This window comes from Sciurus carolinensis, chromosome 1 (genome assembly GCF_902686445.1).
Source record: "Sciurus carolinensis chromosome 1, mSciCar1.2, whole genome shotgun sequence".
Lineage (NCBI taxonomy): Eukaryota > Metazoa > Chordata > Mammalia > Rodentia > Sciuridae > Sciurus > Sciurus carolinensis.
In genome coordinates, this window is record NC_062213.1 from 189,908,487 (window position 1) to 189,978,844 (window position 70,358).

The window sequence follows — 70,358 nt, forward strand, 5'->3', positions numbered from 1 at the left end:
GTGGATCTTTTCCCAGTGCCATGCTTTATTGGGCATGCGTCTGTTGATATCATAACTACAGCAATTCTATAACATTCTCAGTCCTTTTAGTGAAAATGTTACCAAGGAAAAAACTAAAAAAAACCCTGTAGCTTTACTTGCTTCTAATTAACTTTAAAAATCACTAATTTTGGAGGGTGTGTGACTAGGCAATACATTATCAGTCTCCCACTAACTATGCTGTAGACACCCCTCTGTTGCATGGGTTATGATGACGGTTGTCCAGGTTACTCTTCAGAGACCTGCAGGTTGCTTTTGTTGAAAACAATGACTCTTCACTTGGGTCTGCAGACATCCAATTACTGACCAGTATGGGAGGGGAAGACTTGGCCTCTATTGCTATTGTGTCTGTCTCCTTTGTTGCCTTAACCTTTGGATCAGTTTCTACTCAGCACTGCATGTAAACATGTTGTTTATTTGAGATATTAACTTAACCTAGACTTGACAACTCACCCCCACCCTCCACCCCCACTTTAAAGGTAAAGACACCTATCAGCCATCATGACCAGAAACACCAGATCATGCAAAGAGTGACAAGTGGTGGCATCCAAATTCCTTAAAGGGTTCCCCTTGTTCCCCTTCGTGGCCTTCCCTCTCCCTCATCATTACTCTCCTAGTCTGGAACCTTTCTTTCCCTTGGAGTTGAGAAGCTGATTTGTGAGCAAAGCTCCTTCTTCTCCATTCCTTGGCTACTTATCTCTTGGATGCTGGTTGTTCCCTGGGATGAGCCTCTGAACCTGGTCTAGTAACAAAATAATTCAATGAGAGGTTGGGGAGCAGACACGACCTCAGCAGGGGTTGATGGTGCCAAGGGCTAGGAATCTTGAGGCTGTCCTAGATCGGCAGGAGGAAGAGTCTGCAGAGACATGGCCTCTATGAGTCAAGAACAGTGTGGGCATGGAACGGTTTAAAAGTGAGAATTTGGGGCTGGGGTTGTGGCTGGGGTTGTGGCTCAGTGGTAGAGCGCTTGCCTAGCATGTGTGAGGCACTGGGTTCGATTCTCAGCACCACATATAAATAAATAAATAATAAAGGTCCCTCAACAACTTAAAAAAAAAAAAAAAAAAAAAAGTGAGAATTTGCTTGGTGCATGCCTGTAATTCTAGCCAGTCTCAGCAACTTAGTGAGACCCTGTCTAAAGATAAAAAATAAAATGGACTGGGGATGTAGCTCAGTGGTTAAATAACTCTGGGTTCAATCTCTGATACATAAATAAATAAATAAATATGAGGATATGCTGGAAAAGGTTACAAATATTGCAGTGATTTCATTTCTTATTTTATTTTGTTGCCAGGAATCAAACCCAGGGCTCCAGGCATGAGAGGCAAGTATTCCACCCCTGAGTTACATTCCCAGTCTCTAGTGTATTTTAACTGACTACTTTTAACAACATAACTCATTTAACACAAACAATACACAACAATATAATTACTTCAAAGTGTTAAATTCGGTTGGGTGCAGTGGTGCATGCCTATAATTCCAGAAATTTGGGAGGCTGAGGCAGGAGGATTGCAAATTGGAAACCAGCTTCAGCAATTCAGTGAGATTCCCATCTCAAAATAAAAAGGACTGGGGATGTAGCTCAGTGGTAAATTGCCCTGGGTTAAAACCCCAGGACCCAGATGCCCCCCAAAAAGTAAACATCCCAGGCCCTCTGTACTTGCAAGCAAAGATAATGATGGCAAATACCCATGGAGCTTACTGGATGCTGCTCCAGAGATTGTGTTCATTGGTTAATATCTTCACCACAGCAGCACCAGTTGGCACTACTGCTGTTCCCCATTATGAAGAAAGAAGCTGTGGAACAGAGACTGATTAATTCCACATCTGGTGAGTTGTGGTGCTGGGTCTGGACCCAGACAACGTGCCTAATGTGTCTTCATTAGGCAGCCCCTTTCACCACCCTGGGGCTGGGCCTTAACCACAGGTTATCTCAGGTGGTTTCTCCCAAGAACTATTTCCTGGTATTATCATATTTTTATAACCTTCTGCAGGCCATGGATCTCAAGGGTGGCATTTCCTTGTCCTCTGGGGATCAGCTACCTCCCAGGCTGGCCCCCATCAGACAGAATAATAAGAGTGCACCAATGAAGATCACCCCTAGACTGGAAAGGACTGCAAGTCTCAGGGTTCTGGCCCCAGGACACCTCTGGAAAATTCTTCCATTAGCCCTACCCTCTCCCTCTTCTCTTTATTCTACCCTGAACCTGTGGTATTTTGATAGAGCAGTGGACTCAGATGTCAGAGGCCTGACTTAAACCCTAGATCAGTTTCCTAATTGCTGTGTGACCTTGAGAAAATGACTTTGTGTCTCTGAGCCTTGGTTTATCATCTGTAAAATGGGGATGAGAATCATCACCAGTATACACTGGCCCTGACTATGCAACAGGACTTGGATTGTTAATAAACCTGGGCGAATGGCTGTGAACTATCAAGGGCTGAATAATTTTTAGGTGATATTGTCATTATTGTTTTTAATTTTTTTATGTTTTGATACGGAGGATTGAAACCAGGTGCATTTAACCATTGAGTCACATCCTCAACCCTTTATTTGTTTGTTTGTTTGTTTATTTACTTATAGACAGGATCTCAATAAGTTGCTGAGGCTGGATTTGAACTTGTGATCCTCTTGCCTCAGCGTCCAGAGCCACTGGAATTACAGGCCTGTGCCACCATGCTCAGCAATATGGTCATTATTCTGATCCTTGAACTAAACATTGTTCCTCTCTTTGGTTACTTCCACTATAGCTAATATTCTTTTTTTTTTTTTATTGTAAACAAATGGGATACATGTTGTTTCTGTTTGTACATGAAGTAACAGCATACCATTTGCATAATCATACATTTACATAGGGTAATAATGTTTGATTCATTCTGTTATTTTTTCCTTCCCCCTACCCCTCCCACCCCTCTTTTCCCTCTATACAGTCCCTCCTTCCTCCATTCTTGCCCCCCTCCCACCCCCCATTATGTGTCATCATCCGCTTATTAGTGAGATCATTCGCCTTTTGGATTTTTGAGATTGGCTCATCTCACTTAGCATGATATTCTCCAATTTCATCCATTTGCCTGCAAATGCCATAATTTTATTATTCTTTATAGCTGAGTAATATTCCATTGTGTATATATACCACAGTTTCTTTATCCATTCAATAGCTGATGTTCTTTCATCTGCTTCTGTATAACACATCTACCCCTCCCCCTGGCCTTCTTTGAATGTGTTTCCCTCTCTTTGTCATCTTCTAGATGACTGAAACTATATCTGAAAAATGTGAGGTGCAGAGAACCCAGTCTAATGTTTTTTCCCATCATATCACTCTACTGTTATTTTAATATACCTTTTCGTGGAAGGATAGCATAGCTAGAGAAAACATGCACTCTGCGTGTTCCATGAGTTATCACAGAACAACTACCTCTGTGTAATCTATCACTCATTAAAGAAACCAACTCAGAAGCCCTTGCTGTGTCCAATTTATTATCTTATGTCTTACATTTTGTGTTGCTAGAATCCAGCACAAATCCTGGTTAAGAAGCCCAGAAAACAAATGGATGAAACTGGAGAATATCATGCTAAGTGAGATAAGCCAATCTCAAAAAACCAAAGGACGAATGATATCGCTAATAAGTGGATGATGACACATAATGGGGGGTGGGAGGGGTTAGTGTTAGGGTTAGAGTTAGGGTTAGGGAGGGGGGCAAGAATGGAGGAAGGAAGGACTGTATAGAGGGAAAAGAGGGGTGGGAGGGGTAGGGGGAAGGAAAAAATAACAGAATGAATCAAACATTATTACCCTATGTAAATTTATGATTACACAAATGGTATGCCTTTACGCCACGTACAAACAGAGAAACAACATATATCCCATTTGTTTACAATAAAAAAAAAAAGAAGCCCAGAAAATATTTATTAAACTACACTTACTCCCTCTGAGATTTCTGTGATCTTGAGTTCGTCACTTTGACTTTCTTTACCTTAATTTACTCTCCTATAAAATAGGACAGCAATTCAGTTATTCCAAAACTTCTCAGCCTAGTTGCACATTAGAGACTTTGAAAAAACTTCACATGCTGGGGCACTACTGTGGAGCAACTGAACTTAAATCTGGGAAGGTGAATCCCAGGTAATGGTATTTGGTAATTTTCTTGTGTGTGTGAACCCAGGGCGCTCTACCGCTGATCACATCCCCAGCCCTTTTTATTTTTTATTTTTATTTTCAGACAGGGTCTCACTAGGTTGCTAAGGCTGGCGTCCAATTTGCGATCTTCCTGCCTTGGTAACCTGAGTAGCTGGGGTTACAGATGTCTGCCACCACTACTGGATAGTAATGGTATTTTTAAAAAGGCTTTCCAATGATTCCACCATTCCAGTACTATATCCTTAACAGGTTAGAAAGTTGTGAGAGTCCAAATAACTTGCTCAAGGTCACATGGTAACCAGATACATAAGATAATGTATCCTTCACAGGTTTATTGGGAAGCCTTCATGCGACTTCGGAAGTAGATGTGAAAGATCCTTATAAACAGAACGGAATTTTGCCCGTGTTAGAATCTGTAGGTTCTGAGCTTTTTTTTTTTTTTCCCCCCATCCGATTCGGGTTCCTCTTCCTACGCGATACTTCCTTCCCTCGACGACAGGGGCCGCTGCACCCACCCGGCGCTGACAGGTCCCTCTAGCCCGCGGAACGGCTGCTCTCTGGTGCCTATAAATTGCAGCGCCTGGCTTAGCCGGGCATCAGTTCGCTGCCGCCGGGGCTGAGGTCGGGGCTAGAGCTGGAGCCAGCCGTGGAAGGACTGCAACTGGGCCGGGGCGGAGCGCAGCGACGCGCCGGGGTCGCAAGGAGGGGCGTGTTGCTACTGGCCCACAGCGAGCCGACCCCAGCCGGCGCCGAGGCACCTTCCCGCCAGGCCGCCTGCCTCCTCCTTCCGCCTCCCTCCATTTCCCCGGAATCTCAGCCGGGTGCTCCTGGACCCCGGCCCTCCCCTGGGTGGGGAAGCTCCCGGCCGCTTTACCGCTGCTTCACTTTTTCTCGCAGGCTGGGCTTCCAGCCCTCTCTCTCCTTTCCTTGCACTGCGTCTCACCTTCTTCCTCCTCTTCCTCCTCTTCCTTTAGCTCAGGTCCCCTACCCCTACCCCTAGCGGAGTCCCAGCGCCCCAGTCACTTTCCTCAGCCAGAGGTCCCCAGTTCCTTTCCTTTCCCTTGCCCGGGGTCCAGCCTATCCTGCCCCTTCCTCCTTCTCCAGGGTGCAGTCCCTCCCATTCCCTTCTCCCTGGCCTGGAGTTCCAGACCTTTTGGTCTTCTGTGGTCCCTTCTGGGTCCTTGTCCCTCTTCCCACAGTTCGGAGTCTAGTTGCAAACCCCGCCCCCCTCCACCCTCAGAAGACGGCCTCTACGAAAATACTCTAAAACATGAACTTTTCCTAGAGACTGCTCCAGTCGCTTCCCTCCCTGCAACCCATGCTCCAGGTCTTCCTCTGACTTACTAAGGATTGAGGCCTGCTGGGCTGAGGGAGGAGCACGATGATTTGGTGGTCTGGCTTCTGGGGACCCTCTTCGCTTCGGATCTTCCCCTCCTTGCTGGTAGCGGTGGCTTTGGTGGGGCTACTACCTGTTCTCAGGAGCCATGCCAGCACCATCGGAGGGTCCGAGCCACCACAGGAACGCTCAATTGGGGATGTCACCACTGCCCCACCGGAGGCACCCCATCCAGAGAGCCGCCCTGTTAACCATTCTGTCACCGAACATGGCATGAAGCCTCGAAAGGTCTTTCCAGTCTTGGGCATTGACTACTCACATGTTCGCACGCCCTTTGAGATCTCTCTGTGGATCCTGCTGGCCTGCCTCATGAAGATAGGTAAGTCCAATTTGCTTGATGCTGCTGTTGCTGCCACTGCCACCGCCACCAGACAAGTGAGCTTCTTGCCCCATCTCTTACCATTTGAGGCTGCCCAGGATTTACAGGTCCGAACTACTTCTGTAATGTAGGGAGCCTGCACCCTGCCATCTTGGTTTCTCAAACTCCAGCTCTGTGGCCTCTGTTCTGAGGCCTGTCAAGATTGGGACATACATCGTGCATGGGAGAGAGAGCAGGATTCAAGGATGGGACACTTTTGATACTAGGTACTTTCAGCAAAGCTTCCAGACCTGGCAGGTCTCCTCTGAATGAGCCAGACCAGAGAGGAGCCAGGCTTCCAGCTATGTGTGAGACATAGAGAAGTATCTTCCAGCAAGTGACACTTTTTGCTCTGTCAACAGCATCCAGTACAATTTATTACCTGCTTCCTTGGAGGGTGTTCCAGGACGGAGTATGTTTCTACTTGACCTGTCTGAGGAGTGTGGGTATAGCAGAGACCTGGGTGCAAGGATACATGGAAGTGTGGTGGAACATCAGGGGTTCCCATAGTCTCACCTTCCTTGATCCCCAGAATGTTATCTGTCAGTTTTGCCAGCCCAGGCTGGTTAGAAGCCCCTGAGTCAGTTTCTGGTACAGTAGTGCCGTCCTTTATACAGTTAGTGGGAATTTCTGAAGGCTGTTTTGGGGGTGGTAAGAGTCGGGGAGGTTGAGGCTTGGTCTGATCCCAGCTTACCCCAGGTTGGTGTCTGGTCCTGTCTCAAGGTGCTGCTGCCTGGGCTGACATTGTCCACTTATTCATAGGAGAGGCAGAGGGAGAAGGGTTAGGGGTGTCCTGATCTGAAGAGACTTTGAAATATTCCCTCCCAGAGAATTGGGCTCACTGCCCAGTTTGAGCACCCTATTCTGCTAGGTGATTGGTGGAGCTCCCCAGAGCCTGTGTAGCCCAGAAATTCCTGGAAGAGGTGTCTAGGGGGGCTTTGCAAGCTGCCTTTGCTTCTTCAGCCCACCCCCAGCTAGCTATGGAAGGCATGAAGTCTGGGACTCTGCTCCCCTCTTTGCCTGATTTTGGGGCTTGGAGAGTTGTGGGACTTGGCAGGAAGCCTCACCGCTATCCCAAGGACATGCAGGAGCTGAGAGCTGAGGCCAGGCTGGTGTGAGGCAGGCTCTGGGACGTGCTGCAGGAATGAACTGGTGCCTCTGTTTTGATAGATCCAGGAGCTGGCTTCCTGGTGCAGGGCTTTGGTGCTGAGCCAGTCACAGTGGTTGGGCCTGGCCATGGAGCTGGGCCACCAGCACCTATACTCTGATGGTAGCCAGCTTCCTGGAAAAAATCAAGGACTGGACAAGGGGAACCATGTGTACTGATTCTGACATAAATTCATGACCTTGAATAGCTTGGGCCTTTTTCTGCAGGTTTCACTTGTGAAATGGGCGAGAATCTTAACTGCTCTCTGAACGTATCAATTGAGTCATTAAACCTTGTGTCTGAATTTGTTGTAAGACACTAACGTGACCATGGTGTGTCATTTGCTTGTGTGAGACCAGGAAGAGACCTCACAAATGCTGTCTATAAATTGCCTCCTCCCTCTAATTCCCTCACCTTCCAACCACACTGGGCATTATATTGGGGCATTGGGGACTGGAACTTAGACTGAGGGTCCCAGTGCCTGCTGGTGGGACCACAGAGATTCCACTCTAGGCAGTCTGAAGTTTCAGCCTGCAGGCCTCATGTGGCTTGACCTAATGGGGTCAGACTGGGTCTGGCCTGCTTTGTCACCACCAGAGTGCTGGGCCCAGGACTCTGGGCAGCTGGAGAGCAGAGATGGTGCTGTGGCAAGGATATCAGACTAGAAGTCCGGAAACCCAGCTTCTCATTCATCTTCCTTTTGTGACCTTGGGCCAGTCATGCTTCCCACCAGGCAGATGATCTTTGTGACCCTTTCCAGGTCTGACATTTCTGCTGTTCCCCTGACTCTGAAACCCTGGCAAAGTCACTTAACCTTGGGCCTCAGTTTTCCCATTGTAAAATGAGGAGGGTGGGCATGATCTCCTTTACAGTTCCAAAAGGCTGTGTCTTTGGCTTGGAAGGCATTTTTTTTCTGCCTCTGAAAACAGGAGCACTAACATCTGGCCATCTCAGTAAAGAGAATGGAAGGAAAGATGGCCAGAAGTTCTGAAGGGTTCCTGTTCAGATGTCTCCTCTCTTCCCCCTTTACCTTTGTGTTGCAGAACTGAGGTTTGAGTTGAGGTTGCAGGGTAGAATTCAGCTACCACTCTGCCACTTATGCTTTCTGAGCCTCAGTTTCCCCATGTTTAAAATGGGAAATAAAGGCAGGGGGTGCATGTGCAAGGTCCTGGGTTCCAACTGCAGCACTGTGGGGGGAGAAAAGGAATAATGATATCTAGCTGTAGTGCTACTGACGTGATGATGACATCAATTAATGCATGTAAAACTGACTTTGTACACACAGGGAGTGCTCAGTGAGCAGCAGCTGCCTCTTATAATATTTTACCCACTCAGGGCAGATGTGTCCCTGCCTCCTACAGTCTCCCTCCCAGGCAAGAGGATGACAAATCTCTCAACCCTAGGTTGCCACTGGATGTTCTTCCTAAAGGTTTCAAGGTTTTGGGTGTGTCCAACTGACTATTCTTTCCTTTAAGCTGTCTTCCGGAGCTGGTCATGGGAGGAGGGGAGATGGTACCAACTGCCTTGGGGAATAGGGCTGGGGGCTGACACCATGCTGTCTGCACTGCCAGATACCCAGGAGCCTGTGAGCCTATTTCAGGGTCTTACCTATTCTCTGTTCTCTCAACACCCCCGCGTGGGCAGGAGTTATGTGAAGCCCTCATTCTGTCAGCTTTGGCAGCTGCCTCCCTTGCAAGGTACCCCTCCTTTAAGAATGGAAAGTGCTGTGTGCAGTTTTCCTTCCTATCCTAATCATGGAGCAGAGTCTCAAGGAGACTCCTGCAGAAGCTGGTGTGGGAGGGGCAGGGTTAAAGCTGCCATTCTAGAATAATAGATGCCTCTGGATTCTCTTCTAACTTGGACTCAAGGGGTGACATTAGGCAAATCACTTCCTTCTCTGGACCTTAAAAAAAAACCAAAAAAAAAAAAAAAAAAACCTCTAGGAGCCAGGGATACTTGCCTTTCCTCAGTGGGGAGGGGCTGGTGGCATGAGGGGGATTTAGACATTGGGAGAACTGTGAGAATTTCCCTAAGCCTTAAGGGGAGGGCCATTCCCCACCTGCTTCCCATACTGTGGTTTGGCTCCTGCTTGGATTCTGCTTTGTCCCAGTTCATCTGACTCCTGGGGCAGTGCTTGTTCTGAGGGAGAGCCTCACCCAGCTCACCACTGGCTGCACCCCTATGTTGTTTGCCCATATTCCTGACCTGGAACTCCTGGCTGGCAGAGACCCAGAAGCCCATAAAGCAGGTATTCATCTTGTCTTCTGAACAGGGACAAAAAAGGCTTCTTTTGTCCCTTTACATCTTATAGCACTTTTGGTTTTGGTCTTTGTAAAATATATCCTGCCGTTTCCTCCTTAGAAGAAGTCTGTGAGCAGGGGAAATAAGGTCATTGTTGCCCACTTCACATGCATGGATATCAGATCCAGCAACTGGTTTCCAGTAAAAATGAGGCTAGAGCTTGCCTCTCCTACTTTGCAAAAGGAGAGAGGAAGTAACAGCTTAAAGGTCACCTTGAAGTTGTCTCAAGAAGCCCAGATGGGCTGGGCGCAATGGCATGCCTGTAATCCCAGCATGTTGGCAGGCTGAGGCAGGAAGATCCTGAGGTCGAGGCCAGCCTCAGCAATTTAGCAAGACCCTGCCCCAAGATTTTAAAAAAAGGTAGGGCTGGAGATGAAGGGGAGGTAGCTCAGTGGTAAAGCACCACTGTGTTTAAACCCCAGTACAAACAAAACAAAACAAAACAAAACCCAGATGGGACTCAGTAAAAAGAAAGAGGCATCCTTTTTCTCTTTGGAAAAACAGTCGCTTTACTGCAAGATGTTGGGAGGGATGGGCTGGGGCTGTAGCTCAGTGTTGGAGTGCTTGCCTAGCATGTATGAGGCACTGAGTTCGATTCTCAGCACCACATATAAATAAATAAAATAAAAGTCCATTGACAACTAAAACAATATTAAAAAAAAAAAAAAGATGTTGGGAGGTAGGTCAGCTGAGGCTTGGGAGGAAGGGATCATGTAGTTTGTATGTCTTTGAGAGAGCCAGGGCCCTTGGAGAGCCTTGCTTGGTCAGATGGCCTGGACTTCATTCAGCTGAGCACCCACAAGGTTTGCCTTTCCTCTTTCTCAGCCAACCCAGTCCATCCGGTTCTAGTATAAAGGAAAGATGTGGTCAGAAACCTGGGCTATCTACCCCCGCCACTGCCTTTTGGTACCTGTGTGACTGGGACTGTGGGGTTCACACACCTCATTTCTTAAATTAGTAAGGTGAAGATGCTGTTTCCACTTTCTAAGACTGAGGTGGAGATAGATTTGAGTTTGCCCAGTTCACTGTAATGACTTTCAGGTCCCTTCACATTCCTTCCTGTGTTAATCAGCTTCCTGTCACCATACCAAAATACCTGAAATAATGAACTTATGAAGAGAAAAGTTTTGATTTTAGCTTATGGTTTTGGAGGTTCCAGTACATGATCGGTTGGCCTTGTTGCTTTGGGCTAATGGTCATACAGCACATCATGGCGTACAATACTGCCTACCTCATAGTCAAGAAGAAAAAGAGGACTGGGCATGGTGGTGCACTCCTTTAATCCTAGCAACTTAGGAGACTGAGGCAGGAGGATCCCAAATTTGAGGCCAGCCTCAGCAATTTAGTAAGGCCCTAAGCAACTTAATGGGACCATCTCAAAATAAAAAATAAAAAAGGGCTGGAGATATGGCTCAGTGGTAAAGCACTCCTGGGTTAAATCCTCAGTGCCAAAAAAAAGAAAAAGAAGGAGGAGGAGGAAAAGAGGGCAAGGTGAGGGTAGAGGACCCACAGTCCCTTTCAGGGGCACACCCCTAATGACCTAAAGACCTCCCACTAGGCCCTACCTCTTGAAGTTTCCACAGCTTGCCAATATCACCACTCTGGGGACCTTTAACACGTGGCCCCTTGGGGGACATTGAAGATTCAAACTATAGCCCTCCCCTTTTGGGAGGTCTTGCCTGCCCACTCTAGCCTGCAGCAATTGCTTTCCCTTTCTCCTCAGAACCCTTCTCCCTTATTGTTTATCCACAGCTTTGGCATTAGGCCTAGCTTGTCCTGTGACATCTCCTCTGTTGGGGGTGGAGGGTTGTTTTTAATAATAATTACCATTTATTGAGTATCTACAGAGTAGTGTCAGGCACTTTGTAAGAGTAATCTCATTTAATCCCTACTAAAATCATAGGAGATAAAGGCTCTCTGTTTGGCAGACGAGGAAACAGCTCAGGGGTTAACTTTAGTGATGCTGAACTGCTGTTTATTTTCTGTTCGAGTATTGGCACAGCCTCCTGGAGGGGTGCAGCTGCATCTCCTGCCTCTCACATTGCCCTCAGCAGATGGACATGGCCCTGTGCCAAGTGGTACCCAGCCTAATGCACCTGCACTTGGGGACTGTAGGGCTCCCTCTGTGATGTGGGCAGATGTCCACAGTGGGAACCCTGTCCCTTCCTGAGAAAAGGTATAGGTGTTCTGCACCGGGCTTTGGGCCTGTCCTCTGTCACTGCATCTGTGTGGGTATGCACAAATCATGTGGTCAGGTTCTCTGCCTGCCACCTTTCTGCTGGTGGTGGCCTCTTAGCTGCCTAAGCAGTGCTTGCTTCTTCCCTTCTTGGGCAGGGGAGTGACAAAGCTGTGTGCATGTGTTGGGGGGTGGGGGGCAAACCTTGTGACTGTGACCTTTTATCCCTAAGCAGGAACAGTACTGGGCTGCTCTTGGTTACCCTCAGGGCCCAGCAGAATTCCCTGAGAGCGCCTTTGTGTTGGGAGCAGGTGGCGCAACTTTCTTTAGCCTGACAAGCAGGGGAGTTTAGTAGCCATTCTCATTAGTGCTGTAATTTGTTTCCAAAACCCTTGCATGTGCAGGATTTAATTTTTTTTTTTTTTTTTTTTTTGACATCTTAGGAGACAGTCTTGGACTGTTGCCTACCTGAGGTCACTTAGCAAGTAACTTGCAAAAGACACAATCCCTGGTTTTTAACCTAAGGTCTTATTCTTTTTCCTCCCTAGATAACATGGTGGGTTATTGTAAGGATCTAGGGGGCTGGGCATAGTGGCACATGCCTGTAATCTCAGCTGCTCAGGAGGCTGAGGCAGGAGGGTGGAAAGTTTGAGGACAGTCTGGGCAATTTAGTGAGACCCTGTCTCAAATAAGAAATTAAGAGGAGTGGGGATATGACTTAGTGGTAGAGTGCTCCTGGTTTCAGTCCCCAGCACTATAAAAAGAAAGAAAAAAAGCCTGCATGTGGAGGGTTGGGGGCAGGAATCAAGGGGAACCAGAGATCCACAGGGGTTTGGTTGGTTTTTTATATTTTTGCTTTGTTTTTGTACCAGGGATTGAACCCAAGGGTGCTTAACCACTGAGCCACATCTCCAGCCCCTTTTATTTTTTATTTTGAGACAGGGTCTCACTAAGTTGCTGAGACTGGCATTGAACTTGCCATCCTCTTGCCTCAGCTTCCCGAGCTGCTGAGATTACAAACATGCGCCTCTGTGCTCTGGCTTTCTTTCTTTCTTTCTTTAAGTGGCTTGAACACAGGAACACTTTGCACTGAGCTATATACCTAGCTCTCTTATTTTTTAAAAAAAAATTTTGACCTTTTATTATTTATTTATATGTGGTGCTGAGAATCGAACCCAGTGCCTCACACATGCTAGGCAAGTGCTCTACCACTGAGCCACAACCCCAGACAGGGTCTCAACCAAGTTGCTTATGACCTAAGTTGCTGAGGCTGGCCTCAAATTTGCGATCCTTCTGCCTTGGCCTCCCAAGTTGCTAGTATTACAGACATGTGCCCAGCCCAGGGGGGTTTGAGGAGAGTAGATGACCAGACATACCCACATTGGTAGCCTAGATGGTTGTCAGGAGGGACACCTCCCGTGGGAGGGAAGAACTGAAGGAGTTGGGTAGTCTGGAGCCCTGGCTGGATCAGCAGCAAGTTCTTAAACACGCTTCGTGTACACCTGCATTTTTGTGAAGAGTGAGGGCTGAAGTCACATGGAAAGGTCATTCTCATAGCCCTTGTTTTAAGTGGAGGACTTTTTCTTTCCCTCCAAGTGTTGTAGGCTTTCAAGAAGAGACAGAAGAGGCAGGGGAAAATGAGTTACAATGGAAAACTTTCTGAATGGGAGGGGGAGTTTGGGGGTGAGGGAAGCAAGAGATCTGAGATTTTATTTATTTATTTATTTATTTATTTATTTTTTGGTACCAGGGGTTTGAACCCAGGGGCCTTAACCACTAATCCACATCCCCAGCCATCCCCCCCCCCTTTTTAAAAATATTTTTTATTTAGAGACATAGTATCCCTGAGTTGCTTGGGGCCTCACTAAGTTGCTGAGGCTGGCTTTGAACTCGAGATCCTCCTGCCTCAGCCTCCCAAATTGCTGAGATTACAGGCATGTGCCGCCACTCCCGGTTTTTTTTTTTTTTTTTTTTTAACCCTGGGCTTCATATATGCTAATAAGCATGTGTTCTACCACTGAGCTACACCTCTATCCCTGATCTTAGCTCTTTTCTGCCCAGCTGTGTGATCTTAGGCAAGATACAACTTCTCTGAACTCCTTTTTCCTAATTTATAATATTTTTGTTTAGTATTTGTTTAAGAAAAAAAAGTTTTTTAGACAGTCTTGCTAAGTTTCCCAGGCTAATGTCAAACTCCTGGGTTCAGGTGATCCTCCCACCTCAGCCTCCCGAACAGCTGGGACTACAGGTACGTTCAGCCTCACCCAGCTTGTTAAATATTTGTTAATAACATTAGCTACCATTTATTAAGCTGTTTCAGAGATTGGGTCAGGTACTTGCACAGCTAGAAAATACTGGGGTTTAAGCCCAGATATGTCTGACTTTGGATCCTCTGTTCTTTTCATCATCATGCCATCATTTCAGTTTAGAAATTTAATTTTTCCTGTAATCATTCTAGAGGTTTACAGGTTTGGCTGTTTTCTGTTGATCACTTCTTGGGTTTGGGGAAAAAAATTGACCTACTTCAAGTCCTACAGTGACAAAATTTCCCATCTCAGAAGTAGTGGTATTCCTGAACATACAGGAGTGTCAGAAATGTCACAGCTGTACACAGCTGGATGGCCTGCCACCTCCCCTCCTCTCCTCCTCCCGTTACCTGCCCCCCACCCCCGCTTCGCCCCTTTCCTTCCTGGGCAAGCGAGAAGCCGTGCTCAGCAAGGCTGGGACCTGGGTTATTCCTGAGTCATCCATCGCCTGTGTGGGCCGCCTCTACAGTGCTCACCCCCCCTGCAAATGTCTGAGTCAGACGTGTCTCCCCAAGGTTGTCTGCACACACCACACTGGGCCAAACCGTCTCTTTAGATGCCAATAAACATCAACTGATACTTTAAGGCAGCTTATGATTATATGTGGGTATTTTTAATCTTATGGGCTAATCTAATTTTAACTGAACTAAGTTTTAGGTTGGGTCTGGATCAGTGGGCTACCCCCCTTCCCCGGAATCATGCTGATTTCCTTTCCTTCCTTCTAAAACTCATCCAACATGCAGGGCCAGTTTTGGGGTTTATTAGACCAGACCTGAGCCATGAATTCTAATATTACTTGCCACAAATCTGGAGTTCCCCAGATTACCCCAGCAAGCTCTTTCCTGCAAAGGTGTGTCCTTAGGTAACACTGACTGTGATTCAGGGTGAGAGGGTTTTTCTTTCCCAGGCTCTTGGAGAATTCTTACCTGTAAGCTGGACTGGGCCTTCCACCCAGTGCTGAGCCTGTTTGAAATCAGGCCACTGGAGACGGAGGGGTGACATCACAGCTGTTAGGCAGATCCCACAAGTTCACTAGAACAGTAATAGCTAACACTTACATAGCATTTGCTGGGCGCCAGGTAAAGCCCAAGAAGACCCTGTCTTTGTGCTGGCCAACTGGGACTAAGCGGCCAAAAACCAGGTTTGAGGAGGCGTGGCAACTGTAATCAGCAAGCTGGCAATAGCTTGTGGCCTTTGGGAACTAAGAGCAAAAACCCAGGCGCTGCTCAGTAGGAGCTTCCAGTCTGCTTAGGACCAGACAAGATGAGACGAGTTGAGACAAGCTGTGATCTGTGCTGAGGGCTAGGTGGACTCCTGGCAGAGGCATGGTTCAGAGGGAGCCGGCAGTCCCTGAGGGCTGGGGTGGTTAGAGAAAGGCCTCTTGGAGGAGGTGGCACCTGAGGGGAGTCTTGAAGGAGGGAAGGGATGGGCTAAGAGGGCTATACTTAGTATCTAATTCCCATAAGAATGTAAACTCCTGGAAGACAGGGCCTTTGTGTTCACTTTCCGGGGTGGTTTGTTTTATTTGGTTTTCTTTTCTTTTTTTAAGGGTCTGGGGATGGAACCCAGGGTTGCCCGTGCTAGGCCCTGACCTACATCCCAGCCCTGTGCGTTCACTTTCTTATCTGTGTATGGCACAGGGCAAGGGCTCTGCAAATATTTAGGAAGTGAATGAACGAAGGAGCGCCTGACTGACGTCCTGTGGAAGTGGGGTCCATGCAGAGATTGAGACAGAGAGGAAACCAGGTTGGCTGCTCTGAGAGGCGGAGAAATGGGTCCAGAGGCTCTCTGGCGCTAGGCTGAATTCCAGGCCAGGGAGTTTAACCCAAAGTGACATTCATAGAATGGTGCTTTAGGCGTTAGCTGGTGTCTAAGTAAGTGGTGCTGCGGTGGCCACCTCCCTCCTGGGCCTGGCTCTAATGGAGGGTCTGCAAGAGCATCCTCTTTGGGCTGGGTGGGGTCTCTCTGGGAAGATCTGAGTCTGTTTGGTCTGCCCTCAATCTGTGTAAGTAAAAGTGAGATACCAGAACTTCCTTAGGGAATTGCTGAGAGGTCTAATTGAATTAAGCTCTTCCTGAGATTTCTCAAGCCATAAACTGCACTGTGACCATGAATTCATGAGACCAGTGGCCATAAACTGTATAAGAAGGTAGTATTGTTAATTTATAGTTGCACCTGGACAGATTTACTTATGGCTTGTCTTTGGGTTTTTTTTTTTTTTTTTTTTTTTTGGAGGGGGATGGGGTGTATGCCAGGGATTGAAGCCAGGGGCACTTAATCACTGAGCCACATCCCCAACTCTTTTTATTTTTGTTTTGAGACAGGGTCTTGCTAAGTTGCCTAGGGCCTTACTAAATCACTGAGGCTGGCTTTGAACTTGTGATCCTCCTGTCTCAGCCTCTTGAGTTGCTGGGATTATAGGTGTTGCGACACTGTGCACGGTTTGTCTTTGTTTTTTTTTGTGTGTTATCAGTGTACTGGAGCCAGAATCTGTTTTATATGGTAGGGTTTTTTATTTTTGAGGAACCCAGTGGCCCTCTACCACTGACCACTGAGCTACATCCCCAACCCTTTTTAATTTTTGAGACAGGGTCTCACCAAATTGCCCGTGCTGGCCTTGAGCTCGTGATCCTCCTACCTCAGCCTCTTGACTTGAGTTGCTGAGATTACAGGTGTGCACCACCATGCCTAGCTGGTAGATTTATTTTTATACGAATAAATACAACTTGTAAAACAAAACAGCAGAGTAAAACCCAGCAACAGTACAGAGGGGAATTAAAGTGAAAAGAAGTCTCCCTCTTTACCTCCTTCACTGTCCCCTCTGTTATATTCTCCAGATGTTACCACTATTAACTTTCTCATACATCTTTCTTCCTTCCTTCCTTCCTTTCTTTCTTTCTTTCTTTATTTTGTAGTGCTGGGAATTGAACCCGGGGCTTTGTGCTTGCAAAGCAAGCACTCTACCAACTGAACTATAGCCCCAGCCTTTCTTGTACATCTTTTTAGAAATTCTCCATGCGTATTTGAGCTTGTGAGTGTGTGTTCTTGAGGGCAAATTTGGTTTTTATAAAGCCACTTGGGTAAAGGCAAAGAGCTCTAGGATGGGAATTCAGGACCTGGGACCTAGTCTCGGCTCTTCCTCTTTCCTGCATGTGGGCTATGGTCAGTTATCTTTCCTCCCTGGGTCTTAGTTCCCCTGCCTATGGATTTCACTGTGGAAAGCTCTGGGGGCTTTCCAGCAGGAAGCCTATCAGTCCAGGGGAGCCTCTGCTCTGTTGGGGCCTGGGCAGACTGGAGGCACTCGAGGGGAACTCCACAGCCTCGTCTTCTTTGAGGTTAGGCCAGGGCTGTCCTGGAGCCCTGGCTTCAAAGCACGGAATTCTTGAGTATAGGTTCATGGTCATCTCTAACTCCAACTCATGGTTACAGGCTTGGAGAAATGAGCCCACAGGGGAAGTAAGACAACACACAAGGGAGAAAGCACAAGTAGGTAATTGTTTGGTTCAGGCTGGGGTGGGGGAGGTCAGAGAAGAGGAGAGATGAGGGAAGCTTCTGGAAGGAGACAGTCTAGAGAAGTGGGCCAGGAGAGAAAAGGAGCATCATTCAGGAGTGGTTGCTAAGGGATTCTGGCCTAGATGGGAGCAGGGACTGGATGATCTGTTCTTTGGCATCTACGTTTCTAAGGTTGTTTGAGAGTCATGGTTCCTCCAGAATAGTCGATTGTATATGTGGACTTTTGCCAGGGAGACAAGGCCCATAGTAGCCACAGGTTCTAAAGGTTAGGTTCTGCCTTTTGTGCTGTGGGAAATTGAAGAAAGATAAAGGGATGGCCCCTTGGACAAAGTGTTTCTTGATCCTGGAATGAGTGAGATTTGCCTGAGAGACTGTGGAACACCTTCAGGGAAAGGGGAATGAGCCCCTCAGAATAAGCAGGCTGTGTCCTGAGGGAAGAGAAGTACAAATGACTCCCTAGAGAAAACCTTTTCTGGGTTGGGGATCAAAGCTATGAGCAGGTTTCTCCTACCCTGTGCAGGAAGGTACCTGGTTTCTCTTCTGCCCCCTGGGGCAGCTGGGTTGTCACAGTGAATCAACTCACACCCCAGGTGTGGCTCAGGTCTCCCTCCCTTTTTCTTAAAGTGCCTGGGGCCCAAACACACCTCCGAGTCCCTGTGAGGGGAACAGCCACCTTGGAGACAGCAGACTCAAGGGACAGCCTCAGAAGGAGGGTAGGCTTGGGGTGGCAGGGTGTGCCCGAGGAAGCCCTGACTGGCCTCTGCAGTTTCCTGAACCAAGGATCCTACACTCTGCTCTCACCTTGCTTTTGGGAGTGAAAGTATAAAGTATTCTAATACTTCACTGGTAGGAAGAATCTTCTCCCAGCCTGTGGGCCCCAGGCCCAAAGGGAAAGTGGAGATGTTTTGATCCAGTCCTCTCATTTTCCAGTTGAGGCCCAGAGAAGACTGGCCCTGGACCACACATGAACTAATGACAGAGGCAGGGCTCTTCTCTAACTCAGGGGTCTCTAGACGTAGGACCTAGGCAGTGGACCAAGAGAAGGTGCTGTGGTCTTTGGCTTTATGAAGTGACCACTGAGACAGGTCATGAAGGATAGCTAGGATGTCGAGGAGATGCTTGAAGGATTGCTCCCTGGACTGGTCAGAAGCTTCTACCTAGGGTAGAAGGGTCCCACAGCAGTTCCAGGATGCTCACAAGCATGGTGGTTAGGAGCCCAGGCTTTGCAGCCCAACAGACTTGGGTTCAAGCACTACAGCTTTGAGGCAGTGACCTTAGACAAGTCACTTACCCTCATTGAGTCTCAGTTTGATCCATAACGTGGGATAACACAATAGGAAGGAATGTTGGAAGAATTCAGAGCACCTATGTAAGATGGGTAGTACGGAGTTTGGCACATCCAGAATATAAAATAAATGGTGGCTTTTAGGATTAGGAAGAAGAGAAACACTGACTTGTTTTCCCACCTACTAACTTCTTAGTGTCCTGTATATGCAGTGATGCTAAGCACGGGGTGAGGTGGCTATGGGTAAAGAATATTGATTCTTTTAATGAATACACCACTAAGATAGGTAGAGCACTTCCTTATACATATCAGGAAACTCTTTTTTTTTGGGGGGGGGGGGGCGCGGTGCTGTTGATTGAGCCCAGTATCTTGCACATGCTAAGCATGTGCTCTTCCACTGAGCTATGTACCCAGGCCCTTGGGAAACCCTTTGAGGGAGATGCTGTTATTGCCCTTTTTTTTTTTTTTTTTTTTTTTGGTACTGGGAGTTGAACTCAGGGGCACTCAACCACTGAACCACATCCCATCCCTATTTTATATTTTGTTTAGAGATAGGGTCTCACTGAGTTGCTTAGCATCTAGCTTTTGCTTAGGCTGGCTTTGAACTCATGATTTTCCTGCCTCAGCCTCCCGAGCTGCTGGGATTACAGGTGTGCACCACTGCATCCAGCTGTTATTCTTTTTTTAATAAATGAGGAAGCCGAGACTCAGGGGTTAGGTGGGTTAGGTGGGTTAGGTGGGTTAGGTGGGTTAGGGTAGGGTTAGGTGATGACAGCATAGCTGAAGCAAGAGCCAGGACTTCTCACTCCAAGTCCGGTACTGTTTCTGCCACATAGCAGTTGTGTTGCAGTACACCACCTAGCTGTAGTAGCAAGACTTATTGCCTAGAACATTTCATGAGTAAATACAGTAGCACATGACAACTCGATGTCTAGCTGTAAAAGCATTCAATTATGCAAAACAGATAATGGTTTTAAAAAATAGGCCCAGCTGCGGTAAATGCCAGGCAAGCTGTGCCAGTTAAGGCAGGAGGTCCTGCCGCTTCCTAGCCGCGTCACCCTGCCTGAGCCTGTTTCCCTAGTCAAATGCGGTAAGGTCTGTAAAGTCCTGAGCACTGTGAGGACTTAGCAGGAGCTGCCATGCCACACCGGCCTTCTTAAACTAAAGGAAGAGATGAGGGGAGAGTTGAAGTATGTGAACCGGAGGGCATTAGGGTAGGGGGAATATCACCAGTAGGCAGGGTGGGGGTACTAGTGGGGCCCGAGCTGAACTGTTTGATTTGGGTCTTTAGTTGCGGGAGGGGTGGAGACCTACACTCAGCAAACATTGATTTGAGCTGATAAATGTGCTGAAGATGGAAAGTGAACAAATATAATCCCAACCTCAAGGGAGAAGCTGACATGTAAACAGCATTCATGGTGTGCCGTGAAGCGCCACAGCAGGGGCCCACAGAGGGCTGGCGCTCTGGAGGGACTTGTGAGGCATGGTTCAGGGAGGTCTTCCCAGAGCTCTGAGAGGGGTCCTGAAGGTTAAGCAGGAGTTTGCTCAGCTCACATGGAGAGAGAATTGGAAAGAGGCACAGAGTCAAGAATGCGCAGAGCAGAGGTTGTGCTGAACTTTGCCCTTTGCTTTTGGAAACCCATTGGGATATTTGTAGCCCGTCCACCAGACTCATCTCACCCACCTGCTTGGCTATCAAAGAAAACAGAGGTGCTCAGCCACACTTATAGTGCTGAGCAGTTGTGATGGCTGTCACCCTACGTGGTCAGTGAGGAGGGAACTGCCACCAACTGAGCCCCTGCCAGTGACTGACCTTGTGCTGAGGGCTCCACAAGGGGCATCAATGTCTCATCATCACGACAACCCCGAGGATGCAAGGCATGGCATCTGCCTTCATCCAGCTTACAGTTACCTTGGGAAAGTTAAGTTAGGGAATAATTAAGTGCTTGGTATTTGCTGTGCTACTCTGCTTAAAGCACAGGAGGCCTCCAGGGACCAGCTGAATGTAGTTGAGATGAGCAGTAAGCAGATGCCGTGGTGCAGGAATCTTCACCAGATCCCATAAGAGGAGAGGAGGTGGCAGAGTGGGCGAGAGTCACAACAGCAGCTGAGTCTCAGAGCATCCAGTGTGGGTGACCACTGGAAGGACACCCAGCCAGCTGGGGCCAGGAGGGTGAGTTGGGGATCAGTGAGAAGTAAGATTGGGCAGGTGGGTTCAGCTGGATTGCTGAGCATCCATACTCCAGCCAGAGGGGTACAACTGTGGCCAGGGCTCCTCAGGCTGGTGAGAGCATGGCCACACGAGTCGAAGGCTTGCCCCGTGCTGCATTTCCACACCTGCTGTCCCTGTCCATGCCATGATTATCTCATGGTGACTCCCATGGCCACCTGAGTGGTCTCCCAGCTCCACTGCTGCCTGCAATAATCAACTCCACAGAGCAGCCAGAGGGAGTTTGTAGAAGTGTAAACCAGAACTTGGTGTTCCCTCTGAAGACCTTTCTGACGCTTCCTCATGAACATAGGATGAAAGCCAAGACAGATGTGGCCTGCACCTTTCTCGCTCCTCTCTGCCCTGAACCACGCCGACCTTCCCGTGTTCCTCTGACACAGCGTCCCTTGCCAGGCCCTTTCTTCCATGCAGTTGTGACCCGCACTTGTCCCCAGCCTGGAATACTGCCCATAGACTGCCTCAGGCTGGTGCTCTCATTCAGGCCTCGGGTCACATGTCCTGTCTTCAGAGTGGCCTTCGTGGTCACCCAGGCTAATATGAGCACACACCAGCCAGCTTCCTCTCTCCCAGTGCCAGACTCTATTCTGGATGCTGAGAACACGGCCAGGATCAAGACAGAAGAGGCCCCTGAGGCCAGGGGGCTCGCATGCCAGCGTGGGCAGTGGATGGACCTGACAACATCAGGCCGTGATAAGTATTCCAAAGGAAATTAGTGTGAGAGAGAAATGGGGACTACTTTGGATGGTCAGCAGAGGCTCTGGAGGAGATGGCTGAATGGTGGAAGGATCCCACGTTCAGAGTCCAGGCCCCTGAGGAGGGTGTGTTTGAGGAAACTGGAGTGGGTAAGAGGGGAACTGTGGTGTAAGAGTGGAGGGGAAGGCAGGGGCCAAATGGTAAGGGGCCTGTGGCCGTAGGGTGGGTGTTAGAGCCAATGCCACATGCTGTGTAGTGCTCTTGGAGGATTTTGAGCAGTCTTGCATGGTCTGACCCAGCGTGGAGATAGCTGGGAGTCAGATGAGGAAGGAATTGACTTGGGCTGTGGGCTGACCACAGGGTGATGAGCAAAGCAGGTCCCTGCCCACCAGCACCCCAGCTGGGCTTGTGAGAGAACAGAGCAAAGGTTCCAGGCATCTCTGACCAGGCCAACAGTGGGGCAGGAGCACCAGGCTAGGAGAGCTGCTCCTGAGGAGGCAAGAGAGGAAGCTGGAGCAGAGAGGGTGGCCACAAGGGCACATGGCTCGGTGGGGTGCCAGGCTCTACAAGACTCCTGCTGGCCACCCCTTTTCCTGCCCAGTCTCAGGGTTGGTCAGCAGGTGGATGGTCATCAGACTTATGTGGGAAATGGGGCACCACAGAGCTCTAGGATCTGGACATGGCTCTCCCCAGCTGAACCCAATGGCATGACCTGGGCTTGTCGAGGTCAGGGAGGGCAGACTTAGAATCAGAGATCAGACGAGTGAGCCAAGAGGGATGCTAGTGTTAGCACAAAAAGACTGTTCCAGATGCAAACCTCAAAATTATCTCAGCGGTTTACTCAGGAGCAAAGTTTCACACCCAAACAGGGGATGCAGGGATGAAATGGTGTCAGTGGACCCACTTTCCTAGTGGAAAATGAGCCACTGAACAAAGAAAGGGATGGTCTAGTGAATATATCTGTTTCCTTGGGTACTCAGGAATTTGAACTTTTTTGGGTGGGGGGGTCTGTGGGAAGTGTCTGGAGAGGATTTACTTTGAAGGAGATTAACACTTCCTAGAGACTACTACTTTAGGGGCGATAAAACACCTCCTCCCTGTCTGCAGCCAGCATCTGGAAAACATTTGTCTTGGGAGAAGGCTGTCACTGTATGGCCTTCTTTCTCACTCCCTTTTCCCAGGCCACATTATCTTGGGGTTTTTTTCATTTTCCATATCTATTACCTAGAGAAAGTGTGCAGAGCTCAGAAAGTGTAATGGAGGAGATGAGGGTTTGGGAACAGAAAGTCCTGGCTCTTGCATTTGTGGCCATGTGGACCCCAGCAGGTTACATGAGCTCGCTGAGGAGCATACCAAGCAGGAAGGCCCATGAATGTTTGGTGAATGGTGACAGAGCCTGGCCCGCCCCCTCATCTTACAGAGGAGGAAGCTGAAGGCCTGAGCGGAAGTGACTTGCCCAAGGGCTGCAGCAGCTGGTGGCAGAGCCGGGGTTGTCAAACTCCAGCCTGGGCCTTTCTGCCATGATGAAAGTGGCCCTCCTCCCCCCACCCCATTCTCTCAGAAACGGTTCTGTTCCTTCTGGAGAGGATGGTGGCTTTCCCTGGTGTCCTACCTTTCCAGCTTGCCTCTGAGCATCTACGATGCATCGGGCGCAGCTGTGGGAGTTGGTTCCCACCCTTGAGACACTCACACTTGTGTGGGAGACAGACATGTAAACAGCTAAAGTACAAGGCAGTCGAAATGGCACAGGGATGCAGCACAGTATAGCGTGGGCCTGGTGGCAGACGGGTCTTGGTGATGCTGCTGCTTGGAATGTGTTGGTGACAAATCTGAACCTAGGTTAGAACCAATCAAGGAGGCCTCAGATTCAGTGCAGAGGAGTGTGGACTCCCCTGAAGATGCGGGGACTGCAGATGTTTTAGGGGGAGGCATGACTGTGACTGGCTGTGATTAGGACAGTGGCCGTCCTGGCAGGTGAATGGACTAGACGAAGTTTTCTTCCAGTTTTCTTGGCTCTAAGAGTTTTCCGCCTCCTCCCTCCATGGATAATTATCCTTCCTAAGAAACTGATCAGATGGGAAGCTGCAGGAAATGGCTTGGGACAAGGATTGTGTAGGAGTTGGGGGGAGAGTGGAGAGGATGTAGCGGGAGAGGGGGATCTGTGCCAAGCAGCAGGAGGTGGCTCCCTTCAGAGAGGGGAAAGGAAAAAGGAGGAACCCTGGGCAGGGCTGAGAATGCAAAGCAGGATGCAGGTGGCTTCGAGTCTGAGTCCCTCCAACTCCTCTGGTCTCTGGTTAGGAGAAGGGTGAGGCCGACTGGCAGGATCTGGCTTTTCTGGATCAATAGGAGCTGAGGTCCTAATGGGAAAGTGTGAGGCTGTGTCGCCCAGAGGCCAGACTGTTGGGCCAGCTGTTGGAGCCAAGCCCAGGCCCACTGTACTTGAAGACTGAAGACCCTGGTCCTTCACATCTGAAATCTCGTTCATGTGACCAGGGCCTGTTTGTGAGTGATGGGCATGACTGGAAACCCTCTCTTGGCACAGAGCAGCCCTCCTCCTGCCCCATGTCCCGCACACCCAAAGCTTTTTAGTGGGGGACTGACTTTGGCTCCCATTTGGCCTCCCTGACTGAAGGGCAGCTCTCAGTGTGCCGAAGCTTCTGGGGAGCCTGGTTCCACTTAGGGGCTGAAGCACAGTGACCAGTGATTAGCTTACTGCAGGAGGAAGTGGCTCCACACGTCTGAACCCAGGAGCACGGAGGCCTCCAGAGGGGCCTGCATGGCGCTGCAGGTGGAGAGTCAAGGCACCCTCTGGGCAGTCAGGGCTCAATGTAGCCTGATAACTTAAGGTCATCAGAGTCCAACAGACCTGGCTTGAATCCCAGCTCCACTACCTGCCAACTCTGTGACCGCCGAGTGTCATTTTTCTGCAGGTAATTCTCTTTCCCATTTAAAAAAAAAATTGTCCTTCCACCTATCTGTCTATCTATTTATCAATCATACTGGGGATCGAATAAATAGAGCACTCTGCTGCACTCTTTATTTTTCATTTTGAGTCAGGGTCTCACTAGTTAGTTGCCAAGGCTGGCCTCTAAATTGTGATCCTCCTGCCTCAACCTCCCAAGTTGCTGAGATTATAAGCATACACCACCATACCCAGCTCCCCTCCATTTATTTGATTAATTACATACATACACATCATGTGTGCTAATCTTAGTGTGCAGCTCAGTGAATCTTTAAAATGTCTACATCCATGTTTGCCACCCAATCAAAATAAAGGCCATCTATGTACCACCTGGGTTCCCACATGACCTTCCTAGTCTGCACCCCACACTCCCCTGGGTTAAACACTCTTCTGTCGTCTATCACCATTAATTGGTTTTACCTGTTCTTGAACTTCATATAAATGGAATCATACAATAGGTACTCTTTTGTGTGTGCTGCTTTTGCTCAGCATATTTGTGAGATTTCTCTTTGTTGTTGCATATACCAGAGGTTTTTTCTTTCTATTGCTGTTCCGTATTGCTTCAGATGAATGCAGCACAGTTGGCTGGTTCTCCTGTGGATAAGCATTTGAATTGGTTCCCTTTTTTGACAATTATGAAGAAAGCTGCTCTGAGTATTCTTATGCTCTATAGGGTTTTTGTGAGAATTAAATGAGATAATCCATTATAGTAAAGTATTTAATACTGAATCATGACTCAGAGCAGGTGCTCAAAAAAATTTCTCCCAAGTTTTTTTTTTTTTTTTTCCCAGAGAAAGGAAGAAAACAATCCAAACATGACATAAGTGTTAAAGAAAAAAAGCAAGTCCTATTCCTTTCACTCCCCTGCCCCTTGGACTGAGGTCTCTTACTGTTTGTGTCTGACTGGAATTTTCTCTATAGTGGTGTGAACTTCTTTATAATTAAAAAAAAAAAAAAAGTTGGCATAAAAACCAGCATGTTGTCCATACTCTTTTTTAAGAATATACTTTATTTTTAATTGGCACATGTGACTCTACACATTTAGGGGAACAGTGTGACATTTCAGTACATGTATTCAACATATCCTCAGATCAGAGTAACGGGCATGTCTGTCACCTCATTTATCATTTCTTTGTGTTGGGAACATTAAGAATCCTCTCTACAGCTACTTGGAAATATGAAATGGGTTGTTGTCGACCATAGTCACCCCACCATGCCGTGGAGCACTAGACTGCTTCCCACTCCCAGCTGTACCCTGCCAGCCTTTCTGCATCTCCCCCTCTTCCCGCCCTTCCCCGCCTCTGGTACCCACTCCTATTCTTGACTTCTGTGAAATCAACTTTTTAATTTCTATGTCCATATTCTTTTCGAAACTGACTTTAAATTAAATCTGATATTTTAAAGAGTTCCCTTATTTGCCTCAAGGGAGCAGTTTCAGGAGGGAGAGGCTGGGATGAGCCTGGGAACCAGTCACTGGGGGCCTTCTACCCTGTGCTGGCTGCTCTCTCAGGCTTCCCTCCACGTGGAACCCAGGGATGGGTTTCCAGAGACCTGGCAGCACGTCCTGGCTGTGTATTCTTGGGTCTCGAGGCCCTGAGCTTTGTTCTCATTGTTAATGTATAGAACCCATACCCGCCTCGGATAGATGTCAGGAGGTTTAATGAGATAAAGGCATATGAAAGTACAAAGCACAGTGGAAGCCATGCATGTGCACTACTTATCATGTAAAAGCATGGGCTGTCAGAGCTGGAGGAGACCTCAGAAGCGACGTCTTACACGGGAGGAAACGGAGGCCCAGGGAAGGCCACAGAACTGACAAGTAATCGAATCAGAACTAAACCACGGAGTCTGCTCTCCATCTCCTGGGAGATGGACCTCCCTGGAGACTTCCAGTGTTTGGGCCCCAGTTTAGCTCTGGCCCACTTCTTTCTCATCCTGCTAGGGAGAAAGGGAGCTTTAGGAAGTGCCCGGGGCTGGGCCTGGGGCTGGGGCTGGGGATGTAGCTCAGTTTCAGAATGCCTGCCTAACATGCATGAGGCCCATTACCACACACATACACACAAAGAAAATGTCCAGGATGGGCTGGGGTTGTGGCTCAGAGGCAGAGCACTTGCCGAGCATGTGTGAGGCACTGGGTTCGATCCTTAGCACCACATAAAAATAAATAAACAAATAAAGGATTGTGCCCATCTACAACTACAAAAAGTCAAAAAAAAAAAAAAAAAAAAAAGGAAAATAAAAAAAATGTCCAAGGCTCCAGTCTCCCACCACACTCCACCTCCCCTGTCCCTCCCTGTCTTCTCAGGCGCCACCACAGGCCTGGATTTGAGTTGTTTCTTGAACTTCTGACTCCGTATTTGGAGCTTCTGATCTTTTATTCTCACAGCTTCTCCAAGAGAATAGAGAGGGGTCCCCAGATCTTTGAGGTTGCAACCTAGGCTGGGAAACAAATTAGAACACGTTATATTCTATGTTTTGATGATTATGTTAAAATGAATCCTATTGTTATGAATAACTAAAAAGAATGACAACAACAACAAAAATTGGAAACACCTGACTGGTGTGGCTGAGGCCTTGGCCTCACTCACCTGCTCTGTCCCAGGAGGCATCTGGCATGGTGAGGGTTGCATAGTGCAGCCCAGGTGGGCCCTCCTCTCCCAGGTGTTTAGCCTCTGTGCTTGGTACCAGGTGCAGTGGCTCCTGGTGCCCCAGGTCTTGCCCCCTCTTGGTGCGGCAGCCCATTGTGAAAATGTCAAGGCAGTGATAATCAGGGAGCCAGGCAGGGCCAGCTGGGAGTGCCCTGTTGGCCCAGGGCGGGTCCAGGGAGAGCCCTGGTATCTGCTCTCAGGGCGTGGGCTGGAAGTGACGCATGTCGTGGTGGCAGTGAGTGGCGATGAGAAAGTCCTGCACCAGAAGAGGGAGGCACCATCCCCTCATGCTCCAGTGCTGACCTTACCTGCTCCCCTGGGCCCCTTGCCTTCATGGTCGCAGGTGGTCCTACCTGCTCCCGTGAGGACAGCAGAGCATTACCAATTTTAAAGGAGGCCCCTGAGGCCCAGAGAGGTCAACTAACTTACTAGGAAAGCCGTGAACCTGGATGACCTTGAATGCTGGGACGTCAGAGTGCAAGAGCTGTTTGAGGTTGTTAGTCCCCTCCCTTCATTATACAGTTGAGCAGACGGGAGGCCCCGCGCCTCACTTACTGAAAGCATCAGGGCAGCATGGGGACTGGTGTTCAGGAAGTGTTCTTTCCGTTCCACCAACAGCAGCCATCTTGGTTACCATGCTGAGCCTCGCCTGCTCCTGTGGGCCTTCTGAGACCGCCTTTGGAGCATTGAGAAAGTCGTCACCCAGACCATTTTCTCAGAGGTACAGATGAGGAACTGTTGAGAAACGCCCTGGAGGGTCAGCACTAACTGGCTCTTGAAGCAACTTTCTGAGCCTGAACTAGCTAGGTCATCTCAAGCACCTTGCCTCTGTGAGCCTCAGTTTCCTCATCTGTGGTATGTGTGCAACAGTGCCTAGCTCACTGGATGGTTGTGAGTACTAAGAAACCCTCAACAAGTACAAGCTATCATTATCACCCACATCCCCATCTCACAAGTAAGCTGGGTGACTGAGCTGATGAGAAAAAGCCACCCAAGTTCCAGATCCTCTGTGTTCCTGCCCAGTGGTGGCTGCTTCCCCATTTCCAGCTGCCACGGGCATCTGCCCTGCCCTGCCGCAGGGAGGCACGCACAGCCTGCCTCTGTGCCCTGTGCAGGACCACACAATGGGCCTGTGCAGACCCAGCAGCCAGCACCCGGCCAGGCGGAAGCAGGCACCAACAAAGGCTCCCTTATCTCCTTCCTGGGCCCTGTGCACTTGCTTCTGTGGGGTGGGCTAGCTGGCAGGCAAGTAGGCAGGCAGGCAGCCCCTCACCCTGCCTGGGACTCCTGGCCTTCTGCACCACTCTTCACTCAGGGGCTCCCAGCCTCCAGCCCTGGTCTCCTTCAGAACCTGTTCCTTGTTCCCTGCATCAACAGGAGGCAGTTACCAGGTCTGGCGTGAGGGCAGAGCAAGGCCTCTGGAGTCAAGCATTCCTGAACCCCAATACCAGTTTGGTTGCTTACTGCCTGTGTGTCATTTGAGCAAGTTTTTTTAAGCTAAGCCAGTTTCTCCACTGGAAAGTGGAAACAGTAATGTCTGCCTTGCATTGTGTCCCCAAGGCAATGCACACGGTGCGAAGCAGAGGCCGGCAGGCCAGACCCAGGCCGGAGAGGTGCTGCCAATAGAACCCCATTCCCCTTCGCTAGGGTCCCAGATAGCTCCTGCTTCTTACAGGGCACACACAAAACCAGGGCCTGTTGATATTGCTCTGGGTCTTAGAGGGGCCAGAGGTAAAGAGATGGCAGTGAACCCTGCCTGGGCTTCTGCTACCCACACTTCCCATTTGGTCCAGAGAAAAGATCGAGAGCTGCAGGCAGCGTGGTAGGGGCCATGGCTCTGCAGTCAGAAAGACAGATTGTGGGGCCTGGGGTAAGTCATTTTACCACTCTCTGCCTCAGTTTCTTCACCAGTAGAATGAGGAAGTTGACACTTAAACAGAGGGCTGTGAGGAGAATCATGAGGTTAAGGTATACAGAACTGAGGTGCTCAGAAAAAGGTAGTTAAAACAAAGTGCATGTGGTTTTGGGGTCAGCTTCGAGTTCTTCCTGAGAACCAGTTTTGAGGTAGATCATTGTGAGTGGAAGTCCCTGCTTTGCTACCACTTAGCTGTGTGACCTTGGCCAAGTCCCTGACCCTCGCTGGACTTCATTTTTTTGCATCTGTGAAACAGGGGTTAGACTGGATGGTCTTGGAAGACCCTGCCTCTTCTAATCTCCTATGCCTTCTTCCCACCCCTCTTCTGCCCCAGGAGAGGCTTTGAGTCTTGGACCCACCTGGTTTGGGACCAAGGCCTGCTGCTGGCCATGGCCTCATCACTTCTCTGCAGTGTCCTCTAAAGGGCAGCCTTCTCTGAGCATGCTCAGCTCTCCCATCCACTCAGTACATCTCCTGGCTCCTAGAAGCATGAGTGACAAACCATCCCCAGTGTTGGGGAGAGGAGGCAGGGAGAGGCCCTCCCAGCATGCACTGTGTCCCCCACCTTCCTGGGGCTCAGCCAGCTGGACTGTCTTCAGATGAAGCATGTGGGAAACTTTCAGGACGTCACCTGGAGATGGGTGCCTCAGCCCTGCCAACTTGCCTCAGGGACCCACCTGCTTAGGGCTTCAGGGAACCTGCATGTGCACGGGAGCGTTCAGCTTTTACAGAGCCTGGGCACACCTCACAGTCTGTGAGGAAGTTTTCCAGATTTTACAGTTGACAAGGAGCATGTTTTATGGGGTTCCAAAGGGCTTCTGCTTCCCTCAGTTCCCTGGAGACTCCTTTGGTTAGACTCAGTCTGAAACTAAGATGACAGGGACAGGGTACCAAGCTCTGCTTTTGCAGGGGCCTCTGGCCACTTCTCTGGCAGCTGTGTCCAGAAGCCAGTAGGCTGTCTGTAGGACTCGGGTGGGGGGATGCAGAGATGGGACAGTACCCTTGGCTGAGTGCTTTCTTTGGCTCCAACTTGAGGTCCATAATTTTTCTCCCCTGGTACTGGGGATTGAATCCAGGAGTGCTCTATCACTGAGCTACACCCCCGACCTTTTTAATTTTTTATTTTGAGATAGAATCTGACTGAGTTTCAGAAGCCGGCCTTGAACTTGTGATACTCCTACCTCAGCCTCCCGAGTAGCTAGGATTATAGGCATGTGCCACTATGTCTGGCTGAGGCATATAATCTTATCACTTGCTCAAAACAGCTCTTGCTTTTTTTGTTTTTGTAGACTTATCTTTTTGTTATTGTTTAATTATTGGTGCATAGTACTTATACATTACGGTGGGATTCATTGTGACGTATTCTTACACGGACTTAGTATAATCTGGTCAGTTTCATTCCCTGGTCCCTCCTTACCCTCCTCTCATCTCTCCCCTGGAATCCGTTTCTCTCTTCCACTGTTCTCCTTTCTATTTTCCTAAGACCCTTGACTTTCTGTGTCTAGCTTGCTTCACTTAACATGATGTTCTCTAATTCCATCCATTTTCCTGTAGATGACATGATTTCATTCTTATAGTTGAATAATACTCCATTGTATATATATATACACCACACTTTCTTACCCATACACTGCATTTATACTGGTTTTCTAACTTGGCTGTTGTGAATTGTGCTGCTATAAACCTGGGTATGCATGTATCATTATAGTATGCTAACTTCTTAGTTCTTTGGATACGTACTGAGAAATGGTATAACTAGATCATATGGTGGTTCCAATCCTGGTCTTCTGAGAAACCTCCACATTGATTTCCATAATGGCTGTACCAGTTTATGGTCTCACCAACAGTGTATAAGAATTCCTTTCCCCATTTCCTCTCCAGCATTTATCATTATTTGTATTCTTGAGAATTGCCATTCTAACAGGAGTGAGATGAAATCTCATTGTAGTTTTGGTTGGTATTCCCTAATTGCTAGAGATGTTGAACGTTTTTTTTCATATATTTGTTGGCTATTTTGTGCTTTTTGGGAAATGCCTATTTAGTTCACTTACCCACTTGTTGATGGAATTTGTGTGTGTGTGTGTGTGTGTGTGTGTGTGTGGTAAGTGTTTTGTTTGTTTTGTTTTGGGTACTGGGGATTAAATCCAGGGGCACTTTACCATTGAGCTACATCCCCAGTCCTTTTTATTTTTTAAATTTGAGACCGGGTCTCACGAGGTTGCCAAAGCTGGTCTGAACTTGGGATCCTCCTACCTCAGTCTCCTGTATTGCTGGGTTTACAGGTTTGTGCCACCGTACCCAGCTTGGTATTGTTTTCTGAGTTCTTTATATATTCTGAGTATCAGTCCTCTGCCAAAGGAGCAGCTGGCGAAGGTTTTCTCTCATTCTGCAGAATCTCTCTTCATGTTATTAATTACAGAACAGCCCCTTGAGATGGAAATTGTTGGGCCACCCTTTTCAGATGAAGACAGTGAGGGCCAGAGGTTGAATACCTGCCAAGGAGCCGTGGCTGGTTGGTGGCAGGAGACCAGGCTGCCTGGTTCCATGGAACCCTCCTGCTTCCCTGACTGGTAGCTGAATCTGGGTTGAAACTCTGGACAGATCCCTACGCTGACTTTCTACTTGTTCTTCTGATGCCTCCCTTCCCAGGCCTCTTTCTCAGCATCTCCCAGATTGAATGTGGGGTCCCTGTCCCTGTGCCATAGGCTCCAGAGTGCTGGATACCCAGTCCTAAGTAGAAGCTGCCTCTAGCATAGCCTGCTGCCCTGGCCACTGGGTCCTTACCTCACTAGGGCCTGGCTATGGGGCGGGCTGCACCCCCAGTGTGTGCCAGGCAGTGAATAACCTCTACTCCAGCAGAGGGCCCAACCCTCCTGCTTTTGCACCCTAGCTGTGCTGATGTTGAGCCCACATCAGGGCAGGCGGCAGCCACACGAGGGTACAGAATATGCCAGCCCCCGAACAGACCTGCCATGCCCCCTTGAGGAAGGAGAAGCTCCTTCACCTCCCACCGCCATCCAAGGTGCTGTTGTCTACCCCTGCGTCTTTCTTGATTTTCTAGGCGGGGAGCAGAGTTGGGGATCAACCTTGGGGTCTTGCACACTCTAGGCGAGCCCTCCACTCCTGGGATCTTATGCCCACAGCCTTGTGTCTTCCTTGAGAGCAGAGCTGTCAGCTGGACGTGGTGGTACACACCTCAATCCTAGCTACTCAGGTGGGCAACTTGGCAAGACCTGTTTCTAAATTAAAAACAAAAACAAGCAAAAAAACAAAAAGAACTGTCAATGATGGCTGTACTTCTCCAGGTGGCTGGTGGCTTTTGCTTTCTTTGGTGTGTTTTCACCTCCATTCCCTCTTCTTGGTCCCTGTAACCATGTGCCGTGGGCATTTCTTATCCCAGTGAAGGAGGAATAAACTGAGCTCAGCACAGTAGGTGATTTGCCTTAGGCCACAGAGAAGTTAAGCTTCCAACTAGAGCAGAAGCCCCTCCGGTTGGCAGGCCAGGGGTCCTTAGGCTGCCCTGCCCCATGATCTTGCTGTGGCACCATCACTGGGCCCAGATGCTGCACTTGTTGGCAGAGACAGAGATGGTGAGCGTTGCAGAGCCTGGCTTTGTCCAGAGCTCCTCCATCAGATGCCAGAGCTCTCAAAAGCCTCTGGGGACGGAGAGACTGAGGCCGGAGATCTCCTGAATCCCTAGCCTGGGCTCGACTCGCTCTTTTTTCCCTTTTTTCTCATGGTACTGGGGATGGAAGTCAGGGCCTCATACATGTTAGGCAAGTGTGCTACCCCTGAACTGTACCCCAGCCTTTAAAAACTTTTATTTTGAAACAGGGTCTCACTCAGTTGCCCGGGCTGGCCTCAAACTTGCAATCCTCCTGCCTCAGAGTAGCTGGGAATACAGATGTGGGCACTGTTCCCAGCCCCTTCCTCCCTCTGACTGTAGCCCTCTGGTCTCTGGAAGTTTTGGGAGGTTAGAGGGGGAGGTGTCGTGCAGGAGGCAGTGCCAGCCATCCCTGGAACCGAGACTTAATGGCTGGGCCGTTGGACAGCTCTGCCCCACCCCAGGAGGATGAGCCTGGGTGGTCAGTGCCTCCCTTGATTTTCTCCCTGGGGTGTCTGGTCAGCTCCACCTGGTTCTTCAGGGTGATTAGGAATCTACCCCCAGCACCCCCGCAGCGTATTTCAGACCTTTCACCATCTGGCCTTAGGCGAGCACTGGACTGGAAGTCAGCAGTTCTGGGACTGTGACCTGCCTCCACTGCCACCGTGTGATCTTGGGTCTCTGGACCTCTCTGAACTTCTCTTTCCTTGTCTACTAGCCACTGTCCAGGGTCGTGTGAGGGCCAGAGGAAAGACCGCTTTATGGCCGTCTAGGTAATGACTGCCTCTGCAGCTTTCGCTGCCGGTTGCTCCCAGTGGAACTCCTCTTCCTACACCTGCCTTCCCTCGTCCTGCCTTGCCAGGTGCTGCTGCGTACCTGCAAGGCCTTCACAGTGCCTCCCGACTCTTACCTCCTTCGAGGCAACGGCCAGTTCAGAGGTAGCTTAGCACCAACAGGCTGGCATCAAATGCTGGAGAGGAAGAGAACAGGAACGTAGCCCTCAGTAGCCCCACAGGCTCAACTCGCAGGTCTCAATCCCTGCCCTACACTCTGCTCTGTGCCGGAGAGTCAGAGATGAACAGGACGGGGTCCTCCCTTGCTCCAGGTAGGACCTTGCCTGTGGTCTGGAAAGGGAGTCAGAGTAGCCCAGTGCCCAGTGCAGTAGAGAACCACGTGTCCACTCTGCAGGACTCTGGGCCACAGGATATTACTAACCCAGCCCGACAGGGTCTCGTGCTCTGTGCTCTGTGCTCTGCTCTCATGTGACCCCTCACTATAACCTGGGATGGTGATGAGACAAGAGATAACCATCTCTTCACCAGATATCAAGTGTGGGCTTACTGCATGCCAGGCACGAGTCTGGGTGCCAGGGACACATCAGTGGTGGGGACAGAACCCAGCCTCACGCAGCTTGGTTCTTGGTGGGAATCGTCAGTAAGCACTCACAGACAGTCTGGAAGTGATGAGTGCCATAGGAAAGATAAAGCAGGGTGAGAGGATAGAGAGGGCGGGGAGGACCTCCCTGAGGAGTGGCCTGGAGCAGGGACTTGAAGGGAGGAAGGGAGCCTGGCAAAGAGGTTTCAGACAGAGGGAACAGCAAATGCAAAGTCCTGAGGTGGAATCACATGTATGCTCAAAGAAAAGCAAGGCCAGGAGGGCTGGAGGGGAGTGAGTGGAGATTTAAGTGTGGTGAAAAGTCTCTGGCAGGTTCACTCTTGGCTGCTGTGGCAAGAGCCTGGGGGCTAGAGTGGACGCAGGAGGCGGATCAGTGCTGCGGCAGTGGGCTAGGTGAGTGGTCATGTGACGGGTCCAGTGTTAGCAGAGGAGGTGGAAGGGGGCCCAGTGGGCCACATCCAGAAGGAAGAGCCAGCACACTTGTCCATGGTTGGATGAGGAATGAGAAAGGCAGAAAGGGGTCAGGGTGAGTCCAGGGTTGGGGCCTAAGCAACTGAAGGAGGAGCAGGTTTGGGGACAGGTAGATGAGAATCACCTTGCGTCTTCACCACTCCTGTACCCGCTGTTTGCACCCCTCCAGGAAGTTCCTCATCCTCTTGGTCTATGCCGAGCTTTGTCCTCTGAGAGTCACCAAGATGTCCATGATGAGGGGTGGCTGACACCCCTGCTTTATCCCTGTGCAGACACTGCAAGCATGCAACAGACCTCCAAAACTAGCTGAGCTGTGAAGAACAGAAAGGTCCAGTCACCTCCCTGAGGTTGCTGTTGCCTGTCCCCTACCCAGCCAGTGCCACCTGACACTTGTTCTTCTATGCAACCCCCAGGCCCTGCCAAATAGCCCTTGAGAGTTGGATGTTGTGCCAGGCACCGTGACACACACCTGTAGACCCCATAACTTGGGAGACTGAGACAGGAGGATCACAAGTTTGAGGCTAACCTTAGCAACTTAGCAAGACCCTGTCTCAAAAAATAAAAAGGGCTGGGGATGTGGCTTAGTGGTACAGCACCCTGTGTTCAATCCCTGGTACCAACCAAAAAGAAAAAAAAAGAAGGGAGGGAGGGAGGAAGGAAGGAAGGAAAAAAAGAGGAGAAAAGAAAAAATGGGATGCTGTGATTGGGCTTTTTTCTAAGCAGTTGTCCAGAAATTGTAGGAATTCTTTTTTTTTTTTTTTTTTTTTTTTTTTTTTTTTTGCAGTGCTGGGGATTGAACCCAGGGCCTTGTGCTTGCGAGGCAGGCACTCTACCAACTGAGCTATATCCCCAGCCCCAAATTGTAGGAATTCTTTGTGTTGCTTTCTTCAGCCTCTCTATTTCCCATCACTATATCCAAGTATGACATTTCAAGCAAGTTCAAGTTATGTATAATAGATTTTATACAATTTAGTGCTTCTAAGCTAAATGATTTCAACTGGAAGGGACATTGGAAACAACAGGTATTTTGTATGCCCAATTTAGGTTTTCTCCCAAATTTACATTTTGCACACGATACCCAATCCCCCACCCAAAAGAAGAGAAAAACCAGCTTTACTGTGGCTGTAAAGTTTCTAGAAATGGAACCTCTCATTTCTCCTCCACCTCTGTCACAATTCAGGTGTGGGACAAACTGGCACTTGGAGCTCCTGGCTGTAAGTCCTGAGAGCAGCTGGAGAGGCAGACAGACCAGCGACAGGTGGTCATGGGAGGGCCAGCCCGAGCTGGGGAGCCACACACCAAGGCCACCCAGCATTCTGTTTTTACTTCCCCCACCCTCCAAGGTTGAAATTTGGGAGCCTAAAACAGCCCCCTTTGCTGGGAATGTCATTTAGATTTTTCTAATGCCAGCAGTGCCACTGGGTTAGGTGACAGTAGAGAGAAACCAGAAGCCAAGACTTCGCTGCCAGCAACACAGGCGAGGAAGGCCTGCGCGGAGCTCCTGGAGAAACCTGCCTCTGCCCCCATGCACTGTGGGGCCACTCAGCTTCCACGGCCCAGGCAAGGCAACACCATGGGAGGTGGCTTCACAGGCAGGGGTGGAGAGGAGGGTAGGGTCAGCTTCGCCTCAGGTGGCTCCGAACATTGCTGTGTAGCCCTGGCTGTGTGTTCTTGGGGCGAGTAGTAGTCATCCTCTGACCTTCTCTTTGTGTGTCTTAAAACGGGGATAACAACAGTACCCACTGCATTAAAGCTGTTGAGAGAATTAAATGAGATACTGCTATAAAGTATTTAGAGCAATCTCTGCCCCACAGAAGCAGTTTGACTGTTTACATGTAATTTTTTAAATTATTTTTTTAGTTGTCGATGAATCTTAATTTTATTTATTTATATGTGGTACTGAGAATCAATCCCAGTGCCTCACACATGCTAGGCAAGCACTCTGCCACTGAGCCACAAACCCGGCCCTCATGTAATTCTTTAAATTAAATTTATTTTTAACTGATACACAAAAATATCAAAATTGTGCATATCAGTGGCCGAGGGTCTAGCTCCATGGTCAAGCACTTGCCTAGCATGTGTGAGGTCCTGGATCTGACTCCCCAGCGCCACAAAAAGAGAAAAAAATATTATACATTATTATTGGGGTACCATGTGACATTTCAAAATGTGCACATTGTGTAATGTTTAAAATAGATTAAACATATACCTCCTCAAATATTTATCATTTCTCTATGGTGAAATCTTCCATTTACACATGATTTTAAAACTAGAGATGCAGAAAAGTTTGAAACTTAATAGTGTGGATTGGCGTAGGGGCTGGGATAGCAGGCTTAGGTAAAGGGGGAGAAGCACCAGATGTTTCTCCTACCTAAAAGCACTTATATATTGTTGGGAAAGATTTTTTTCAAATGACCACGGGTTCTATTTAAAATCCTCAAAGCAAGCCAGGCATGGTGGCTCACACCTTTAATCCTAGCAACTTGGGATGGCTGAGGCAGTTAGAAAGTTCAAGGTCAGCCCCAGAACCACAAAATGAATAGATAGCAACTCGCCAAAGAAACGTATTTTCATTTTGAGAAAGTCAGACCAGTGCGTATCACATGGTCACCTACCAGGGGTCCAATCCAGCCCTGAGAGTCAGGAGCTAGAGGTTCTACCTGACCTGTCCCAAGTAAAACCCACCCCCTGAGCTGCTCCTACCCAGGTGACCTCCCTGCTGGCTGCTGGAGCCTCTCCCCTTGCCAGGCACTGTTGCTGCCTGTTGTTTTGTCTCCTGTCAACACACGCTGTTTATTGCTGTCCTGGTCCCTGTCCCTCCCCTCCCCCTGTGTGAGTCATCCTCCGCCTCACTGCGGGGGCACAGAATCTGCCGAGTGGAATTCATTCAACATGGTTTCGTGGAGAGCTCGGGACACCAAAGCATGCTGCTCGGGTGTGGGGTGAGATGAAGTGGGGGGGCTACAAAATAGGTCTTTGAGCCCCAGGGCAGTAGAACCTGGCTGCAGGCTGGGACAGGGGCCTTCAGGGCCAGGCTTGTGGCCCAGCCCCAAGGTTGGGGGACCTTCAAGTCCTGTAGTGTCTGCCTGCTTCAGGACCACGTGTCAGCAGCTCCCTGTATTCAGCCTCATTTCCAGGCTGGCAGTAGGCCTCAGCAGCCTCCGGTGGCTTTGGAGGTTAACTCTGATCATTTGCGCCTAATCTTGTCCCATCCTCAAGACCAAGCTTTCGTCCCACATGCTTCGGGAAGCGGCCATCGTTCTCTTAAGCCACATTTCCTGGGCGTCACCTTTGCAGGGCCCAGAGCTGTGTGTTGGGGTGCCTCACAGACCTGAGCGCTAACTACAGAGCATCCAGCTCCTCTGTTTGGAGGCGCACGAGACTCAGCCCAAGGTGTGCAGGGAAGGCTTCTCAGAGGAGGCAACAGCTGACTGCCTTTTGAGAAGTGGGTAGAAGTTCAAGATGAAGTTTCCCACTGTATGCTGAGATGGGGTTGGGAAACTTCTGGTAATTGGAGTAGAAGAATCCATGGAGTCAGAAGGGTGAGAAGAGAGGGACTATAAATTGGGAGGGAGCTTGTCCCCAGGGCCAAGCTTCCTAGCCCCGGAATCTTTGATCACAGTGTCTGGCTCTGGAACAGCCTTTCTTGCTAGGCCAGAGGTGACTCCTGGCGGCATCACTCTGCTTATTACTCAGCCCCCTCTGACCTGCCATGGCGCTTCTGTCCTTCCCTGTCTTTGATCAGCCACCTCTGTCACTTCACAGTGTACAAGGTGCTTGATTCTCACTTGCTGGCGCATGAGGAAATTGAGGCCCTTCCACGGTGTAATGATTTGCCCAAAGCTCATGGCTACTGCAGGGAAGAGCCCAGCCTGGAACCTGGGTCTGGTCCCCTGGCTCAGCCTTCTTTTCTCCAGGCCTCAGGTGCCCAGCATTGCCACTTGTGTGTTTAGCGAGACTTTCAGCTCTTTCCCAACAAACGCTGATGTTCCTGGAGGGTGGGACCCTGTCTCCCCAGCCTAGCAGGACACCCTAAAATGTTGATTGACCTAAGAGGCGCTCTCTGGAACAATGTTGGAAAAGGCACAGAGATTGACTGGGGATGGGAACCATTCCTGTACCTGCAATGTACAGACTTATTTATGGCTGTGTTTGTGGGGGAGGCACATTGCAGACTTGAATTCTCTTCCTGTGGATCCTGACAGGCTTGGTTTTCTCAGTAGCAGCATGGCACAAGGAACTGGCAATTAGGAGCCCTGGTTTCTAATTATGACTGCCCTTCCCAGCTAGGGAGCCTTGGGCAAGTCACCTCACCTCTCTGACCCTCAGTCTCATCACCTGTCACCTGGGGTCATGTATAAAGTGAAATAAGAGGAGGTGTGGAACAGCCCAGCACAGCACCGAGCCCAATACTGTGTGTGTCAGCGTCTTTTCCTTCTTCCCGGTGCTGGGGGGGCATGTCTTACAGTAGGACACAACACATGCAGCCCTACTGAGTGGGCATTATTGGTTTACAATTTTTTTTTTAGGTGTTATTCATTGAGTGACTGCTGTGGGCTAGGAGTTCTAATTATATGATCTCGGTGACACTTCCAGCCACTCTAGAGGTGGCACCACCATCCCAGTTACAGAGAGCAAATGACACATGTACCAGGTATTGTGCTAAGTGCTTTAAAATACAGCCTCTCAATTCGTCTTCACAGGGCCCTCATGTTTGGATGTTGGCAGCACCTTGGGGGCAGTCAACCTGCCTTCCTGTTGGCCTTCTTTCCTTGTTTTTCATTAATTCATTATGCATGTATCCATATGAAGGCTACTGTGTACTAGGCTTTTTGGAGGACTCTTGCCCCCCCCCCTTGTGTGTGCGCCTGCGCGTGTGTGCGTGCGTGTATGTGTGTGTGCGCATGCGCGTGTGTGGCATTAGGGACTGAACCCAGAGCCTGGTGCATGGTGGACAAGCATTCTCCCACTTAGTGACATTCCCTACATCCCCAGCCCTTTTAAAATTTTTGAGACAGAGGCTGCTAAGTTGCCTAAGCTGGCCTTGAACTTGAAAGCCTCCTTCCTCAGCCTCCCAAGTAACTGGGATTAGAGGTGTGTGCCACCATGCCCAGCCTGATCCTTCTCTTCAGGCATGCTTCTGTTGATTCCAATTCCAATGGCCCCTGCTCTTTTTTTTTTTTTTTTTTTTGCGGTGCTGGGGATTGAACCCAGGGCCTTGTGCTTACAAGGCAAGCACTCTACCAACTGAGCTATATCCCTAGCCCACAACATCTGCTCTTGAAGGCACATAGCCATCCCTTTATATCTAACAAATAAGTGTAATCTCAGTTTACAAAGTCAATGCCTACTCCATGCTAGAAGCTAGATACCCAGATGACTCTAGAAAGTTCCCACCCTCGGGGGCTTATAGCCCAGTGATGGATGCACATACACCAATAGGTCATATTATATGCATGTTATGCTCAGATTTTGAAGAAGATGACCGTCACCACTTTTGCTCGCATTGAACAGCAGCGTTGGCTGGTATTTTTTTACCATTATTATCTCTTCTTGTGCTCCAAACACCCTCTGAAATAGGCTTTTGCACAGGTGGGAAAATTGACCACCCCACTAGTTGGTGGCTACACCCTGACTGGAGTTCAATTTGCTGGAGGTGGGAATACAGGGCAGGGTGGCTAATGCCACGTGTCTGTCTCCTCTGCCAGTCTGACTGGGAACCTGCTGGGGAAGTGACTGAGTCACTTCCAATCTAGTTTATCTTTCTCCCTGCCCCACAGCCAGACTTGGTGGGGGAAGAATCAACAGTCTGATAATTCCCACTTACTGCCCTGGGTTGATAGAAAAGACTGACCCCTCCCCGCTCAGTTAACTCCAGAAGGCTTCCGGGAGGGGCACGCTTCACAGGTGGAAGGACTGTACTCGGCTCCAAGAGAGGAAGGGGGGCAGTGGGGAGACGTCCCTGGAGAAGGGCTCATGGAAAGAAATGGCTACCTCTGAGCCTCTGGGAACTGCTCTGCATCTCTAGTCCTGTGTGGATACTCCCCTTGGAAACAAAATAAGACTAAATCTAGGGATAATGTAGCAAGTGGCTAAGAATAACAGACTCCAGAGCCAGTGCACCTGGGTTTTGGATCCCAGCTGGCAGCTGTGTGATGCTGAGCAGGTTGTTTAACTTTTCTGTGCCTTCATTTCCTCACTTTAAAATTGAGACCTCCTGGAGCTGTGGTAAGGAGTAGACAAATGTAAAAAGTATCAGCGTGCCCTGCTCCAAACTGTAGAGTGCTGGGCTTTCATGGTGAGGTATTACCTTTCATTGCTGTAGTTGAGACTGGTTGCTGGGGCAGTTGAAGAGGGAGTTCAAGAAATGGAATCATTGTACAACTAGGAATCCCTGGGGACCTGGCCGAGTTGCAGCCCCAGAGCCGTCCTCAGGCCTGGAAGTAGGGCGGCAGAGCCCCCAGCCTGCCCCTGGGTCCCTGGTGACCTGGCACTCCAGTGGGCCTCAGAGACCCCTCTTCCCAGCACTCCCCTCTGACTTCCGAGGGATCAGAATATTTGGTCACCCTGGCAACTGAGGGTGACCTGGGGCAGCCTTGCCTGCTCCACTGTGCCGGTCTGAGCAGATGGGGATGATCTGAGAGATGTAGATAAAACATTTTCATGGCAAAGGACAGAGCAGCTGCAGAGTGACTGGGAACCCATGCCAACCCCAGGTTTGGTGATGTGTCTGCTGGCATGCCGTGTGTGTGTGTGTTCAGACTACCACCTACACTGGATGGAATAAGAAACATTTCTCGCCCATTCTTCTCTTCAAGGGGAGGCCAGCCTTGAACATGACTGAGGGTTTGTCCCAGGGCTGGATGATGCTAAATTCCACACCTTCTGGCCTTCTTGCTCTGGGAGGACAGAATGTCTGGAAGGAGGCTGTGTGGCTTTGATGGATCACTGGACTTGAAACGTCACAACTCTCGTGGTGGAACTGGTCATGTGACCATGGACAGGTCACTGACTCTCTTTGAGTCTCCATTTCTCTATCCACGTAATGGAGAATTAAATGCTCTCCAAGGTCTGTTCCAGCTCTCATGTCTCTGGATCTGATTCTAACTGCCTCTGCCCCACCCCGATTCCATCCTGGTGATGTCACCAGAGTCGTTAAGTTTGAGTGTTGGAAGTTTTGCCTCACTTCTTGGCCTCCTGGGATCTTTCCTCAATACTGGGCCCTTGTCAGGCTCTCAGGGACGCCGTCCATTCTCTGTTGCCCCTTCCACCCCACCTGGAGTCAGCAAGCTTCCAGTGCTTTGAGGAGACTCCTCAGGGATACAGAATGGGAACATTGGGGGAATCAGGGCCTTGGGAGAGAGCAAGCTAGAACAGGCCCCCATGCGCTCCTTCCCAGAGCCTGAAGGATTGACAGGATCCATCCTCCCCCAGTCCTGGAAGCCGTTCCAGTAATGTGCTGCCTGTGGTGGACAAGGAGCCAAGAGTGGATCCAGACCTTTCCCCGCTGACTGGACCCGGCCCTGCCCTAGGCCTAGAGCACTGGGCAGGGCCCAGAGCTCCTGCTGGTCACTGGGAGGCAGGACCAAACAGAAGACTAGGGAGGCCTGCTCCAGGAACATGGCTCCCACGCCAGTTCCCTGGGGGCTGTTACACAGAAGAAGTGCTCTGTCTCCTGGTCAGGGGCCTGGGACCAGTCTTGGGTGGCCTAGCAGGGAATATCCTGCCTCTTCTCGGAGCTTCAGTTCCTCCTCTGCCCCATAGGAATGCCAGCTGTGTTTACCTGGGATGGCAGTCCCATAGTCCGGAAAAGCATGGCTATCCCCATGAGCTTCCTGTGAGGTACAGAGCCTGAGGAGCCACTGCACTGTCCCAAGTGCCCAGCCCAGCCCAGCCTGGCTCAGAAGAATGGCTGATGCTTGAGCAGAGGACTAATTAGTGTTCAGCTCCAGCACTGAGACACCTCGGCTAAGGTGATGTTCCTCCTGCAGCTCCAGGGAAGCTATACCACCTCACAGAGCCCACTTTGTCCTCTGCAAAATGGGGATAGTATCCACTCCACAAGGCTGCAGTGAGGGCCAGGTGGGATGGCACATGCCAAGCTCTGGCACAGTGCTGGCTTGTGGGACCTCCAGGAATGTGAGCATCCCTCCTGTTACTGCTCTTGGCTTCCTTTACATGCCTTCTCTGGCCCAGGCAGGAGCTGTGGGCCTCCAGCTCACTGGTATTTCCTAGGCCAGGAAAGTTCAGTGGTTTGGACCTACAGATGGCAGAAGGTAGGAGGCATTTTCCGAGCCTTCCTTGCTAGGTGGAGTTAGAAGCTGTCATCTGCCTGTCCCGGGCTGTCTCTTTAGACTCTGTCTCCTCCTAAGGCAGCTGTAGGTACTTTTTCCTGGGCTGGACCTGGGAGACTTGAGGTGGGTCCACTGGCTGGAGCTGGATTTCTGGCCTGGAAAAGCTGGTCTCTGACCTGTGCCTCAAGACCTATTCCCCTAAGCCCCATGTCAGTCAGCTTTCTGTGACTATAATGAAATACCTGAGATAATCAACTTACAAAGAGAAAATGTTTGTTTTGGCTCACAGTTTTCCAGGTTTTAGTCCATGATTTATTGACCCTTGGTTTGGGCCTGCGGTGAGGCAACACCATGGCAGGAGCACATGGCAGAGAAAAACCGCTTAAATCACCAGCCAGGGAGCAGAGAGCAAGGAGAGGCCTGGGTGTCCCCCAGTCCCCTTCAGGGCACGCCCCCATGACCGAAAGACTTCCTCTGGGCTCTACCTCTTAAAGATTCCTCCACCTCCCAATATTGCCACCCTTAGGACTAAACCTTTAAAACATGGACCTTTGGGGGACATTTAAGATCCACACTGTAGCAACCCCCATGCCTTCCTGTCTCCCCTCGAGGGCAGCACAGGTCTGGGGTAGGGCCATGGTCCTGCTGCACTACTTCTGCCTGGGCTGTCTGACCTCAGTGGGTGCTGGGGTGAGAGGAACCTGGGTGAATCGGATTGAAGGTTGTGAGAGAGGAGGGTGTCAGAGAAGGACTCTTGGCCTGACCTGGGCATGGGTGGTCAGAAAACACTTTTGGGAGGAGGAGTCGCAGGCACGTGGTGCCAGCCACACGGTAGGGGTGGAAGTGCAGGAATAGTGTCTAGAGAGAGGAAGCGAACTAGGCAGAGGTTTGCAGGCAAAGAAGATGTGGCTAGTTGGGGCAACTGCAAGGACTTTGGCAAGACCGAAACGTAAGGGTTGGCTGGGGCAAGACCAGCGGACAGAGGCAGTGCTGAACATTTGGGCTTTGTGCTCTGCAGCAAGACAGACTGGGACCGGCGTGACCTAGCCCTCCTCTGAGCTGAACGCTGGGTGTGAGCAGTGGACTCTAAAGGCTGGGGAACTTTTCAACACAAAAGGTGACTTTTGGTCAACTCTGTTTTGAAATTAAGAAAATGTACAAGGTAGTTTTGAGGTCCCCTCCCAACCTAGGATGGAGATGTGTCTTTTCCCAGCACATTCTGAGTGTCTCCTGGGAACTTGGCACCGTGTCAGGGTTCTGGGCCAGGATAGTGGTTTCAGTTGAGCCTTGACTTATAGCTGTGTTACTGTTGCCCATCAATGACTGAGAGGAGCTGGGCCTTCAATTCCCCCTCCTGCCCAAGGAACTCAGGGCAATGAGAGCCAAGGTCTGGCCAGACAGGTTCTCCAGAATCATGTGGGTATGTCTCAGCCCTCTGCATTTTCCAATCAGCAGGTATTTGTTCAACATCTACTGTGTCCTCAGCCCTGGGCAAATAATAATGAACAGATATGAAATCTCCCTACTCAGAGCTTATAGCTATGAAGGGGAGGGAGCGAGCTTTCTCCTTGGGCACAGGGTCACGCTCTCTTTGAGGGTTAGAGTACCCAACATGCAGCAGGATGCCCAAGTCTTCTCCACCCACCACCCTACCCAAAAACAAAGCAATCAAATAAGCAAAACCAAATAACTCAGGGAACTTGGGGCTCTGGCCAAACCTGGCATTGAGAGAGGCCCTCTCTGGTTTGAACCCCCAGGTGGGCCACAAAAGAGTAGCATGTTGATGTTGGCCAGGACTGGCTTGGGGGAGTGGTTGGTGGGTCCCAAGCAGAGGGACATATGGAATCTCCATGGGACAGAAGGCTAGGAGAGCTTGAGTTTAGAACTATGGAGTTTGATGGGCGCCTGGGAGTCAGACCTACGTTCCCTCTTGGTTCTGCTACGTATTTGCTCTGTGACTTTGGCCAAATTCCTTCCTCTTTCTGGCCTCAATTTCCCCATCTTTAGAGTGGAATCTTTAGGTTAAGATTGGGCTTTAGCATAGTGACTAATAGATTAATCTCACACACTGAAGCTAACTGATCCCTGTTGGCTTCTTGGAGCCTGTCTCTAGCTGCCACCTGGCCTCCAAAGGAGAGCATGCCAGCCGCCTGTAAGGCTGGGATTAGAGCTCACTGCATGTGTTCTGCAGGTTTGCAGACCCCAGGCTGCAATGTCCCTGAGTTCCTTCCTGCACTGAAGTTCTTCTGTGCTTTCTTCTGTCTCCTAGATGCCACTTCATCATCTATTGTCTGCCTTTGGCTTAAATACCTCCATGACAGAGAACTCGCCACCTGCCCTCAGACAGAATCGTTAGATTGCTATTCTTCGTGTGAAGCTCATGTCTGTCTGCCTCTCTGAACTCGTGTCTGGAAAGATGCCTTGGGTTCAGGCAGAGTTTATGGCCTTAGATACTTGGCGCCTTAGTAATCAATTTATTATTACTGCCTTCTGGAAGCATACAGAATTTCTGCTTTCTAATATTATATGACAGTGACAGAGAAAGCTTGGGAATATCATTTGAGAAAAGCACTTTAAAAACATGGCCACTGCTTTTATACTGCAACCCTGTGAAGCTGGTATTGTCCCTTCATCTTACAGGCGAGGAAGCCGAGGCTCAGAGTTAACAGAGCGGCCTTCTGAGACCAAGCCTGAGCACCTCCCACCAGCTGCCCTCCCGGTCCCCAGCCCTGTCCCCAACCTTCTGTTCTGGCTCCCCCGAAAGCCCACGGCCTCCCGTTCTCTCGCCCCCCGCAGGTTTCCATGTGATCCCCACCATCTCCAGCATCGTCCCAGAGAGCTGCCTGCTGATCGTGGTGGGGCTGCTGGTGGGGGGCCTGATCAAGGGCGTGGGCGAGACGCCCCCCTTCCTGCAGTCAGATGTCTTCTTCCTCTTCCTGCTGCCGCCCATCATTCTGGACGCGGGCTACTTCCTGCCGCTGCGGCAGTTCACAGAGAACCTGGGCACCATCCTGATCTTCGCCGTGGTAGGCACGCTGTGGAACGCCTTCTTCCTGGGCGGCCTCATGTACGCCGTGTGCCTGGTGGGCGGCGAGCAGATCAACAACATCGGCCTCCTCGACACCCTGCTCTTCGGCAGCATCATCTCGGCCGTGGACCCAGTGGCCGTGCTGGCCGTCTTCGAGGAGATCCACATCAATGAGCTGCTACACATCCTTGTCTTCGGGGAGTCCCTGCTCAATGACGCCGTCACTGTGGTGAGGGGGCCGGGGCCCTGCACACAGGGCACAGGCCTGAATCCGGGTCCAGGAGCCAGTCCCTCACCCGCCCACTGATACCAATGATAAAAAGAGCCAAGTCACTTGGTGCTTGCTGTGGGCCAGGCACCATCTGAGCACTTTGACGTGGATTCTCTCGTTTCATCCTCAGGACAACCTGAGGAGAGACGTACTGTTCTCATTTTACAGAGGAAGAAACAGGCTCCAAGAAGTTAAATAGCTTGCTAGAATGTAATAGAACCAGTTTTGTGCTTGCACCAGGTCCGTCTCACTCCAGGGCCTGACTTCTTGCCTCACGAGGTCACGTGCTCCCTCCCTGACTTGTATTTTGATGTTATCTTGGCTAAGTTATTTGTCCTCCTTGTTCCTCAGTTTCCTCTTTGTGGCCTATTTAATCTCTGAGGGGGCCTTCAGCTCTTCCATAAGCTATTTAAGTTACAATTTGGCATGTGCAGAGTTTTGGGGTAGATTGTGAAAAAGGGCCTTGCCCCTCAAACTTGCAGAAGGTGATAAGTGAAATGGATTAGTCACTTACTTGCTGTGTGACCTTAAGCAAGTGACTCTACTTCTCTGGACCTCATCTTTGATAGATGCAAAGTGATTTTCTCCCAGGGCCTAGTGAGGACAGGCACCCAACATAGGAACTTCACATACCAACCAGCACTGCAGGCACCCTCCCAGCTAGTTTCCTCAGGAAACAGGCATGTGTGTGCACATTCGTGGCCCTCTCCTAAGCTGGACCCCTCAAAGAGGAAGTGCTCATACAGGAAAACACACACTCACGCACTCCCTGTTGCCCCAGCCCCTCAGGAAGCAACACCTCCAGGTGGAAACAGACTGTGGTGGCTAGTAGCCGGCAGCCTTAGCTTCCTCTTCCTGACTAGCCGACTCCTCATGGGGCTGGGAAGATTAGCAAGTCTCTATCCTGGTCTAGCACCAGCTCTTGCCCCAGGTCACCACAGGAGCCTCAGCTTCCCCCTGTGATGCACCACCAGTCCATCATCCCCCTGGATGACTGGAATTCTGCTCACTAGTGTCTGTGAAGCCAGTGAGTGCCAGTCGGATCTGGGTGTGAGTTCAGGTTGGCACTACTGGGAGTGACTGTACTTGGGTCAAGTGGATAAGTCTAACCTGGTCCCTTCAGACCCATGGCTGCATCCCCTGCAGGTGGTGGGGGTAGTGGTCCGAGTGCTTCCGGTCTGATCTGCACAGTAACTCCATGAGATTGACACTATTAATTTTGGTTTTTCTAGATGAAGAATCAGGCACTGAGGTTATGTTCACTGATAAGTGATGCAGCCAGGACTCATGTCTACACAGTCTAGTCCAGCGCCCAAGCATGGGCCTATGCCACCCTGCCTTTCTGTATGCTGCTGATGGTAGTATCAGGCCAGCAAGGAGGACCTTGCCCTCTATGCCTTGCCCCTTTTATCCAGGTGGTAGACCATGAGGACCCTAGTCCCTGTGGACCCGTGGTCCCTGCAGGCCAGGAGTGAGCTGAGGTAGCTCCGGGCTGAGGCGCACCTGCTGACCAGGCTGCCTGTGCTGGTGCCCGCCCTGTCTCCCAGACAGCTGTGGTCCAAGCAGCACGAGGCCTGGCCAGTGCCCAGCATCTGCCTTTCTTTCTCTGAGCATGAGTTTGAGTGTCCTGTTTCCCAGACAATAAGGCTGCTCCTGAGCTGCCTGGCATCAGGTGTGTGCCCTTGTGTAGGTCACTCCCCAGGTCCCACATCTCTGCCTCCAGAGACTGCCCAGGTGCTGAGGGTTTTGGAGAGTTCCCTCTCTTGGATTCTCAGGCCCGTTCCGCCTTCCCACCAGGCCTGGAAACTCCCTGACTAGTTCCTGGCAGAGCTGTCTATAACTGGGCTCACATAGGCCTGGGAGCCACCGTGCCAGCCCCTGGGAAAGTGAAACTTTGAAGCTGAACCTCCTGGGGCGGCATCAGCCCACAGCCATCAGGGAAGGAGTTCTGGGCCCAGGCCTGCGGCTCCTGGCTGGAGCCCTCCGGCCTGCTGCTCCACCTCTCTGAGCCTCAGTTTCACTCCCTGGCATGCCTTCTGAGAAGCTGTTGAGTGTCCACTAGGATAAAGATCGTTCAAAGGGCTTTACAGTGTATAAAGTGCCACCCAGACATCCAACAATAGTGTAAGGGGCCATTTATTTCCCTGTCCAGGAGATGGGAAGCCTTAGAGACCCTCCAATTCCACAGCATCTGAACCTGGGGAGCTTGTTAATAGAGATTTCTCAGGCTTGCCCAGAGAGCCTAAGTCAGGGGTGGCCTGGCCATGTGTCTATTCAGAGGTTAAGAAAACCTGTTCTAAGCCCAGCACAGTGGCACATGCCTGTAATTTCAGCAACTCAGAAGGCTGAGTCAGGAGGATCATCAGTTTGAGGCCAGCCTCAGAAACTTACTGAGACCCTATCTCAATATAAAAAATATTTTTAAAGGACGGAGATATAGTTGAGTGTAAAGTGCCCTTGGGTTCAATCCCTGGTGCCAAAAAGAAATGGAAAGAAACCCTTTTCCCTGCTTTGCCCTGAAAGAGAATGACCTCCAGAGAGGAGTGTGATTGGTGTGAGGTCAGACGGCGAGGGAGAAGGCGTAAGGGTACCAGTGGCCGCTAACACTGCGCCAGGCGCTTCTCGGCACTTCCCTTTCCCAGCCCAGTCCTCCGGCAGCCCATTTCAAACCCACTGTAGATGGGAAACGAAAGCAGGGTGGCGCGCTGGCTGTGCACATGGCGAGGAGCAGAGGGTCATTCGACTTCAAGTTTCGTGTGCGGGCCCCTCTGGCCCCTGGTCATGGAGCGCCTGCTTGGCACTAGGGTTTCTCTGCTACCACGTGGCGGCTTCTTGTGGCCGCAGTCCACTGAAGGGATGGAATCACCCCGGGTGGACCCCCAGGGAGCCGTGGGGGCCCACCCTGCCCTCCTGCCCACCAGCCTGCCCGTCCTCCCCAGGTCCTGTATCACCTCTTTGAGGAGTTTGCCAACTATGACCACGTGGGCATTGTGGACATCGTCCTCGGCTTCCTGAGCTTCTTCGTGGTGGCCCTGGGCGGGGTGTTTGTGGGCGTGGTCTACGGGGTCATCGCAGCCTTCACCTCGCGATTCACCTCCCACATCCGCGTCATCGAGCCGCTCTTCGTCTTCCTCTACAGTTATATGGCCTACCTGTCCGCTGAGCTCTTCCATCTGTCCGGGATCATGGCGTGAGTCTGGGCACAGCAGGCTGTGCGCTTGGTAGGGGAGGTCGCCAGGACCCAGCTCCAGGCATGAGACACGCTGCAGGCTCCAGGACTGCTTGGTAGCAGGTCATCAGAGGGTTCCTAGAAGAGGGCACTTTGGTGGGCTCTGCAGGATTCAGGAACCTGGAAAGGACATTCTGGCCTGTGTTAGAGTTAACCAGGGTACAGGGCTGCCCTCGGAAAGTCTCTGCCCTGCCACTTCCTCCCTTTGTCTTGAAGGGAGTCCATAGTTGGAGCTGGACACAGGCCCTCATGCACCCTTGCTCTCAGTGGCCCCAGTGAGGGACTTACCGGGGATCTTACCAGGTCTGAGTGATGGGTGCTGTGGAGAGGCAGTGAGGAGCAGAGGGGTTCCCAGCAGGGAGAAAGGCAAAAATGCTGAGGCTCCCAGGGACCCTGGGACATGCCTGGCACCCCAGCAACTCAGGAGGCTTAGACAGGAGGATCGCAAGTTCCAGACCAACCTCAGCAACTTAGTGAGACCCTAAGAATGTAGCCGAGACCCTGTCTTAAAACATTTTTAAAAAGGGCAAATGACTGGGGATGCAGATCAGTGGTTAAGTGACCCTGAGTTCAATCCTCAGGGGTTGAAAAAGAAAGAGAGAGAGAGAGAGAAGGAGGGAGGGAGGGAAGGAAGGAAGGAAAGAGGGAAGGAGGGAAGGAGGGAAGGAGGGAGGGAGGGAGGAAGGAAGGAAGGAAAGAAGGAGGGAGGGAAGGAGGGAAGGAGGGAGGGAGGGAGGAAGGAAGAACTGGGAGATTCAGGGTGTAGGGAGGAGGCCTGGGCAGTAGGAGCAGAGCCCACTGTGGATGCCGGGCTGAGAGGACTCTGGCTACTACCTAGAACAAAGCCCCTGTGGGGACCCCTGTGCATTGAGAGGAGGGGGCAAGTCACTCTTGGGAGAAAACCCAAGAAACTATGGAGTGTGTTGTTGACTCTCCTTGGGCAGAAGCAGTGTGGCCTTGGGGAGAAGGCACAGGGTTCGGAATGGGACAGACCCTAGTGTGCCTCTCAGCCCTGCTGCTTGCTAAGTGTGACAGTGGGCAGGGGACTTTCTCCAAAAGTCATGTCTTCACCTGAAAATGCAAGACCGTACCCAGCCCTGTGGGGCTCATGTGGGGATTGAGTGAGGACAGGTGTGCAAAGCACCCCAGGGCGCCTGGCCCCTGACGGGTGCTGGGTAAACAGGCACCTTTCGACCCAGCGCCCTCAGCCACGGAGGGCACCGGGAAGGTGCGGCTCACCCCTGAACCCGCTCTTCCCCCACCCCAGACTCATCGCCTCGGGAGTGGTGATGCGCCCCTACGTGGAAGCCAACATCTCCCACAAGTCCCACACCACCATCAAATATTTCCTGAAGATGTGGAGCAGCGTCAGCGAGACCCTCATCTTCATCTTCCTCGGCGTCTCCACCGTGGCCGGCTCCCACCACTGGAACTGGACCTTCGTCATCAGCACCCTGCTCTTCTGCCTCATCGCCCGGGTGCTGGGTGAGGGATGGGCCCAGGCCACGGGAGGAGGGAGTGAGCCTGTGTGTGTGTGTGTGTGTGTGTGTGTGTGTGTGTGCGTGTGTGTGTGTGCGTGTGTGTGTGTGTGTTGGAGGGGCTCTGGGTGGCTTCTGGCTGCTCATGTTCCTTCTCCACAATGCCAATGCCATGGTCGGCCCTTGAGGGGAGAGAAGCCCATGCTCACAGTGGGTGATGATCCCTGGAAATAGTCACTGTGTCAGGGTGAGGGGTCTTTGAGACCCTCTGACCCTGAGCCTTTTGGTTTTCTAAGGAGGGGCCGAGGCCCACAGACCCAGGTCTATGACTCTGGGCCAAGTGTTAGTCGTCACAGCATGGATGTCACAAGTACTTGCAGAGCTGCTCTGCCATCCCCAGGTCACCTGTGGGTTCCACTCCCGTGGGCCCAATGTGCCTCGTCTCTGTGGCTAGGCCACTGTCCCTCTCTGGACCTCACTCACCTCCCTTGAAAGAAGGGCTAGGCTGTGTCCCTGAGCCTGCCAGTGCTGCATTTACCTCGTTACTATTTTAAGTCCCTGTTGCTCCTGATCCTTATTCTCCAGGAATTCTAGTTCTGTGGATTGAGGTTGGACCCAGTCTGCACTTTAAAATCATATTGTATTAAGGTCAAATACATAGAAAAGTCAAGAGAATCGGATAATGATTCCCTGTGCCCTTTATACTTAACAAGTATCAACTTGTGACCAGTCTTGCTTCATCTTTTCCCTTTCCTGCTCTTGACCTCCAGCCACTGGAGGCCTCTATGTTGTCTCCAAACCACACCCAATTGGAAACCCCCTGAAGGATCCACCCAGCTCTTGGATTGAGGGATTTGGAGTGGCCTGGGCGGAGGGACCCAGGAAATGAGTGAGCTGGGTGGCTTAGTGGTAGAGGCTTCCTGGATAAGCACTGAAGTCCCTGGTGCTGGGGACAGCCTGACCCCTCTCCCCACTCCCTGGCAGGTGTGCTGGGCCTGACCTGGTTCATCAACAAGTTCCGCATTGTGAAGCTGACCCCCAAGGACCAGTTCATCATTGCCTACGGGGGCCTGAGAGGGGCCATCGCCTTCTCCCTGGGCTACCTCCTGGATAAGAAGCACTTCCCCATGTGTGACCTGTTCCTCACTGCCATCATCACCGTCATCTTCTTCACCGTCTTTGTGCAGGTGCTGAGCAGGTCCCAGTCTTGGGGACCCTGACTTCCTCTGGGAAGAGAAAAGTGTGTTACTCAACATGGGGCCACGGGTTCTAGTCCAGGCTCCAACGTTAACTTGCCTTGTGGCCTTGGGCAAGCCACTGCCCCTTTTGGGCCTTAAGTTTCCTCAGTTGCAAGGTGAAAACCGTGACACTGAGTCATTGTGAAGTGACTGATCAGAATGTAAGGTGAGCAGAGAGCTGCCTCCCTCACTGTGGAACCACTGACATGGTGGGATAAAGTCAGCAGGCCCAAGATCTGATTCTGCCCCCAGCCTATTGCTAGGCTTCAGTGATTTAGTGTCTTGGAATCTTAGTTTCTGCAACTAGAAAATGGGAAGAGCAGCATAGCACAGGCAACTGGAGGAGGCCTGAAGTCAGCCCTGGCTCTGCTGCTGTGTGACCCCAGAAAAAACCCTCCCATCTCCGTCTCTGTTCCTCATTTGCGAAGTGAAAGAACTGAACTAGATGTTCCCCAAGAATCCTTCCATCCTGCTGGTTAGGGTTTCTTTCCTTATTTTTTTTTTGTACTGGGCCTATTTTATTATTTATTTAGAGACAGGGTCTCACTAAGTTGTTTAGGATCTCTCTAAGTTGCTGAGGCTGGCTTTGAATTTGCAATCCTCCTGCCTCAGCCTTCTGAGCTGCTGGGATTACAGGCATGCGCCACTGCACCCAGCTGGTTAGGGGTTTCTGTACATTTCAATGACAGACCCCAAGGAAGCATAGCCTGGGATAATGCACATTGCTCTACCATACATGACTCTTGAGTGGCCTTGGGCAGGTGAGAAGCTCTCTGGGCCTCCATTTCTTTCCCATCCCTCCTGTCTTTCCTGGGCATTAATCTTCAGAAAGTTCTAGATGGGACACATCTTTGTCTTCTCAAGAGAAAAAAAAAATCACAGGGGAAACCAAGGACTGGGTATATTTTCTGTCCTTTTAAAGGCAAGAGGGGTTGGGCGAGTCATAGGTTCCAGGCCAGCCTGGGTAACTTAACAAGAACCTGTCTTAAAATAAAAAGGACTGGGATGTAACTCAGAGGTAGAGCACTTGCATAGCAGACACAAAGCCCAGTTCAAACTCCAGCACCACACACACATGGGCAAGGGGGCTCTCTCTTTTGTCCTCTTGCCCTGCTTCTATTACTGAAAGTATAGTTTCACCTTGACTTTGCAGCTGTACATGCCAATGGTTTTCCAAGCCCATTTTCACTGAAGGCCACATTGGGGTGAAAAACCCCCTTGGAGCCATCCTGCTGGAGTTGTTGTTTTGTTATCTAATTTTTTTCAATACCTTTATTTTGTTTATTTATTTATTTTTATGAAGTGCTGAGGATGGAACCCAGTGCCTCACACATGCTACCACTGAGCCACAAACCCAGTCCCCTGCTGGAGTTTGAGTCTCAGCTCTGTTGTTCAGTGGGTCCTTAGGAAGTTGCTTATCCTCTTTTGAGCCTCCATCTCTTCATTTGTAAAATGGGAGCAATGAAAGGGTGTTGTGCCCTTAGACTGTTGTAGGTATGGAAGAGCTAATGCTAGGAAGACAACCTGTCCGTCACGAGGCGAGTGTGCAGTTCAGTTAGCTGCTGCTATTTCTAGGTCCTCCCAGCAGCCTGTGAGGGTGGCAGAGCACAGCCAGTTCCCCTGTCTGCCAGACCTGACTCCTTGGGCTGCAGAGCGAGTCTGGTGGAGCCCACATTCGAACCCAGGCCCCAGCTAGATGACCAGTGTGAGGGTCATTTGGCTTTGGGCTGTCAGACCTCTGCCTGTGTCTCCCAGAAGAAGCAGACCTCAAGCACCCACCTTTATCTAAGTGCTGGGGTGGAGATGGGGTGTTCTAACACCCTTGGGTCTTGGGAGATTGAGGCCCTACCTCAGAGCAGAGCAAAGTGCCTGATACCCACCTGCCCCCCTAGGGCATGACCATTCGGCCCTTGGTAGACCTGTTGGCTGTGAAGAAAAAGCAAGAAACGAAGCGCTCCATTAACGAAGAGATTCACACACAGGTACCAGAAGCTGGGCTGTACTCTGGGTTGCAGGAGGAGGCTCAGGGAGCTGGGGAGAAGCTAGGCCTCCACTGCCCTCACCTCTTCCTCCCTTATCCCAGTACTGGGGAGATCCAACCGCTCCTGGAGGCTACCTGTCAGGGTTCAGCCATAGGGAAAGTGTGGCGTGAGACGCTCGAAGCCACTTCTGCCTCTAGTTGAAACTTGCTCTAGGTGTTGGGTTCAGGTGGGTTCAGGATGGGGCTCCGCAGACCCCAGGAGTGAGGGTTCCTGGTAGATACCAGGTCCACTGGACTTCAAGATGTGAGCGGTGGCTGCCACCTCCTGGCTGCTCCTGGAACTACAGGCTGTGTTGAGCAGGCCTGCAACTGGGGTGGAAGTGGAGGCCTGGTCAGAGGTCTGGGTAGGGAAGAAGCCCAATAGTGAGGCTTGACCTGGCCTTGGGCCTGTTTCAGTTCCTGGACCACCTTCTGACAGGCATTGAGGACATCTGTGGCCACTACGGCCACCACCACTGGAAGGACAAGTAGGTGACAGACTTGGTGGGCAGGGGGGCGGGAAGGGAAGGGGGCGGAAAGCTCCTGGGCATCTCCCCATGCCTAGGAGCTGGCTCCATCCATCTCCCTCCTCCTTCCCTCAGGCTCAATCGATTTAATAAGAAGTATGTGAAGAAGTGTCTGATCGCTGGCGAGCGCTCCAAGGAGCCGCAGCTCATTGCCTTCTACCACAAGATGGAGATGAAACAGGCCATCGAGCTCGTGGAAAGTGGGGGCATGGGCAAGATCCCCTCTGCTGTCTCCACCGTCTCCATGCAGTGAGTGCCAGTGGCTAATCTGGGCATCGTCTGCACCCCCATGCTGACCCATCATGCCCAGCCCGGGGCAACCATCCGGTGGGGGAGGTGCTCTGTTGTCCTGTCAGGGTCTCACCAAGGGCCTGAGATGTTGGCCACCCACCCAGGCCATCCCCAGCATGATCTGCTTCTGGCCCAGCCCTACAGACTCCAGGGTCATAAGAGTGGGGTCCTAATGTGTGTGTGCCCTGTTGTCCCAGGAACATCCACCCCAAGTCCCTGCCTACTGAGCGCATCCTACCAGCATTGTCCAAGGACAAAGAGGAGGAAATTCGCAAAATCCTGAGGAACAACCTGCAGAAGACCAGGCAGCGGGTGAAGGCCTACCCCGACCGGAATGCCCCAGCCCTGTGGTCTCCTCTGCAGCCTTCCCCTGCATGTGCCCCTTGGCACCCTCTCCAGAGTTTCTGCCCAGCCTCCTGCACTGTGCCACATGTGGCCAGAGCCTCCTGAACCCTGGACATCCAGGGGGCCTGCCCTAACATCAGTTCCTCCTACAGCTGCGGTCCTACAACAGACACACGTTGGTAGCCGACCCCTATGAGGAGGCCTGGAACCAGATGCTGCTCCGGAGACAGAAGGCCCGACAGCTGGAGCAGAAGGTACGCACCAGACTGAAACTGGCCCCACTGCCTCTCAGGGAATCTGGGTTCTTCCTGCACCCACACCCCTAGTGTTTCACCAAATCCCTCCAAAGATATATGCCCATTCTAGAAACTAAGAGGAGTTTTAGGGGCCTTGTTGCTGGTGTCAAGGTTTGGGCTTTATCCCAGGGGAGTGACATGCAGAGGAGATAAGTGTGGCCTGAGTTAGGGCCATGGCAGGAGAGAGAGAGGAAGGAGCGGGTAGATTTAAAGGACACTAAGGAAGATGGTGCGTTGGTACACACTTGTAATCTCAGTGTCTCAGGAGGCTGAGGCAGGAGGATCACAAGTTCAAGGCCAACCTCAGCAACTTAGCAGGACTATCTCAAAATAAAAAGGGCTGGGGGTGTAGCTCAGTGGTAAAGTGCCCCTGGGTTCAATCTCCAGTTCCTCCATTCCAAAACAAGGACACCGAGGAAGTGGAACTAGCAAGACTTGGTCACCAGCTGGAGGTGAGGCTGAGGGAAGAGGAAAAGGAGTCTGGGTTGAATCCAGGCTCCAGCTGGATGCGTATAAGTGGCTGACATAGGGATCCTGAGAAAGGAATGAGATTCTGAGGCATAGTAAGGAGCCAAGTTCAGTTGTGACGTGTTGAATTTAAGATAACTGGGGGCCAACCAGGGCCCAGGTGTTTCCTCTCAAGTTGGCTTTTTGGTCTGGAACCTCAGGGGCAGGAGTGTTTAAGGCTGCCCAGGGGAATAAGCCTCCAAAAGCCCCCAGAGTGCCAGTGTGGTCCCAGTACAGGCACAGTCGAGAGAGCCTCATGAGGGGACCCACCACCTGCAGGTGCGGTCCAGCAGGCCTCACTCCTGCCGTGCTGCCCAGCTCACCCTGACCCCTCTCTCTGTCAGATCAACAACTATCTGACGGTGCCGGCCCACAAGCTGGATTCGCCCACCATGTCTCGGGCCCGCATCGGCTCAGGTAAGGGCCTCGAGAGGCGCCTTCAGCTGGTTGCTCTGCACTGTTGCTTCCTGGTGCTGAGGTTCCAGCAGGAACAGGCGTCAGGGATCCTGTGGGGAGGACAGGCTTCTTCCAAGTCAGGAGCAGGCAGGGCTGGGGGTGGGCAGAGCAGGTAGGATGGCCCTGCTTTTATTCCCACACGCAGAGGTGCTCCAGGTGGGCTCACAGTGCGGACCATGACAAGGGCTGGGAGCCGACGGCCCGTGGCAGAGTGGGTCTTGAGCCCGTGGGGGGATGAGGGCAGACCCTCTTGCAGGCCTAGGCCTCTGGGACAGACCGTGACTCAGGAAGGAGGCTTAATTTTTGACCTGGGGAGGGACACCTGTGGAAAACCCTGGTTTGAGGAGAACAGTCTGAGGGAAGCGAAGCTGGGGACAGAGGTGTCACTCAGGCCTGTATAGAGAGTTCTGAGGCCCATGGATGGCCGCACTCACGGGGAGGCTCTGGGAGTTACACGGGCTGAGGGAGCCCTTCCTGCAGCGTGGCACCTGCTGGGCAGGACTGGGGGCAGAACCCAGCTGTCCCTGCTCTCGCTTCCCAGACCCCCTGGCCTACGAGCCGAAGGCAGACTTGCCGGTCATCACCATCGACCCGGCCTCCCCACAGTCTCCTGAGTCTGTGGACCTGGTGAATGAAGAGCTGAAGGGCAAGATCTTGGGGCTGAGCCGGGATCCAGCCCGGGTGGCTGAGGAGGACGAGGACGAGGATGGGGTCATTATGATGCGGACCAAGGAGCCTTCATCCCCAGGCACTGACGATGTCTTCACCCCTGCGCCAAGTGACAGCCCCAGCTCCCAGAGGATACAGCGCTGCCTTAGTGACCCAGGCCCCCACCCCGAGCCTGGGGAGGGGGAGCCCTTCATCCCCAAGGGGCAGTAGCACCAGGGCCGGGGCAGTGCCCATCCCACAGACTCTCCCACCAGAGCAGGACTGGGAAGCCGAGGGCTCCCTCACCCTTCCTGACCTGGTCGGCCTTGCCCCTCCCCCACCGCATGGCAGCTGGGCCCACAGCCCCCACCGCAGCACGGCTTCCGCCTGCCTCCTGGGAAGCGTCCCCCTCCCACCGGACTGTCTTCCCAGTCATTTGGCAGAACTGCTGGGTGGTGAGGCAGGCCCCGCCCCTTCTCCAGATCCAGGCTGCCCCATACCCGGACCAGGGCCACAAGGCCACTAGTCTCCCAGGCCACAAGTCTCCTCTCTCCACTCCATTACCCTCCTTCAGGCAAATCTTCATTTCTAACCAAAGAGCCTCTGGCTCCACTGTGGTCCTACCCAGGAAAAGAAGGAGCTGAGGCCCCCCTTGCCTTTGGCCAGGCCCTCCTTTATCAGGGGAGATGCCAGGGGCACAGACGTGGCTGGGGAGGGATCAACAGTCCCACCCTACTCCTGCCAGCCATGTCACCCTGGCCAGCCCCCTGAGCTGAGCTCACTCAGAACTGCAGGCCGGGGGCAGGTCTGAGCTTCTCTCTCTGGAGCTGGGGCGCTGTGGACTTGTCTGATGGGGACCATTAGGCTTTCTGCTGCCCGGGGAGGGACCGTCCAGGACTGCAGAAAGCGCTGCCATTTTTTGTTTTGTTTGTTCACACTTCCACACACGATTCTATTTGCACAAAGGCACTCCTTTTTTTAGAAACTCTGAACCCCTGTGGCCAGTCAGGCCTCTGCCCCTCTCACCCCTCGTCCTGCTCCAGAGTTCCCCCTCATTTGCCCCTGTCTCTCCCACACTCCCTGAACCCGTCTTCTGCCTGCTGGGCTCTTGACTTTTGCCCAAGGCTCTGATTCCAGACGTGGCCCCAACCACGACCCTGTCGTGATTCTCCAACCTCACAGGCGGGGGGCCTCCTGGTGCCTGTCTTGCTCTTGGCCTGACCCTCCTCAGTTCCTGCTGGCCTATTCTTTCTTACTCCCCCCCAAGTCCCAGGAACCTCTCCTTCATATGTACACTCAACTTGCTGTGGAGCCCAGCCTGGGGAGAAGGCCTCCCCTGTAGGTCTCCCACCCTGGCTGGGCTGCTCGGGTAGACAGAATCCTGGGACCCCAGAGGCCTTTGCTCACAGGCACATACTCCCTACCCCCACTGCCACCACGGCTGGGCGCAGGCCTATGGGTGTCTGTACTCCCACTGGGCACTCCCTCCGCCAGGATCGTGCAATAGTCAGAGCACCCTCTCCCAGGGGACGGGGCCACGGGTGCTCGGCCCATCTGTCCATCTCCTCTCCATGCAAGTGCTGTTTGGGGCAGGAGTCGCCATGCAAAGTGACGTCGACAACCATGTACAAAGCCACCGCAGCTGCTGCAGCTCTGCCGCCTGTACAGAAGAAACTGAACCTTTTTCATATTCTAATAAATCAATGTGAGTTTTTGATAAGAGTCCAGGGCTGCTTCCTGGGGGTGAGGGACTTCAGAAGAGAGGGGCACCTGAGGTACTCCCCTCAAAGGCTGGCACAGAAGTGCTTAGCCACCATCAGCTGCTGGTGTGGTCATTACCATGTGCCAGGCACCAGAGATACAGCAGTGTGAGCAGGACATGGCTGCCCTTGGGAGGCAGCTTCACACAGGAGAGCAGTGCTCATCAAACGTTCCGCAACGTGGAAAATTCCAGTGCACATTACATGAATAAAAGGCTGGGGAGGGGTGAATGAAGAGGACTATGTGCTGATTATGTGACATCCTAGAAGACTGACGCAGGCACCAATGTGACCAGGTAGAGAAAGTCTCAGGGAGGTCTCAAGTATTCTAAGTGAGACCTGCGTGTACAAAACCTGAAGTCTGAGAAATGCTCACGCAGTTGGGTCAGAGCGACAGCAGAGGAAGGATAGGATCCTGTAGTCCATGGTTACAGTCTTGGTCCTTAAACTAGGAAAGTCACTGAAGCCCTGTATTCTCACCTGTGAAATGGGAACAGTGACCCCTGGATGAGGTGCTCAGGTGCATGTAAACAGCTCAGCCAATCTTGGACTCCTGAGGTGCACTTCCAGGAACTGACCACCAGAGGGCAGTGGGGCCTTGGCGCACACCCCAGCTCCCCTTAAGACCTGAGCTGTCCAGAGAAGATCTTTGCCCAGCCTGGAACCTGAGTATGGAGCTAGTTTAACTCACAAAGCCTGAAGCAGGCAGTGTGAAAGGACTGTAGGGAGGGACCACCCTGCATGTCTGTACTGATGTCCCAGCAGGAAGCGGATAGCACACTCAGAGGGTGTGGGCAGGATTATGGGAACCTACCAGGGATGGGACCTAGTGGGGTTCACTACAGGAAGCTGTGACAACTCCCAGAACTGAAAGGGCAAGAGGAAGGAGCTGAAACTCTGGGAAGAGAGGGAGGAGCTGCCTAGCTAGAACTGTGGCTGCAGGTAGCAAAACCCAGCCCCTGCCAGAGGGGGGCCAGGGGGCGAATGTTCTGGCTTCTTTGATCCTGATGGTGTCCCCATTGGCCAAATCCAACTGAGAGCAGGAGAGGAGCACAAGCTGAGTGAGCAAATTTAGACGGGAAACAGGACACCCAAGCAGGTTCCCTGTGTCCCTCAGCAGCTACCCTTGTCCTTTGGGTGAAAAACTCCAGTTCCTGTTGCTTGGCAGTGACAGAATTTGTTTAACATGAAAAAAAAGTTTAGGAAATACATTGATGTACAACATTGTGAATGTACTAAATGCCACTGAATTATTCACTTTAAAGTGGTTAATTTTATGTAAATTTCACTTCAATTTTTCTTTAATGGAAAAAAAAAGACCCTCATCTCCAGCAGGGGAAACAATTTTACCAATACCATATCCTTGTCCTCTTTTGCTCATATTCACTTGAATATTGGAACGAATATTCAATATTCGTTGTCAGCCTGGCTCTTTAGAACAACGGAGGCACAAATAACAACAGAAAACTGCAACAGCACCTGCTTTTCTAGTTGGTCTCAGGCCTGAGACAATAGCTCCGACATCCCGCTAACCCCCTCCGTGTTCCTCCTACCATGGGCCAGCTAGAGTTTTTATCTAGTGGGATGTCCTACTTTTGGTGGGCAGCAGGTGGGGACAGAACGCAGGGCCTCACACATGCTTAGCAAAACCCCCGGCCCCATCCTAAAGCTTTGTCCGTACAGTTGAGCTTCTAGCTGCTCTGTTCCACTGGGCTGCCCAGTTTCCCATTGACATCCTTATTGGACCTGGCAGGACTGGGAGGCCTTTGGTGAATCTCCTGAATCCCAGTCATAGTCTTCCTGTCCCCTCTCCCCCGGTTTATGTAGCAGAACTTGTTTTCCTTCTGGTAATCCAAACTAATCGCCCTATTTTGTGCAGTTGACCTGCCTCTCGGCCTTTTGGTTAAGCAACAGATTAACAGGGGCCACTCCCAACTTGAACCTTATCTGTGTTCCTGGGAAGCATCCCACGTTCGGGCATGAAGGACTTCAGGCCCTCTGAACCACAAAGTCGAGGGAATAAAAGGCAAAAATCCTTCCAGGAAATGAGCTGGAATGATAGAAGGGACACTGCCGTGTCCGCCGCTTGGTCCCTGGGCCTGTGCATTTGGGCTGTGAGAGGTGGAGCCATATCCTGGCTGCTGACTTAAGCACATGCCGCCGGCCACATCAACCCAGCTCACAGCCTGCTGTCCCCCAGCCGGTGCCCTAGCCTGCTGTGCACCCCTACCCCGCAACAGGGCACGCCGGAAGGCCAGTGCAGTCCATGCCTGAGACCACTGCTGGATGTCCTTCACCATAAACGAAGGTAGGCGGGCAGTGTGGGGGGCGGCAGAGTGATGAAGGGGACATGCCGTGGAGTCCAGAGGGGAGGGTGCTGGCAGAAGCAGCGAGGCGGGAGGGCCAGTCCAGATTGGGAACGCACCTTTATTACCATAAAGGTAATGCATAACGGCTCCTTCGTAAGGGAGGAAGGAGTTATCAGCCTCCGAATAGGTGGTTAGCTGTTCCCTCTAGGCCAGTGATTCTCAGATGTTTTGATCTTAGGAGCCCTGCACACTCAGAAATTATCAAGGCTCCTAAGGGGTTTTGTGGGGGCAATGTCTGTCCATCAGTTAAACTGGATTACAACTTAAAACCAAGCCTAAAATAGTAATTTATTTCAATGAATTAACAGATTAATATGAATAAAACATTTTTCATGAAAAATAACTTTCAAAACAAGAATGACGAGATGAGGGACATTATTTGACACAGTGAGGCTTAATAGAAAACTACTAAATTCTCAATTCTTTAGCATTTCATCTGTTGTATGCTCTGTAGCCTCTGGATGATTCATATATATATATATATATATATATATATAGGCACTGGAATTGAACTCAGGGACACTTTACCACTGAAATACATCCCCAGTCCTTTATAAGTTGCTGAGAGCTCCACTAAATTGCTGAGACTGGCCTCAAACTTGTGATCCTCCTGCCTCAGCCTCCAGAGTCCTTAGGATTACTGATGTGTACCCTCTCGAAAGAATGGCAGTGTAAAAGCCAAATGATATCTTAGTATATATGAAATTAGAATTGATTTCATAGAACTGAAGAGACTTGGGCAGCCCAGGGAAGAGTGCCTTACAGGAAACTCAGTCTGGTCTTCCGCTATTGGCAGTTGGGACACACAACGCCAGCTTGCCAGGTCAGAGTTGATAAGGGAAATGTAGTGAGTCTCTGTGTTGTATCTGCTACCCAATGAGCACAACGTTGGAAGTCAGACATCTGAACTGGTCTTATTGGCCTAAAATCAAGGTGTTGGCAAGTCTGCGTTCCTTTCTGGAGGCCCTAGTGGGGAATCCATTTTCTTGCCTTTTCCTGCTTCTAGAGGGCCCCTGCCAATTTTAAAGTCAGCAGTGGCTGGTCAAGTATTTCACCGCACATGTCTCTCACACTGGTTTATCGGCTTCCTTCTTCTAAATTTTAAAACCCTGTGATTAAATTGGGTCCACCCAGAAAATTCAGGTTTATCTCCCTATCTTCTAAGTCAGTTGATTAGCAACCTTAATTCCATCTGTACCATAGTTCACATGTTGTCATAGAGCATGTAATAAATTTGCAGGTCCCAAGGATTAAAGCATGAACATTTGGTTAGGAGGCTCTTACTCTTCTTACCACGCCATGCGTAGCCTCTGCCACCATGGCTTCTATGAATGAGGGCCCATTGAGCAAGAACCAGGGTAACCAGGGAAAGAAGTTGACCTCTTTCTGCAGGAGAGATTGTCTTGTCCACCCAATTACAGAGAGCCTCCCCCATCATGGCTGCCCTCCTAGAGCACCCAGTAGGTTAAAAATAGCTTCACCGCTTATGCCCAGGCCAAGCAGTCTATCCATATATCTCCCTGTCACACCTCTTCCTCATCTATCTCTCAGTCTGTGGCTTTCCGGCCCCAGATCAGTCAGCTCAGTCCTTAGCCACTGCTCATAAATCAGTGCAGATCTGTACTGTGGATCATCTCTCCTTCTACATGAAGTGGATCATCCATATAACCAGAGATCTGCCACCAGGAAGCTCTTCCTTCAATATCGTCCTTCAGGGACACCCTGAGTGTGACGGTGAAGCTGCAGCTGTCTGCTGATGGTCCTGCTAGCTGACCACACGGACTCATTTGGAAATTTTGTCTGTGCTTTTTTCTTTGTGTTAACAGATCACAGCAACTTCACCAAGTGTGGATTGAGGGAAGAGCTGCGAAGCAATGAGAGGAGGTTCCAGGGGAATTTGAGTCACCTGCTCGTGCAATTTCCTTGTGCCTTCTGGACTTGCTCAGACCTGATCTCATATGCATCACATAATAACAGAGCACCACCATGTGTGTCCAATTTTATGATGAGGTGGGGCAGAGACTCTCCAGTTCTGGTTGCACAGGTCACTTGGTGTCCCACAGTCAGGCATTCTGTCTCTACCACATCCAGTGTGAGCCAGGAGCTGTTTCTAAAATGGAGAATAGTTGGCAGGAGAGGGCACAATTTAATCCAAAACCCTAAGGTTTTGTGCCGTGAGTCTTGGATTGGAGCTTGTCCATATGGCATCGTTTTCTGCCATGGTCACTTCCCAGTTATAACATCACATGACAGGCAGTGGGCTCTGCAGCCTGCACCTGCTCCAGAGCCTTCTCTTGCTCCAGGCCTCACTCAGAACTTACAGTCCTATGGGTTTTCCAGTAAATGGCTAAAACAACACAGCCGAATGTGCCATATGCTGCCTCAAGACCACAGTCCCATCTTTTGCCTCTTTCTTTCTAGTGGGAAGTATAAGGTTCAACAATTTGTCTCTCATTTTTAAAATTTATTTATTTATTTAATTTATATGTGGTGCTGTGAATCAAACCCAGTACCTCACACGTGCTAGGCAAGCATTCCACCACTAAGCTACAACCTTAGTCCTCATCTCTCATTTTTTTGAAGAGAGATCCTGACATGTCTGGACCACTGGATCCCCTGGAAACTTCATTGATATGGAAGCCCCTGAAATGTTTTGCGGGCTTTATCCCCCTTCCTTTGGCAAACATGTTTTTACAAGACTAGATTGTTTACAATGTCTTACTCATGTGGCCCAATTAACCATCATGTCAATGTAATGGGCTAGCATACCGTTCTGAACTGTCAACAAAGGCAATGGCCCTTTGGGCTATATTTGATAGACATTGGGAGAGTAGGCAAAGCCTTGAGGTCAGAGTAAAGGTAACTGCTGACCCTGTATTTATAACTATCTTTACTTCGTGGAATAGAGAGTAAAGCATTTGGGGTTTGGAGATGCACACAAACCCAGGGATTGTACTGACTTGTTCCAGTAAAAAATTCCTTGTTTGGCAGCAGGGCTGGGACTGGGAGCATTCCTAACTTTCCAGTCATCTGACACCATCCCAAGGTCAACTGCTTTTTACACCAAATAGGTGCGTTACACTGGATCAGGACAGGAAGGGCAGCCTTTATCTTTTGGATATTTAATGGCAGCACTAAGACCTAGGATGCCGTATTGCCTTTGGCTTGATATTTTGATGGTAAATTCGGGGACTTCCATTTGGCGCTTTCAAATGAAGGTCAGTTTTTAGCCCTCTCTGTGAGTCAGGAAATCAGTGGAGGATTTGGCGACTTAATATCCAGAGGCAGAGTGAGTCTGGGGTCCCATTGCATGCACTGGGCTGAGACCTGACCTTCATAAGCCCCTTCTAACTGGTGGACTGTGTGGAGTTGAATCTCCAGTGGTCATGAACAGTTCAGAGCTAGGGTTTTCCTCCTTCCCAAGGAGACTACAGGCCCTGCTGGAGACAGTAGCCACTTAGGGCAGCCTTGTGGCCCCTTCCTCCAGGGCTCCCTCAGTCAAGGGATTTGGAAAACTGGGTAAGAGGCTTACCCATCAGGAAAACTACAACCAGGTTTTTCCACCCACCAGACCTTATAGAGTGTTTCCGCATATTTAAGTTTAAAAAAAAAAAAAAAAAAAAACTTAGACGCTAGGCCTCCCACCCACTAGGCACCCATGATCAATTAGCCTTCACACCGATCCAAGTGAGTTAAAAACACTCATCAGGTGGCATTTTGGTAAGAAATGTAGCAAAGAGAAGTCCAGTTAACATTGTAAGAATAACATTGTAAGAGTAACATTGTAGCCGCCACCGGCCACAGGGGGGCGTGCCAGGGAGCCGTCGCCGCACCCCTATTGGTCTCAGGGACCCCCCCGCCCGGTGCCCCATTAAACTACCAGAGAGAAGAGGCGCCCGGGGACCCGCCCCAGCCCGGTCCACGTTCCTACGAGGAAGCCAGGCTCTATGGGGCTGAACCCTGCGGAGCCTGAGCAGAACCTGGAGCCAGCCCGAACCCCTGAAGCTGGAGCCAGGGGCGCCCGGGGAAAACCTCGCCCGTGGGCGCGCCGCCACCCGCTGAGCAACCGTGAGCGAGACAGTTATTTGTTCCAGCCGGGCTACTGTGATGCTTTATGACGGTGGCAATGAGCGGTGGCTACCTGCCCACACCGGTCCCCAGGCCTTCTGCCGTGTCCAGATCTACCACGGCCAATCAACTCCTTCCAGGTTGTCGGAGGCAAGATGCAGCCCGGCCAGCAGGTGCTCAGCAACTGTGCCATCGTCCAGGGCGTCAAGTATAATCAGGCCACCCCCAACTTCCATCAGTGGCGAGACGCCCGCCAGGTCTGGGGGCTCAACTTCGGCAGCAAAGAAGATGTGGTGCAGTTCGCGGCTAGCAGGGCCCGAGCTCTAGAGGCCTTGGAAGGAGGTGGGCCTCCTGCAACCCCAGCACCGCTTGCCTGGGCTCGCTCCACCCGGGAGGAGGTGGAGCCCCAGAAAAGGCAGGGGCCCAGCCAGCCCGAGCTTGTGGGGAGGAAGCGCTGGGTCGCCAACGCAGGAGGCCCACCCGTGCCCCCGGTGGGGGGACCACCCCAGCCTCCAGGACCTCCCTGTCCTCCAGGTCCCTCCCCACCAGGTCTGCCCCAGTCAGGGGTCCTGGCTTCAAGGCATGGAGCAGGAGGAGGCCCACCAGCCGTGCCCACTCTCTCTGCAGCACAATGCCGGAAAGACTGTGGGGCTCGAGCCCCTGGCTTGGCTGCAGCCATTTTGGGAGCCAAACTCAGGAAAGTCAGCAAGCAGGAGGAGGCCTCAGGAGGGTCCGTGGCCCCCAAAGCTGAGAACAGTGGAAGCACAGGTCCAGGGCTCATGGAGGAGATGAACGCCATGCTGGCCCGGAGAAGGAAAGCCACACAGGCTGGGGAGAAACCCAAAGAAGAACCTGCCAGTCTGCAGGAGTCAGAGGCCAGAAGCCCAGCCCAGAGTGAACCTGTGCAGAGACCCTGGGAGAAGAACAGCACGACCTTGCCAAGGATGAAGTCCTCATCTTCCGTGACCGCTTCCAAGGCCCAGCCTTCCAGGCACAGCTCTGGGCAAGAGTCAGACCTGGAGAGGGTGAAACGGGAGCTTCTGGAAGAGGTGAGGAAGGAATTACAGAAGGTTAAAGAGGAGATCATTGAAGCCTTTGTCCAGGAGCTGAGGAAGCAGGGTTCCCCCTGACCACAGGAACCCCCGAAGCCCATTCCTCCTTTCCACACCCCGCCTATAACCTGCCTCTACTTGACATGGAATTGACTGAAGACTATGCAGGAATGAACACCTTCTCCCCTCCTATCCCACTTAGAAATTCCAAGGGGTGTGGTTTCCCCCGGCACCATGCCCATATCTACGCTGGCTTATTGATTAGCTGGGGAGGCCCCCACCCTTTGCTCCCTTTGGTCCTTCCCCACTGCTATCCCCTTGGGGCTGGTTCCTCCGCTGGGGATGTACCAATTAACCCCACAGTAAGGGGGAAGGAAGGAGGGAATTTCACATTCCCTTGTTCTGGATTCACCCTAATGCTTAATGTCTTTGAATTTTTGTGTTTTCTTTTCTAAGAAAAAAAAATATATATATACACACATACATATATATTTATTTGGGTTTTGGGGGAAAGGGAAATTTTGTTTTCCTCTTTGGTTTTGATAAAACGGGGTGTGGAAATTTTTAGATGCCATGTCCCCACGCTAGCCCATTTGGGGCAGCTATTTAAGGGTGGGTATCTCACCATGTTGGGGTGCTTCCCCCCACTCCAGGGAACTACCCACTTTCCCTCTAGTTCCTTCCCTTTTCTATGAGGAATTAAGACACTGTAACTTTCTTAAACCTCAGTTTTTTTGTTTTTGTTTTTATTAGGGTAGGTTTTGGGGTCCAGCCATTTTTACTCCTGGAGAGTAAGGGAGGGAGAAAGGGAGGAAGGAGAGGAATCTCCCCCTTAACCCCTAGCTTCTTGAGAATGGGCCCTTGCAGAATAAATCTGCAGCTTTCATTTAAAAACAACAAAACACTGACCACTATTCTTCCCTGGGCTTTATTATCAAAAAATCCCTTATCTCTGACTCGTTGTCACCTGGCTTCTATCATCATGGGGTCTTTTTCTCATTAGGGGCAGAAAACCAAGAAACCAAATTCCATTCGGTGTCTCCTACATTCTCTCCAGTCTGTAGAAGAAAACCAGCACAGAGCTTTCAGAAAAGAGCAGGGTGAGCAGAGTAGCACATCTCCCCCAGCCTTCCTCCACAGAGTGCCAGGGAAGTCCCGGCTCCTCAGCTCTTTGTTAGGCCATGATTGAATCCAGGTTCCAGTTAGTCAATTCAGACTGGTCAAGCTGACACAACTCCAGATTCTGGGCGAGATCACCCACACCAACCTGTGTGGCCCCATCAAGATTTCGTCTTCCTTGTCTAGCACTCCAGGATGCCACCCAGACTCCTGCCAATGCAAATTGTAGGATTCAGCAGCTCCTCCAACGCACAGACTACCTCCTTCTGGGTGGGCCTTGTACTTTTCTGATTGGATTATGCTGGGATATAATTCTCACTGTAGGTCTGGAGGTGAGGAGACATGCTGGGAGTCACCTGGGGGAGTCCAAAGTCCCAAGGGAAGTCACTGAGTGATTTTTGCACAAGGACTGATTTCCTCCAATCAAAGGTGGTGTGGGGGTGTGCTGCCTTTGAAAGGGAGACTCAGTGGTATTGGTGTTCAAATGGGTCCAAATGGCCCCATTCATGTTTTAGGGTCCCACTCCTCCTTACCAGAGTCATTGTCTGGGCATAAGAGGCTTGGTGGAGCTGTGCATGTAATGACTCTGAGATACTTAGGGTCAGACTGAAGTTAGTCCTCAGCCATATCCACCTGCAGCAGGTAGAGATCAGATTCCTACCGCCAGGGGCAGGGGCACACACCTGTAATCCCAGTGACTCAGGAGCCTGAGGTAGGGAGATTGCAAGTTCAAGGCCAACCTCAGCAATTTAGCTAGACCTTGTCTCAAAAAAGGACTGGGGATGTAGCTCAATGGTAGAAAGCACCCCAGGGTTCAATTCCCAGTACCAAAAAAAAAAAAAAAAATCTATCCTGGTCCTTTCTGATTCTCTAACCTAGCACTAAACTGGGAATTCATGGCTTTCACGCTGTCCTGTTCTTTGTTTGTGTTTCGAGAGCAATCTGAAGCCCACACTACAGTCTTTGTCACTATTTCTTAGTTACTATTGTCACCATAGTGACTAAATGCCACAGTCACTTGATCTGCCAGCATCTTAACAGTCATCTCATACCAATGCTGGTCGTAAAGTGAGTAACCATGACACTGTGTGCCACAGATTGCCATGGTCCATTGGTCCCTGCCCAGCTTATTCATGCATTGATCAAGATGTGAGCACAGCCCCGTCCCAGCCTCCCACCGAGGATCTGCTTCCCAGGGCCACTCCAGTACCCAGTACTCTAGCAGCCAGGCCCTGGGTGCAGACAGATGGCACACTCACAAGGGGTGACTGGAAAAGGTGTGATGAAGGAACCCTTTCAGAGGGGGTGCAGAGACCAAAACAGGCTGGTGAAGTACTCAGGGCTAGCAGCCGCAGTAGTTCTTTCCATCTGGAGTGAGGGAAGGTACTAGAACTTATAAGAGCTTTAAGCTTGGGAAAGGAGCCCAGTGCAGATGGAGAAAGAAGGGGGCGCTGGACTGGCAATGAAAGCACAAGACGCAAGATCCGTTTTCCAGACAAGAAAACTAAGGCTTAGCTGTCCCTGTGCCAAATAGACCCAGAGTGCCTGCCTGTGTGTGTGTGTGTGTGTGTGTGTGTGTGTGTGTAGAGCAGGGGACCCAGCAAGCTGCTGGGGCACATGATCATACTCAGTCTCATTTCCTCACCTCTAACAGGCCATTGAATTTCTGCCCACATCACAGGCCTAGTGAAAGGGTCACATGAGAGCCAGAAAAGCAATTTCTAGTCAAGACATCTCTTTTAAGGGCCACCGTGTGCTGTCTGTCCTCTGCTCTGGGAAAGGGAAAGGTTGAAAGGGGCACTGAGGCAGAGTTGAAGGTGCCTCTCAAGCCCCCAGGATGCCCAGAGAGGGACTTCAGGAAGGAGGGTCCAGAGAATAGAGCCCAGGAACTAGAGCCTGGGGGCTGTGAAGAGAGGGTGGCCTTGGTCATATCCCTGGGACTGTCCCTCCTTCTGCATCTCAAGGGAGCATCTGTGTTCCGAGATGCGCCGAGGTGAAACTGCTAGACTGGACGTGTGCCCCAGGGGACATGATGCTGGGGTCCCATATCCCATCTACTGGACTCACTGACTCAGCAGCCACCTGCCCAGGGTCCCCTGGCTGACTCTCCAGGCCTCCGGGCCAGCCGCTCGCCCCTAGTGCTGAGCCTGTCCTGCTGGTCATCCTTTGCTGCACGTCTGAATTTTTGCAGGTTGTGTGATGTCTGATGTCCATTGACTTAATCTCTGCTCCTATCAGAAGTAGTGCATTGCCAGGAGTGGGTGGGCCATAGGTCCTCATGGAGCTAGGACAGCCATTCTCCAGGCCGGGTCACACAAGAGCATCAGAAATTTTTTTCCCCATTGACCGCAGATGCCATTCTAGTTAGCACACTGAACATTAAAAACACGTCTCATTCGTAAAAAACAGTGGTGTTAAGATTAGTGGCCTGGCTGGGATATCACAGAACCTCTCCACTGGGTGTAATAATCCAGCCAGTAACAGCAGAGTTCTGGGTTGACTGGAGGGAATTTCTGGTGATGGAGGTGTGTTCTAGATTTTTTTTTTTTTTTTTTTTTTTTTTTTTTTTTTTTTTTTGTACTAGGAATTGAAGCTGGGGTGTTTAAACACTGAGCCACACCCTCAGCTCTTTTTATGTTTTAGAGACAGGGCCTCACTAAGTTGCTGAGGCTGGTTTTTAACTTGTGATCCTCCTGCCTCAGCCTTCTGAGCCGCTGGGATTACGGGCATGCACCACCGTGCATAGATCTTGGCTGGGGTGTTGTCAAAACTCTGGATTATATACTG

The 70,358-nt window shown here is 50.9% G+C and overlaps 2 protein-coding genes across 2 annotated transcripts; both read left to right on the forward strand.

The window, feature by feature from the left end:
- The first annotated feature begins 4,775 nt into the window (after positions 1-4,775).
- Slc9a1 (solute carrier family 9 member A1) lies at positions 4,776-58,920 on the forward strand. The gene is made up of 12 exons (XM_047560935.1): positions 4,776-5,890; positions 45,666-46,126; positions 49,108-49,358; positions 50,665-50,882; positions 51,860-52,062; positions 54,006-54,095; positions 54,551-54,621; positions 54,736-54,909; positions 55,149-55,263; positions 55,449-55,550; positions 56,444-56,516; positions 57,097-58,920. Exons 1-12 carry the CDS (start codon positions 5,557-5,559, stop codon positions 57,432-57,434), a joined length of 2,430 nt encoding a protein of 809 aa, XP_047416891.1. The 5' UTR covers positions 4,776-5,556; the 3' UTR covers positions 57,435-58,920.
- Positions 58,921-62,650: 3,730 nt separating this feature from the next.
- Positions 62,651-66,854, forward strand: LOC124965656 (vasodilator-stimulated phosphoprotein-like). The gene is given in 3 exon segments (XM_047526789.1): positions 62,651-62,690; positions 65,396-65,521; positions 65,524-66,854. Coding segments are annotated over 3 exon segments (1,173 nt in total). The 3' UTR covers positions 66,531-66,854.
- Positions 66,855-70,358: the final 3,504 nt, after the last annotated feature.

Bases quoted from the DNA above. Each gene is read 5' to 3' on its own strand.
- Slc9a1 (XM_047560935.1), top strand. From the start codon at position 5,557: ATGATTTGGTGGTCTGGCTTCTGGGGACCCTCTTCGCTTCGGATCTTC. The intron at 5,891-45,665 runs GTAAGTCCAATT...CGCCCCCCGCAG, and splicing joins GGCCTGCCTCATGAAGATAG to GTTTCCATGTGATCCCCACC. The intron at 49,359-50,664 runs GTGAGTCTGGGC...CCCCCACCCCAG, and splicing joins CATCTGTCCGGGATCATGGC to ACTCATCGCCTCGGGAGTGG.